This window comes from Miscanthus floridulus, chromosome 2 (genome assembly GCF_019320115.1).
Source record: "Miscanthus floridulus cultivar M001 chromosome 2, ASM1932011v1, whole genome shotgun sequence".
Taxonomy (NCBI): Eukaryota; Viridiplantae; Streptophyta; class Magnoliopsida; order Poales; family Poaceae; genus Miscanthus; species Miscanthus floridulus.
In genome coordinates, this window is record NC_089581.1 from 7,534,294 (window position 1) to 7,602,899 (window position 68,606).

At 46.7% G+C, this 68,606-nt stretch overlaps 8 protein-coding genes across 11 annotated transcripts in view; 2 read left to right on the forward strand and 6 right to left on the reverse strand.

The window, feature by feature from the left end:
• Positions 1–19,186: 19,186 nt before the first annotated feature.
• On the reverse strand, positions 19,187–21,417 carry LOC136516213 (protein NUCLEAR FUSION DEFECTIVE 4-like). The gene has a single exon (XM_066509574.1). The coding sequence runs from the start codon at positions 21,324–21,326 to the stop codon at positions 19,440–19,442; it is 1,887 nt and encodes a 628-aa protein (XP_066365671.1). The 5' UTR covers positions 21,327–21,417; the 3' UTR covers positions 19,187–19,439.
• A 7,286-nt stretch (positions 21,418–28,703) lies between these two features.
• On the reverse strand, positions 28,704–33,228 carry LOC136537809 (SEC12-like protein 1). Its single transcript, XM_066529777.1, has 10 exons — positions 32,812–33,228; positions 32,619–32,716; positions 31,992–32,124; positions 31,648–31,739; positions 31,214–31,313; positions 31,050–31,122; positions 30,858–30,978; positions 30,125–30,244; positions 29,644–29,714; positions 28,704–29,569 (listed from the first exon to the last, which is right to left on the reverse strand). The coding sequence occupies exons 1-10, from the start codon at positions 33,214–33,216 to the stop codon at positions 29,472–29,474; spliced, it is 1,311 nt and encodes a 436-aa protein (XP_066385874.1). The 5' UTR covers positions 33,217–33,228; the 3' UTR covers positions 28,704–29,471.
• A 3,174-nt stretch (positions 33,229–36,402) lies between these two features.
• Positions 36,403–39,400, forward strand: LOC136516229 (uncharacterized protein C23C4.09c-like). Of its 2 annotated transcripts, XM_066509598.1 has the most exons (6): positions 36,403–36,529; positions 37,356–37,421; positions 37,546–37,595; positions 37,705–37,769; positions 38,378–38,542; positions 39,173–39,400. In XM_066509598.1, exons 1-5 carry the CDS (start codon positions 36,485–36,487, stop codon positions 38,428–38,430), a joined length of 279 nt encoding a protein of 92 aa, XP_066365695.1. In that variant the 5' UTR covers positions 36,403–36,484; the 3' UTR covers positions 38,431–38,542; positions 39,173–39,400. The 2 variants fall into 2 exon arrangements, with proteins under 2 accessions (XP_066365695.1, XP_066365688.1); XM_066509591.1 differs by lacking the exon at positions 36,403–36,529 and having other exon boundaries at positions 37,033–37,421.
• Positions 39,401–39,520: 120 nt separating this feature from the next.
• On the reverse strand, positions 39,521–44,324 carry LOC136516220 (probable GTP-binding protein OBGC2). Its single transcript, XM_066509582.1, has 9 exons — positions 43,642–44,324; positions 43,465–43,556; positions 42,598–42,681; positions 41,992–42,069; positions 41,580–41,780; positions 41,354–41,461; positions 40,618–40,692; positions 40,263–40,462; positions 39,521–40,057 (listed from the first exon to the last, which is right to left on the reverse strand). Exons 1-9 carry the CDS (start codon positions 44,222–44,224, stop codon positions 39,979–39,981), a joined length of 1,500 nt encoding a protein of 499 aa, XP_066365679.1. The 5' UTR covers positions 44,225–44,324; the 3' UTR covers positions 39,521–39,978.
• Positions 44,325–50,549: 6,225 nt separating this feature from the next.
• Positions 50,550–52,112, reverse strand: LOC136537810 (protein RTE1-HOMOLOG-like). 3 transcript variants are annotated; one of them, XM_066529780.1, is made up of 3 exons: positions 51,912–52,112; positions 51,197–51,447; positions 50,550–51,064 (listed from the first exon to the last, which is right to left on the reverse strand). In XM_066529780.1, the coding sequence occupies exons 2-3, from the start codon at positions 51,428–51,430 to the stop codon at positions 50,684–50,686; spliced, it is 615 nt and encodes a 204-aa protein (XP_066385877.1). In that variant the 5' UTR covers positions 51,431–51,447; positions 51,912–52,112; the 3' UTR covers positions 50,550–50,683. The 3 variants fall into 3 exon arrangements, with proteins under 3 accessions (XP_066385877.1, XP_066385876.1, XP_066385875.1); XM_066529779.1 differs by having other exon boundaries at positions 51,197–51,511; positions 51,912–52,111; XM_066529778.1 differs by having other exon boundaries at positions 51,197–51,474; positions 51,912–52,110.
• A 1,794-nt stretch (positions 52,113–53,906) lies between these two features.
• LOC136537812 (uncharacterized) lies at positions 53,907–54,572 on the forward strand. Its single transcript, XM_066529781.1, has one exon. It carries the CDS (start codon positions 54,160–54,162, stop codon positions 54,490–54,492), a length of 333 nt encoding a protein of 110 aa, XP_066385878.1. The 5' UTR covers positions 53,907–54,159; the 3' UTR covers positions 54,493–54,572.
• A 7,354-nt stretch (positions 54,573–61,926) lies between these two features.
• LOC136537813 (probable myosin-binding protein 5) lies at positions 61,927–65,496 on the reverse strand. The gene is made up of 5 exons (XM_066529782.1): positions 65,334–65,496; positions 63,742–64,780; positions 62,801–63,637; positions 62,280–62,676; positions 61,927–62,117 (listed from the first exon to the last, which is right to left on the reverse strand). Exons 1-4 carry the CDS (start codon positions 65,337–65,339, stop codon positions 62,330–62,332), a joined length of 2,229 nt encoding a protein of 742 aa, XP_066385879.1. The 5' UTR covers positions 65,340–65,496; the 3' UTR covers positions 61,927–62,117; positions 62,280–62,329.
• A 713-nt stretch (positions 65,497–66,209) lies between these two features.
• LOC136537814 (protein WVD2-like 1) overlaps positions 66,210–68,606 on the reverse strand; it is a 5,797-nt gene continuing 3,400 nt past the window's right edge. The window contains exons 6-7 of the mRNA XM_066529783.1: positions 67,083–67,193; positions 66,210–66,690 (exon numbers count right to left, since the gene is read on the reverse strand). Of these exons, the coding sequence (XP_066385880.1) occupies positions 66,466–66,690; positions 67,083–67,193 (336 nt within the window). The 3' untranslated portion in view covers positions 66,210–66,465. The remainder of the gene's footprint in view (positions 66,691–67,082; positions 67,194–68,606) is intronic.

The window sequence follows — 68,606 nt, forward strand, 5'->3', positions numbered from 1 at the left end:
ATGAAGCATAAATCGTCGTTAAGGTAGATAACATCGTGTTGTAACAAAATGAACGATGGATCTAAAGGATATGAGGCCGATCTAATTCGATCTCGACCAGGCGAATTAATGTTGATGTAAACTAATAATAATGAAAACATCAGCAAGATCGGTAACTTAATGAATCTACCCGAAGAATGCCACCCTTAGATAGAGCCGATAACTTGACCTTAATCTAGTTCAAGCAGTGGAGGTCGACCGGATCGATGCAGCCATACTTGAACTAGACAAGAATCGATAACTAGCTTCTACCAGAGTCATAGTGGAGGTCGATTGGATCGATGCAGCCGTACGAACAGAAGTATAAGCCATGACGGTACTTACAAATAAGCCAAAGGTTGGCCAGACCGATGCAACCCTACTCGCTGAAGAACTCGCTGAGATCTACTCTACTCCTACTCCTAAGGGGTGGCCGGAGCCAAAAAAGTAAGTAACTTGTATTTGATTGATTGTGTGTTTTACAATAGCCGGGATCTAATATTTATACCTGGAGCCTAAACATGAATCCTACTCGAGTGCGACTCATTACAATCTTTGGTATAGAAGAAAATATTCCTATCTTAAGATAACTTGGACCCTAATCTTTCTCTTTTTGTAGAGTCCGATATGTAGTTCTCCGACGCGAACCATAGCTCATCATCGTTACCTACTAACGTCATTCAAAGAGAGCCAATTCTAGTATCGTGTCTGAATCAGCTGATATCGATTCTTATTAATCGATTCCTTGATTGACACAATCTTGGAAGCCTTTGAGTTCCCGCGTTTTTCTCCCAATTTTTGGTGTAAACAGTTCTACCTCCTAAACTTTAGTCGATGTCCCATTAGATGTTTAGACACATGCATGGAGTATTAAATATAGACTATTTACGAAACTAAATGCACAGATGAAGACTGTTTTGCGAGACGCATTTTTAAGCCTAATTAGTCTATGATTTGACAACATGGTACTACAGTAAATATATGCTAATGATAAATTAATTAGTTTTAATAGATTCATATTGCGGATTACGCCGTGTTTAGTTCCAAAAAGATTTCCCAAAAAGTGCTACAGTATCCATCACATCGAATCTTGCGATATATGCATGGAGCATTAAATGTAGACGAAAAAAAACTAAGGGCATCCGCAATGGTGCTGAGTCAGCTAGCTATTTGAGTGTACAGCTCAGCATGTATCCTATGTGGAGGAAAGAGAAGATGCAAAAATATTCGAGCCAGCGACTTGCTCGTCGCTCAGCTCGCACGCGCGATGATGCGCCAAATCGCCAGCTTCATCGCCATCTGCTAGCTATTCTTCTAGCGTTTTCAGATCTGCTGCGCGCAACCCTCTCCTCCCCCGTCCCCTGTGCGGGAATCCTTCTCCCCCATCTGCTGCGCGTGAATCCATTTTCTCTCCCATGTCACTGCGCGCGAAAATCCATCCACGGCGCGCGAAAATCCCTCCACAATCCACCTTCTCCCACCCTTGCTCTTCCGATTTAGTTCTGGAGGCATCAAAAGCAAGGTATGTTCCTCTTCTTTTCCGTCATATCTTCCCATCTATCTTATTCCACAATCCAGCTCCTGTGCTTGACTCTTTCGATTCAGTTCTGGCCCGCGAGATCCTTGTCGCTGCTGTTGATGAGCCGTCGAAAGCGAGAGATGGCCCTACCACCACACCAGACTGGATCTGCTCAGATGGGATCCGCGGGATCCACCCCTACTTCTGCTATTCAAGTGCCTATGCATGATCCTACACTTCTTGGTGGTGGTTCTTCTATTCCAAATATAGGAGGTCCATCAGGTAATCGAGTTCGCTCTTGGTTTCTATATTTAGCTAGATGCATAGCAGTAAGCTAGAAAAAAAATCAATGAAGTCACTCCTGCTACTTATTGATTTTTTATGTTGAAACTAGCGGTTTCAGACAATGAGGGGAAGACTGAGGCCTTCACCCGTCGGGCGTCGCCCTTGGGCAGAGGCACGGGATAGGCACTACAGGAGGGCATGTAGTGAGTTGGCACGAAAAGCTAGGGTTTTATTCATTCATTCACCAACCATCCGCATGGTTACAAGTGTTCCCTATTTATAGGGCTCAACTACTTCTTGATGGAATTTATTACAATGCCCCTCAACTGCTACGGTACATTCCTAGAATATTCCGCCTCTGGTCTCTTGTTTGCGGGGCATTCCTGCCACTCCGTCTCCAAGTAACGGGCTTCCATAAGCGGCCGGCCCACCGTGCCTCAGTCTCTGGCCCAAAGGCCTGGGTTCCCGATGCTGGCCTCCGTCTTCGAGGGCGCGCCGTCGCCTTGGCGGTTCTCCGCCGGTCCGGTCGGAGACATCGTCCGTATGTCTCCGCCTAGCTGCACGGGGGCCATGGTCCCCGACGCTGGCCTACGTCATCGGGGGCGCGCCATCACCTTGGCGGGTCTCTGCCGGTCCGGTCGGAGACACCGTCCGTATGTCTTCGCCCGGCCACGTGGGGGTCGTGTTGGCACGCTCGTGCGGACCACGGGCGCCTGCGCTTGAGTACCTGCACACACTTAGGCAAGATTATTTGTTTAATTAGTTCAGAGGTAAGGCGGTCTCCGCCCTCATCGCTGGAGGTGAGCCGAAGCGGGGCGGCGTCCGCCTGGCTATAGGTCGGAGGTCTCAGCGCCCGACTTGGGCAGAATTCGCGACAAGCCCGCCGAGCCTCATGTAGTGCCCTACGAGCATAGCCAGGAAAGTTCCTTTAATCAGCGCTAGGTCTTCGCCCTAAGACGGTCGAAGACGCCTTGGCGACACCTTGCTGTCGGAGGCCTTCGTCACTCGCCGAAGCCGTGTTACAATAGTTCCCCCCTTTTGAGACCATGGTTCGCCGGAGCGTGCCGTGAGCTCAAAACGCCTTGGCCAAAGGCGTTGGCGGGGGCGGAGGCCATATTCATCGGTGTCTTCGAGCAAGGCCCCGCTACTTCCCCCTGGCCCGCTCTGGCGTGGCCGTTGGTCTCATTGAGAGTAGCCATTGGGCAACAAATCTAGCCGTTGCCCTACGACGTGGCCGTTTCTGTCGTGTTAGTTTCCGTTGCACACCCTGTGACTTTTTCGGAGGTGACCGTTGCGCGGCGGGCGAATTTTCTGGAGGTGACCGTTGTGCGGCGGGCGAATCTTCCGGAGGTGACCGTTGTGTGGCAGGAGCCGGACCGCCTGCCCGCTGCCTATATAAGGGTGCTGTTGGTGGTGGGGTCCCCCCCCCCCGCATCACTCATTCACTTTCATTGCATTTGAGAAATCGCTCTCTGCTCTCTTCGCTTTCGCCTTTCGCTGCCCCCGCGCGTTTCGTCTTTCTGCTTGTGTCTCGCGCTTAGGTTGCTGTCGTGGTGGCTTTCCTTTCCGCCTCCGCCCAAACTCGTCGCCCCGCCTTTTCTGGACCCTACCACCACCTTCTCGGTGTTAGGGCCGTCGGCTAGGGTGTGCACTTTGAGGAGTGCATGCTTGCCTCTGCCTCTGCGTTGGAGTTTGAAAAACTAGTGGAGGAGGATTTGGGGAGTGTCTCTGCGTCTATCAGAGACCTGATCGCCGCGGACTCTAGAGATATGGTGATAAAGTCTTGGGACTTCGTCCCCTCCTCTATTACTGAGGAGGCAATCGTGGAGACGTTGGAGTCATGTTTTCCTTCTTCCAGGGTAAAAATCCCTCCACTGGGTCAGACTGTTCCAGAGCCGGAGGAGGGATACGCGGTGGTCTTTTGGGACTTCTTCACCTGCGGCCTCCACCTTTCTTATATCCCCTTCCTCCGCCAGGTGTTGGAGACCTTCAATGTCCAGCTCCATCATCTGACCCCAACTGCCTTCCTCATGCTTAGCAAATTTTGATGGGCGTGCGTTTCTTACGGTGCCGAGTCAGATGTGGATACCTTCTACGCGTACTACGAGCTATAGAAGCAGCTGAAGAAGAAAAAGGAGGTGCGAGAGGGCAAGGAGGTGGAGGTGATCTACCAGTATGGTAGTTGCACCTTTATGTCTAAGAGGAACCAGGGCGTGGACCGCTTGGAGATCTCTTTCTACCAGAAGGGCAAGTGGGACCACGGCTGGCTTGAGCAATGGTTCTACATGAAGACCTACGGGGTCCGTAGCACCGTCGAGGATGGCACGGAGTTTTCGGAGTATCCATTGACTTCGAGGATGGAGGAGATGGCGCCGCTCACGCATGTGGATCCGCCGGAGGAGGTGTCTCCGATGAGGGAGTCTTGTGATCAGGCTTTTGTGGCAGTGTGCCGCTACTCCGGTGGCCATGACCTGGTGGAGGAGATTATAGCCTCCAACTACTGGCCCCTAGGCAAAAACAACCCAGCCTTCCGGCTGGAACAGGTGAAGGTTCCCGTCTTTGGGCCAAAGGCCAGGATTCCGTTTCCCCGTTTTGGTCAGTCTTTGGGGGAGGGGGTGATGGAGGACAGTTTCGTCTCCGAGGTTGAGGAAGCCACCATAGGGTTGGTTGGCAAGATTTCTGAGCATGAGTACATGTCTCAGATGGTCATGGCAGGCACCATGCCATGGCTCAATCGAGTTTTTGAGGAGGTCGGGATCGTCCACCGGGAGCGCGAGGTTCCCGCTGAGGTTCTGGCCTTGATTGAGAAAAAGAAGAAGAAGGCCTTCACGAAGAATGTTACGGCGGAGGCCGAGTCTAAGAAGAGGAAGGGCACTATTGTTGCTCGGGTGCCCATGAAAAAGAAGAAGAGCAGTGCTCCATTGATTGCGCCGGCCATGTCTTCTGCCGGTAGTGCAGGCGTGGCCTCCGCCGATAGTGAAGACATTGAGAGCTCCTCCATCCCGTCAGCGGACGTGCGAGTTACGAGCGGAGGGGATCATGGCTATCCCGTAGCTCTGGTGTGCCTGACGAGCGGAGCGGTGAGCGGTGCCAGGTGTTTGGGAACCAGCGCTACCCCAGCACGCTCCTCGCATGGTGCTACGAGCGTCGGTGAACAGCCAGAAGATAGCGCCGTCAAGCCTATGCCCGACGTTCTTGGCGGGCTATGCTCAAGCTCTGAAGAGGACACGGAGGCCATCCCGCAGCATGCTCCTTCATCCCCTGCCATTGTCGTGCCTTCGCCCGTGCCTGTGGCTGACGTCAGGCAGCTGGAGGCCACGCTTGCTGAGGAGGCCCCGGTGGCTCGGCCTTCTTCGATTCCTCCGCCCGCCGGGCCGCTGGCTGAGGAAGTCTGGCCCTTTGGGCCTCTGCCACATGATATGGCGGAGACTTCTGCTCAGAGGGCGTGGCAAGCTGCCCAACCTAGGCTTTTTATGAGTAAGTCTGTTTGGTGCACATCTTTGTGTTTATCGTCCTCGCCCGGTTCATTCCTTTGCGTATTGCGCTAAGTGCTAATACTGTGTATCTATTGCTTTGCAGGTGATGTCATGGCTGGACTCCTCACCCCGGAGGAGCGAGCAGCTGTTGCAGGCGCTAGGTTCGGTCCGGGGCAGCCGGGGCTGACAGCGTCGGGTCCGAGTAAGTATAAAATGTTTTTATTTTGATCATCATCTGGCCTATTTCTGATTTGCCCTCTGACCTGAGCTATTGTTGTTGTTTTTTATGTAGGCTCCTCCGACACTTCTATCTCAGGTTGAGAGGAGTGCTATCTTACCATTCTTGGAGACATCGGAGGTGGTCTTTGGCTGTTGGTGCGTTTAACGTGAGATTTGCTTTTCTCACCTTATCGTTTCGTGTTTGTTTGTTCTTCTTTGAACAGATCGCTTCAAACAGCATCTGAGGGACATGGATTTCTTCTAGCTTCTCCGCGTTCACCTGGAACACCAGAGACTGGTGCGTTTCCGACAGTTTTGCCCCTCTCCTTTTATTTTTTGGTGTATGCTCGCTTCTAGACTTGTTCTTGATTCCGTTGTTGATCGCTTTGGTTTTTTCCCTCTGGTCACAGGGGTATCACACGGGCGTTGTTATGGAAGAGCGCTGTACCCGCGAGGTCTCTGACCGAGACACCACGATCGAAGCGCTCAAGGCGGAAATCGAGCGCCTGGAAGGTGAAAAAGGGGGTCTGTCGGACTCTCTTACAGCTCTCCGCCTGTCTCTGATGGAGAAGGAGCGAGAAAAGGATGGCTTGAGGGCCGATCTTGCCAAGGCCCGGGAAGCAGAGGTTTTGTCCGTCGAGCAAGCCCGTAGGGCGAATGAGCTGACCAAGGGTCTCTGGCGAGAGCTTGCCTCTGAGAAGGAATCCGCAGCAGCGGTGAGGGAGCAGCTGTCTTTGACGATGAGGCATTTGGACTCGGTCAAAGGAGTCCTTGCTGCAACCATTGGCCACTACCGGGCCACCGTCGCCGAGCTCGGAGGCAAAACCTTCGCTCCTCTGAAGGAAGACAGCGTGTACGCCCTCGCCTCCTGGCTAAAGCGTCACCTTGCGAAGCTCCCCGGTCTGATCAACGGTTGCACGGACTATGGGGCGCTAGCGGGAGTGGCGAATTATGCTAAACTTTTGGCACATGGTGGGTGTACGCATACCGAAAGTATTCCAGAGGGGGCGCTACCTGGTCTAGAGGAGCTCGGTGAGACCTCTCTTGGTTTGCGAAAAACCTTGAGAAATTTTATTGGGCACTTTTGGGCTTCATTTGGGAGATCTGCTGCCCAGAAACTGGCAGAGGACAAGAGGGCGAAGGTATTTGTAGTCTTTGTAGCTGCCGCTTTTTCTTTTTGTTTTTGGCAATGCTGCGAAGGCTTTCGTTGCTTTTGCACCTGACACTCTAGCCTATGCTGTAGGATGCGTAGAAGAGTCTTGTGGGCAGGCCTTCGTCAGTTCCACGCTCGGCGACTGTGGTTGGTGCCTCCACCGCTAGTGGCGCTCTGGGGGGATCTATGATCGGCGGTGGTGGTGGTGGTCGGAGTCCGCAGGTGCCATGCCCGCCCACAGTTGATGCGGGCTCCGCTCCAGGGACTTTCGCTACGGCCGATGCACCGGAGGTCTAAGCTCTTTGTAGCACTTAGTTGTTTTAGCGTGTATTTTGTAGTCCAGCTGGACTTTTGTGAATAAAGTTTATTTTGTTCTGAATGGTTTTGTGGAAAATTTTAACCTTGCGTAGGTTCCGAATCGGGAGCCAGCGCAAGATGTTGTGCCTTTGACTCTCTACAACGACGGTATTTATGTGAGCGGAGAGCTTTGGGAGTATTGGCGTTCGGCCTTTCCCCGCAGCGTTGCACGCGACGTGTTCGAGTCAGTTAGGTTTGACATAGACGACGAGCGCGCTGGGTTTACTCGCGCGCTCGCTTGGCGCGGACCTCCACCACAATAGTTAGGATTTTATTTCAAGTTGGTGTCCTGTAAGAATGTTTCCTGATGGTTTATGGAATACAAGACATGTTCACTTTCTTGATTGTTTGTGTGGTGGCTTGAGCCCGTCGTGGTAGCTTACATATCTCGTCTAGTCTCGAGCTCGCACACCGTTGTCCTTTGCTTGGGCGAACGCGCGCGATATAGAGGTGGTGGCCAGGACCTTCGCCCCATTTTTTCTCATTCTCTGTGCTCGCTTGATGGCCGGGGTAGAAGTCTCCACAGTTTTTTGACCGGCGGAGGTGTACTTGAAGTCCGCATGGCGAGGCTTGCCGAATCGTTGTTTGATCCGACTGGAGGTTTGGCGCAGCTTGTGCAGACGGCGGAGACTCTAGATATTTCTTTAGCTGGGTGTTTTAGCTGTCTAGAGGTATGGGTCTTCGACACTGCACACCCGTGGGACATGGTTGACCTTTGGAGATGGCAGGTTAGGTCTCCGGCACCAGGGGGATGTTACGAGATTTTGTGTGATATCCCCCTGCTTCCGTAGGCCTCTACTGTTCATCACCGTGCCGTAGGTCATATCTCTTTTCCCACTGCCTCTAACTGTCTATTGTTGCCTCCGATTTTATGAGTTTTCGTATAATATCTATGGCCGAGTTGAATGTCTAAGGAGACCCCTGCCTCCATGGCTGCCGCTATGGCTTTTGCCTGTGCTATGCCTTGCTCCCCCCTTGCGCCCTTGCGCCCTATGCTGACTGAGTTTTTAAGGGCATGGGGGGCATCCGTTTTTATAGCGGGGTGGTGGCTTTTGGGTGTCAACATTTTTGTACGTTGTTGGTTGGATCGTATCTTGGCTTTAATAGCCTGTATCTTTCCTGAATCATTCGTTCCCCTTGAGATCTTTTGAAGTAAAGAGGCCTGGCGCCGCAGTGGTGGCAGTGTTTTCTCAGGCACTTTATGTTTTTCTTGTTTTCGATGTCGGAGACCTTTGGTAGCATTCTAGCTGGAGACCTTCTTCCTTGTCCAGCACCACAAATTTTTTGCCCCTGATGCTAGGGGTGTTTTTCATTAAGGTCGGAGGCGTGTTTTGCCGAGGTTGTTTTTTCCTTGGCTCCTGAATTTGTTCTTCGAGGGTCGGAGGCCTTTCTGGCTCTCCCCTTTTTTTGACCTTGCTACCTGACTTTGTTCAGGTCTTCGTCAAGGGTCGGAGGCCTGTTTGGCCAAAAAAATTTTGCCTTGATGCCTGACTTTGGACAGGTCTTTGTCAAGGTCGAAGGCCTATTTTGGCTGTTTTTTGCTGCCTTGGTGTCTGACTTTGGACAGGTCTTTGTCAATTGTTGGAGGCCTTTTTGGCCAAATTTTTTTGCCTTGATGCCTGACTTTGGTCAGGTCTTTGTCAAGGGTCGGAGGCCTTTTTGGCCAAAAGAAAATTTTGCCTTAATGCCTGACTTTGGTCAGGTCTTTGTCAAGGTCGAAGGCCTGTTTGGCCATAGAGCTCATTTCAAATTGCCCTTGCCTATGGCTGGCGCTTTGAAAGGACCTGTAGTTTTTGTTTACCGAATATTGCGGCGCTAGAGCTGGCCGCTTTCGGTTTTGGGTTTTTTTAGGCGTTCTTTTGGGGAATTACCTCTTTATACTTGTAGAGGATTTTTACATTGAGCCTGCCTCGTTAAAAACCTCACCTCCGCTTGGAGTTCCCCTGTGAGGAAAAGAGTGCAGGCTCTTTTACATTTTGTTTTGATTGAAGTAAAAAAACTAAGGTAAATGCATGGAGGGGCCTCCGCATATATTTTGCAGAGGTTGCCCTTTGGTACATTACCTAGATGTAGTATCTACGAAGGATGTCAATATTCCATGTGTGGGTTGTCGTGACACCTTCGCTGTCGGTCAAGTGGAAAGAACCAGGTCGGCCTACTACCGTTTCTGTGTATGGGCCTTCCCATTTTGGTTGCAACTTGCCGACAAGTTGTGCATTGGGTTTTCTTCTAAGTACGAGGTCTCCGTGTTTTATGTCTTTCCTTACCACCTAGGAGTCTCTCCAGTTTTTGGTTTGGGACTGATATTTTGCAATGTTTTTGACTGCTTCCAGTCTTATTGCTTCTATTGTTTCTTTTGCATATTCTTCATCTTGCAACATCAGCTGACTCATTGTGCGGAAGCTTTCGTGCTTTATTCCTTCTAGCATCATGGCCTCTTCTCCGTAAAGCAGTTTGAATGGTGTGAATCCTATTGTTCTTGAGACGGATGTATTGTGTGACCAAATAACTCTAGGTAATTCATCTATCCATTTTCCTTTGCGTAGGCCCAGCAATGTTTTTGATATTGCTGAAAACACTATTCTGTTTGCTCTTTCCACAGCGCCATTGGACTCTGGGTGGTATACCAAGGCGAAGGCTAGTTTTGTCCCTATGCTTTTGCAGAATTCTTTGAAGTTCTCTGAATCGAATTGTTTTCCATTGTCTACTATCAAAATCCTCGGTACACCGAATCTGTAAATAATGTTCTGCCAGAAGAATTTTCTGATAGTTTCTGAGGTTATCTTCGCCAGCAGCTTTGCCTCTATCCATCTTGTGAAATATTCCACTGCTACTACTGTGAATCTGTTTCCTCCTTGGGACGGCGGTAATGGGCCGACCAGGTCCATACCCCATCTTTGCAGCGGCCATGTCGGAGGTATAAGCTAGGTCTCCGATGATGGTTTTGACTATCCTGGAGAGAATGTTTGGCATGCTTTGCATGTTCTGACTGTCTGCTCTGCGTCTTGTATGTGTGTTGGCCAATAAAAGCCTTGCCTTATTGCCTTTGCTGATAAAGCTCTAGAGCCAATGTGCGACCCGCAAATTCATGAGTGTATTTCTTGAAGCAACTCTATGCCTTCGCTCTGCGATATGCATTTGAGGAGAGGCTGGACTACTCCTTTCTTGTATAGTACACCATCTATGATTGTGTAATTTCTTGCCCTAGACTGTATTCTTGCTGCTTTTGCTTCATCTTCTTCGGTGGTTTTGCCTTCTAGGAATTCTGTTATCGCCTTTCTCCAATCTTCATTTTGCAGGTGTAGTATGGGCTTTAGTGCCTTAGATGTCTCCGCAGTTGCCGAAGACTTCAAGATCTGGTAAAAAGTGTTTGGTGGCAGTGGCAGGTTGTTTGCTGCAGCCTTTGCCAATTCATCTGCCTCTGCATTTTCTGATCTTGGGATGTGCTTCAGGGTGAAACCCTCGAATCTCCGCTCCAAATTTCTGACAACGGATAGGTATTTGATGAGTTTTGGCTCTCTTGCTGTGTATTCTTTCTCTACTTGGCTAGTGACCACTTGAGAATCTATTTTTACTGTCAATGTTTTTGCCCCTAGGGCCTTTGCTTTGCTCAACGCTAAGATTAGGCCTTCATATTCTGCTATGTTGTTTGTTGATTTGAACTCTAGCCTTGCTGCATATTTTAGTCTGACGTCGGAGGGTGCCGTTAGGACGGCGGAGGCTCCTGCTCTGGCTTGGCCCTAGGCTCCATCTATGAATGCTATCCAGCTTGGAGTTGTTGGTTGTACCTTGGGCTCTGTTGGAGGTGTCCAATCTGCTACAAAATCAGCTAATGCTTGTGATTTGATTGCTGTTCTAGGGACATATGAGATATCAAACTGTAATAGCTCTGTAGCCCATTTGCCTATTCTGCCGGAGGCTTCTTTATTTCTAAGCAAGTCTTGTAGTGGCAGCGATGTTGGAACTGAGATTTCGTGGGCTTGGAAATAATGCTTTAGTTTTCTTGATGCCATCAGCACTGTGTAGGCAACTTTCTCTACCTCTGTGTAGTTTAGTTTGGCTTCGGACAATGCTTCTGAGATAAAATAAACTGGTTTTTGAGTTTTGCCTGATTCTTTTTCCAGCTCATGGACTAAGACTATGTTGACTGCATGGTCGGAGGCCGCCACATACAGCAATAGGTGGCTATCCGATTCTAGGACGGAGACCATCAGTGAGTTTGCCAGATACTCTTTCAAGTTATGAAATGCCTCCAACTGCTTGGACCCCCATTCGAAGTTGCCCCCACCCCTCAGGGCTTGGAAGAAGGGTAGGCTGCGTTCTGCTGATTTTGAGATGAATCTGTTGAGCGCTGCTATTCTTCCCATCAGCTTTTGCACTTCTTTCTTGTTTTTGGGCTCTGCCATTGTCATTATTGCTCTGGTTTTGTCCGGGTTCGCTTTGATGCCTTCGCTGCTTATGATATAACTGAGCATCTTCCCTTTTGTGACTCCAAATATACATTTCTCTGGGTTGAGGCGGAGACCAGCTGTCCTAAGGTTGGCGAAGGTCTCCTGTAAGTCGGAGACATGATCATTCTTATTCTTGCTCATGACCACTATGTCGTCGACGTAGGCTATGATGTTTCTATCTAGTTGTGAGCCCAAAACTTCCTTTGTCATTCTGGCAAAGGTTGCTTCGGCATTTTTGAGGCCCTATGGCATTCTGGTGTAGCAATATGTCCCGAATGGAGTGGTGAAACTTGTCTTGTCTTCGTCTTCTTTTTTCATCCAGATTTGGTGATACATAGAGAAACAGTCGAGGAGAGAGAACCTCTGGCATCTGGCTGCCTTGTCGACGGAGGCATCTATTCTTGGCAATGGGAAAGGGTCTTTTTTGTAAGCTTTATTCAGATCTGTGAAATCTATGCACATTCTCATTTTTGCCATTTTTCTTTGGTACCAGTACTACGTTTGCAAGCTATTCTGAATACTTGACTTCCCTGATCACTTTTGCATCTAGCAATCTTTGCACCTCCGCCTTTGCTGCCAAGATTCTGTCCTCCGACATTTTTCTCTATTTCTGCTTTCTTGGTCTCATATTTTCATTGATATCCAGTTTGTGCTGTATGATGTCCCTGCTGACTCCCTGGAGGTTGGAGGCTGACCAGGCGAAGATGTCCTTGTTTTTTACTAGAGTTTCCATAAGCTCTTCCTCTTCTGCCTTGCTCAATTGTGAGCTGATTGTTACTTTTCTGTCTAGTAACTCCTTTTCTAGAGGGATCAGCTTTGTCTCTTCTTGAGCTGCCATATCTGTTTCTCCTCTGGGTATATCCGAAGGCTCTAGTTCTTTGTTTGTCGACTCGACTGCATTGATGTTTCTTTGGGCTCTGTAGATAGCTTTCTCTATGTTTTTTGCTTCTTTTTGGCTGCCTTGGACTGTGATAATACCATGGAGTGCTGGTATTTTCATGCATAGGTAGGCCATATGCAGGGCTGCATTGAATTTGGTTGTGAATCCTCTGCCCAAGATGGCATTGTATGGGTAATACAGATCGACGATGTCGAAGGTTATGTACTCGGTTCTGGCATTCGCTTGGGTTCCGAACGACACTGGGAGTGAGATTTTTCCTAATGCTTGTATCTGCTTGCCTCTGAATCCTATTAAAGGGGATTCGAACGGCTGTAGTTGATTTCTGCTGAGCTTCATTTGGTTGAAGGTATTTGCAAAGATGATATCTGCTGAACTGCCAGTGTCGATCAGTATTTTGCTTATCTCCCATGCTGCTATGTTGGTCTTGATCACCATTGTGTCTGTGTGAGGGTAGCTCTCTAGCTGGAGATCTTCTTCTATGAAGGTGATTGGGACTCTGGACCAATCTGTGTGTTTCGCTGGGCCTTGGACTGATACATTGTTTACCAGGCGGAGGTGATACTTTTTCTGCTTTTTCGTTTGAAACTCCATTGATGATCCTCCGGCGATTGGCAATATCATGCCTATTGTTGGTAGTGCTCCATGAGGGTTGACTTGGTTTTCTGGGTTTGGCTCATTTTTTGGTGTTGGGGGTTGGTTGTGAGGTGGTGGCGGAGGCTCGAACCTTATTCGGTTTTTGTTCCGGTGGGTTTGTTTTGAGGTAGGTTATATGGAGAGATTTTGGGTTTATGTAGGTCAGGCTTGCCTCCGACCTATAGTTGCCCACCGGAGGTTGCTGCGGAGGTGATGACCACCAAGCTGGTAGGAAGTTTGGGTAATAGGCAGAGGTCAGTGTGGAGGGATGTATTTGGGTTGCGTTTAGCGCTGGGTACATTGGGCAGTACTGCTGGTGGCCAGTTGTGTAGGTGGTGTTGACCTCTCTTGCGCTCTGTTGTGTCGGAGGTTGGGCAGTCTGCTTGTTCTTCATCCTTTCCTGTGTTTCTTTTGTCTCCGGACAATCTTTGGTGCTATGCCCTACGTTTTCGCCATGAAAAACGCAATATGGCCTGTATTGTTTCTGGCTTTGGTTTCTGTTCTAGTTTTTGCCTTGGTAACCTTGCCGACCTTAGTTCCTTGTCTGGGTCTCTAGCCGTGTTGGCGCTGCCTGTTGCCCTTGCTCGGAGTGAGGTTGACCCTCGATGCTGAGCACTTGCCCCTGGCCTGGCTTCTGATTTGATACATTCTGGTTCGTATAGGTTTTCTAGGAATTTTTGCTACTGTTTTGTTGTCTGTTTTGACCTTGCTCCTCCAGCCTTTTGCAGAGGTCATTGTCTGATCTGCAGTACTTCTCGAACTCGTCATACAACTGTTGTATGGAAGTTGGTTTCTTTTTTGCTAGGTGTGCTGTGAACGGCCCGATTCGAAGGCCTTTGATCGTTGCTTCAATGGCGATCTCGTCTGGGACATCTGGTGCCTTCGCCTTTAGTTGCACGAATTTCTAGAAGTAGTCATGTAGTGTCTTTCCCTGTATTTGCTTGCACTGGAATAGATCTATGGAAGTCAGCGACTGCGCTGTTAGCCCCTTGAAGTTTGCCAATATCTTGTCCCGGAGGTTCTCCCAAGAATAGACTGTGCTTGGTTTGAGCATAGAATACCAAGCCAGCGCATCACCTTCGGCTGCAATGACAAATGACTTTGCCAAGACGGCGTCGTCTCCGCCGGCGGAGGCTACTGCTGCCTCGTAACTCATAATGCACTGATAGGGGTCTGTCTTTCCGTTGAACTTTGGTAGTGTGATTGGCTTGTATGCTGTTGGCCATGGCGACTATTGTATGCCTTCAGATAGTGGGGACTTGGGATCGATAGGCCTCCACATCACCTGAGATGGCATCGTCGGCTGGCTGATCACTGGCGTAGGACCTTGAAGCATGGTTGCAGTTGGTGTTGCTACGGAGGCTGAGATTGCGGAGGTTGACGCTGGTACTGCATGCTGCATACTTAGCATCTCAGCATGTAGGACTGCCAACTGCTGCCTTATTTCTGCTGCTTGTGCTGACGCTTGAATAGCTTGCTGATTAGCTATGAATGCTGCTGCCATTCTATCCCTCTCTTGTTGTGCTCTTTGCAACTGTGCTTGCAGCTGTTGTAGTTCTTGCTCGGGTGTTGTGGCTAAGTTTGGTTGGGCCTCTGGATCTTGAATCTCTGGATCTTGGGGTTCTGGTGGTTGACCCTGGGCATCTGCTCTGGTGTCATCCTCCGCTATCGAGGTTGCGTAGGTGCTACGAATGTTGCGCCTAGGCCTTCCTCGCTGACTCGTGGTCACTACTGCTCTGGTGGTGGTCTTTCTTTTCACTGCCATCGTTGGTTTGCCTTGGCCAAACCACGGTGGGCGCCAATGTTGAAACTAGCGGTTTCAGACAACGAGGGGAAGACTGAGGCCTTCGCCCGTTGGGCGTCGCCCTTGGGCGGAGGCACGGGATAGGCACGACAGGAGGGTGTGTAGTGAGTTGGCACGGAAAGCTAGGGTTTCATTCATTCATTCATTCACCAACCATCCGCACGGTTACAAGTGTTCCCTATTTATAGGGCTCAACTACTTCCTGATGGAATTTATTACAATGCCCCTCAACTGCTACGGTACATTCCTGGAATATTCCGCCTTTGGTCTCTTGTTTGTGGGGCATTCCTGCCACTCCGTCTCTAAGTAACAGGCTTCCATAAGCGGCCGGCCCACCGTGCCTCGGTCTCCGGCCCAAAGGCCCGGGTTCCCGATGCCGGCCTCCGTCTTCGGGGGCGCGCCGTCGCCTTGGCGGGTCTCCGCCGGTCCGGTCGGAGACATCGTCCGTATGTCTCCGCCCGGCCGTGCGGGGGCCGTGGTCCCCGACGCTGGCCTATGTCATCGGGGGCACGCCGTCACCTTGGTGGGTCTCCGCCGATCCGGTCGGAGACACCGTCCGTATATCTCAGCCCGGCCGCGCGGGGGTCGTGCTGGCGCGCTCGTGCGGACCACGGGCGCCTGCGCTTGAGTACCTGCACATACCCAGGCAAGATTGTTTGTTTAATTAGTTCAGAGGTAAGGCGGCCTCCGCCCTCATCGCCGGAGGCGAGCCGAAGCGGGGCGACGTCCGCCTGGCTATAGGTCGGAGGTCTCAGCGCCCGGCCTGGGCGGAATTCACGACAAGCCCACCGAGCCTCATGTAGTGCCCTACGAGCATAGCCAGGAAAATTCTTTTAATCAGCGCCAGGTCTCCGCCCTAAGACGGTCGAAGACGCCTTGGCGATACCTTGCTGCCGGAGGCCTTCGTCACTCGTCGAAGCCGTGTTACAACATTTTAGATATTTAGTGGAAATTTATCTTGATTTCTTGATAAAGTGTTTGTCTAAACTAATGGCCGAATGGCATGACTCTGCAGCATGGTGGCCTGGACCTTTGCCACAAGCCACATCTTCAGCAGCCACATCCACAAATTGGTAAGTTTTATTTTTTTCTATGTAATTTTCTTGCTGCACTAGTTGTCATTTTATTATGTTCAGAAATAGTTAGTTCACTAGCTATATTAGTTTTATTAGAAGTGATGTTCAGAAACAGTTAGTTCACTAGCTATATTAGTTTCATTAGAACTAACGATATGGGTTGCTTGATTTTTCAGTGGTATGGATTACTATCCACCTGGTGGTTTTATGAGCATTTTACAATCTGGACAACCATTCTTTCCTCATGTTTCGGCACCATGGCCACCTATGGGAAAGGAATCTCAATTAGCACCACCAAAAAATGACTCAGGAAACCAAAATTCTAAAAAGAGATCGAAAGGCAAAACCATCATCAACTTAGATGATGGAAACGATGGTAGGACTGCAAAGCGCCTTGTATTTGATCCAGATGAGGACGTGAGGCTAGTAAGTAAAATTGTATCACTCACTTTCTTTTTGTAGCTACACAAATATATGAACCTACAACTAATCATGTATCCTAAATTCAGGTCAGTGCATGGCTGATCCACTCAAATGACCCAATCAATGGGAATTGCAAGAAAAATGAGAAGTATTGGGGTGATGTACATGGACACTACAATAAGACTACACCTACAAACCGAAAAAGATAGGTGAAACATCTCAAAGATCGCTGGACAAAAATTAAGAGATGGGTGGCATTTTTCTATGGAAGTTGGAAGAAGGCTACCTCAATTTATCTTAGTGGATATTTAGATGAGCAGCTAAAAGACATGGCTAAGCAGTTTTATTTGGATGACTATAAGGAAGGACCATTCACAGTTGAGCACTGCTGGAAGATTCTTCGTGATGAACCCAAGTGGCATGCAGTTTTGGAAGAACTTGAAAACCCAAATAAAAGGAGTTTGGATGGTGAAGATGAGGCAATTGGCACCTCAAGGACACCAGAAGCTGTAGGAGAATTGGAACGTCCTATGGGGACACAACAAGCTAAGAAAAAACGCAATGGTAAAGGTAGAGTCAGCGATGATGATGTTAGTTTAGATGAAGACTTGAAGAAATTCATTGACATTCAAGCAGCAACAAAAAAATGACAGGAAGATTTCGTAGAGACACAAGAACGCATTTCTGAAAAGAAGTTTCAGACAGCAAGGCTTAACAGGGAGGCCGCTTTACTGGAATCGTATCAAAAACTCTTGTGTATGGACACTAGGGAGATGACAGAGGATATTAGAGTTGAGCATGTCCTTGCCCTGAAGATGCTAAGGGAGAAATTGGCCGGTAACAGTAACTAAGGTACTTTGTTTACTGCTATTTTTTTACAGCCAGTCAACATGTATAAATGCATTGCTAATTATCATGCAGTACCACTAAATTTAGTCAGTCAACATCTATTATCAATGCTTTGTGAATTATCATGCAGTACCACTAAATTTAGTCAGTCAACATCTATTACCAATGCTTTGTGAATTATCATGCAGTACCACTAATTACATGACCAGTATGGCTGCATATATGCACAACAGTCCAAACTCTCCAACCTCTATACCTCTTTCTAAACTTGTCTCCAAACATGTCGGATCAATCCGATGACCAGTATGGAAGATGAGGGAGAAATGGCTAAGGAGTCTATTGATCTGAATGCAATTCCTGGAGAATCAATTGTTCTTCCTCCTGAAGTGCAAAAGGCCACAAACAGTAACCCATGCTTCAATGATGTTCGACGTAGAAATTCTGCTATCCGTGCTCACTCTGTCCACACTCAACTTAAAGATGATTTAATTGAGCACATTTGGCAGCGTTTTGGCCATAGGGCTCCCCACTAGTATTTTTTTTGCTAATAACCTCATGTAAGATCTGTCATGAATTTCTTTTTCTTATTGGCACTGTTAATTATATTGAGTAAGCTGACTTACTGCTTGTTTTCTTTTTCCAGAATCATTGGTATGAGGTTGATTGGCATTTCTAGCAGGCTATCATGGAGGTTGACTTTTGGATTTTGGTGCTTCTTCCTCAACGATGCAGTTAGCTGTTCAGTTTGCTTTTGTGGCCTGAAATAAACATGTATGGCTAGAGTCATTGTTATCAATTAGTGCATTATGTAGTAACGTATGGACATTCTATTTTATTTCCATGTTTAAAACCTTTGGTTGTCCTGGTTGCTTATCTTTAGTTGGTCATGTAATGAAATGGCTTGGGTCATGTTTATCAGTTCATCATGTAGTAACATATGGACATTTTATTTTATTGTTGTGTTCAAAAGTTTGTCCATGTTTTCATGGTTGCTACCAGTTGGTTATATTGAGATGAGATATTTAGTGTTATTCTCCATATAGAGAGACACAAAGATAATCTTCACAGCACATCCGTTCTCTCTCTGTGCATGAAAGTACTAAAAATAACAAATAGCTAGCACTATATAGATAGTTGCATGGACTGCTAGCTATTTAGTGCTGAGGTGGATGGCTCCTAGCTAGCAATTAGCTAGGACTGTTGCGGATGACCTAATTGCATAGTTTGATGGAAAATTACGAGACGAACGTTTTGAGCCTAATTAGTTCATGATTGAACACTAATTGCCAAATAAAAACGAAAGTGCTACAGTATTTCGTATTCCAAACTTCAACCAACTAAACACGGGCTTAGTAACGGTTCTGTAATTTATTTTTTTATTAATATTCAAACACCCTGTTCAACATTTGTATGAGACACCTCGTGAACTTTACTCGCTAAATCCATACACCCCTGACGTCTCACTCTCAGGCCCTGTTTAGATTCTAAAAATTTTCATCCTAAAGTGTCACATCGAATCTTGCAGCGTACTAAATGTAGACGAAAAACAAAACTAATTGTACAGTTGGGTGAGAAATCGCGAGACGAAACTTTCGAACCTAATTAGTCCATAATTAGACACTAATTATCAAATACAAACGGAAGTGCTACAGTAGCCCAAACAAAAAAAAATTGCCAACTAAACGCGCCCTCACTCCCATCCACCGCCTGCAACTGCAGGGATAGACCATGGAACTCTGAGGAAGAGACAGGCCGTGACTGCCATTCATTCATTGCCGTCGTCTCCGTATGCCTTGGATGGAATATGGATGGGTCCGTTTCCGTTTCGCTGTCGCCGGCGTCCATCCGCGTTCGGCGGCAACCGCGGCCATAACTCCTCTGCTTCCAAAGCAGCCGTCTCACCTCTCGACTTCGTCAGTCCTCACACTAGTTTTTTCTTTCCCTGCTAAAAGATTACACAGTAACCGTGCACCTAATCACCTGCAGTTAGCAGTGACAGCTGCTCTCAGAGACTCATCAGACTGCTGCTGAGGCCTTCACTGCCTACTGCCCATTGCCATCCAATTTGACATTTGAACTCCAGATTCCAGAACAAGAACAACTAGCACTGGGAGACCACAGATGACACGTATACCAAGTCAAAACCGAGCGTTAGCTAGCTCACTGTGTGTGGCTTCCTCGACCTCGACCGAGTCAACGCAAGCGCCCGGCCCCGGCCCCGGCCGGCGGCCGCCATGGACACTAGCGCCTGCGTGCGGCACGGTGCCCTATGCCTCTACCGCTTCCTCCCGTTAACCTCCGTTGACCCGATTTCCCCCTCCGCCGTCTCCTTGGGCCGCTTCAGATCCTCCGCCTCCGCCTCCTCCTCGGCGGCGTCGGCATTGGCGTCGGCGCTTTCCCTGAACTTGGCGTAGATGTCGCCCTTGTAGAAGTTCCAGGTCCGCCACACCAGCACCAGCGACACGAGCGCGCCGGCGACGGTGGCGGCGGTGATGATGAGGAACGACTTGCGGAAGCACTCCACGCCGATGCAGGTCTTGTCGCCGGCGCCCGCCAGAGACCCGCCGTGCTGCCTGGCGGCCTCGGCGTCGTAGAGCGCCCCCGCGACGCGGACGTTGAGCACGTAGGCGCCGATGGGGCTGGCCACGGACCCGAAGTTGTAGAGCGTGGAGTAGTACTTGAGCCCGAACACCTCGGAGATGATGGCGAACAGCAGCGGCCACTGCGCGCCGAAGCAGAAGCCGATCACGACGGAGGACACGTACAGCGACTGCGGCACGCCGAAGGCGATGAGGAGGTGGCCGACGCACGAGAGCAGGAGCACCAGCGTGAGCATCAGCGGCCGCGGGAACTTGTACCGCTCCAGGAACACCTCCGACGCGAACCCGGCGGTGACGCGCCCGGCGTAGTTCCAGATGCTGATGAGGGAGACGAAGGTGTTGATGCTCTTGGACGGGTAGCCCAGCGACTGCCCGATCTGCCCCATGTTGTCGATCGCCGTCAGCGTGCCGCCCACGCCGCAGATGGTGGCCAGGAACAGCACCAGCATGTCCACGCTTACCAGCGCCTGCAGGATTGTGTAGTCCTCCCCCTGCGCCGGCGGGCTGAACATGTGCCGAAGGCAAGACCCCAGGCAGCTGCTGGACCTGGACGGCTGCGTCGACGACGGCTCGGCGGCCTCTGTTCCCGTCGTCATGCTCTGAGCCACCGCCAGCTGTAGCGAGGCTGCGGCGGCTGGTTTCTCCACGGTCACCGTGGGGGGCTCGCGGAGGGACTCCTCGAGCTCCTTCTGGATCTTGTACTCCTGCTTGACGACGACGGCGAGCGGCAGGAAGAGGATGAGGAGCAGCGCCGCGGACGAGACCGCGAAGGCGGCGCGCGAGAAGTTGACCTGCCTCTGCACGACGATCATGATGAGGAGGTAGGCCGCGAGCGCGATGGAGATGTATAGGAAGCAGAAGAAGGCGTCGTTGCTGGTGGCCGCCGATGGTCCCCGGCGTCGGCTGGAGCGCGGGTACGGCATGATGCGGACGGTGTGGACGAAGAGGACGGAGATGGCGGCGGGGAGCCAGGCGATGAGCAGCACAAGCGACTTGGCGTCGTCGCCGTAGATAGCTTGGTAGAGCTGCGTGAAGATGGCGCCGCTGAGTCCGACGAATCCCTTGAGCAGGCCGAGCACGACGCCGCGGCTCTCCGGGAAGTTCTTGACGCAGGTGACGAGCGCGCCGGTGTTGGCGAAGGACTGGGAGTTGGCGCCCACGCAGATGTAGATGCACATGAGCCAGACGGGGGGCCTGGCGGTGCGCCCGTCTATGGCGAGGTAGATCATGAGGTAGCCCGCCAGGTTCATGGCGGCGCCCATGGCGAGCACCACCCACGGCGGCGTGACCTCGTTGATGAGCCCCGAGAGGACGCCCACGTTGGCGCCCAGGTCCTTGAAGAAGGAGAGCGTGTTGAGCGTGCGCTGGTCGTACCCCAGCGACGACTTGAGCACCTTGGAGTAGATGCTGAAGATGTACGTCGCCCCCGACGCCGACAGGATGAGCAGGCACGCGAACACCATGAACCACCGGCCCAGCACCACCTGCCGCACGAACCGCGCCGTCAGCACCTGCGGCCGGCCGGCGGCGCCGCCGGCGCCGGACCCGGACGCGAACACCATCGCGCGCGCGCCAAACTGAAGCTCCTCCTCCTCGTCGTTGTCAGCGTCGGCGGCTCTCTGCTTTGCCGCTTCTCTGGACGGGGTGAGTGGCAGAGCTCGCGCTCCTGTGCAATATATAAGCCAAAGGGGAAACGGCCTGCGCTGACTGTGACTCGCTGAGCAACGGGTGGATGGTGGAGGTGCAAGTACTCCAAAGGCTTGTGTCCTTTGTGTTGTGAGCTGGGTGACTGGAGCAGAGCCAGAGCATCACTACCCATACCTTACATACCACAATTCCACAATTTCATCTTTTTTTAGAATGATTCGGCCAATTTTAGACAGGATTTTTGGTGCCTAGTGAGACTGAGAGTCTACACTACACGTGTTAAGCTCAAGATTCTCTCTCCATTCTCCAAGCAGATCTGCTTTGCTCACACTCACAAGTCACAAGTTATACCAGAGCAGCCAGAGGACAGAGGTTAGTGTGTGTGGCCAAATTATTTGTCACCTCACTCCTCAAGCGTTGAACCCTAGTAGAGCATACGACATTCCATGGTCCTCAGGGAGTAGACTGCCTGCTCACTGTTCTGCCTTGATCTTCAGGAAATGGGATTACTCGAACAGATCGACAGCTTGCCTGTATAAAAACATGGGTGGGCGGACATGGTTCTTGAACCCAAATTCTTGAAGACCCTCCCACATGTGATGTGCTTCAGTTCTAGTCAGGGTCTCTGGTGTGCAGTTGTCATAGATTAATCACAGATCGATGCGTGCAGCGTGCTTCATCGAATCGACGACCTTGACCTGAGAGTTTACTGGGAGGATTTAGGAGGACTAGTGAGAGCGATCTCTGTTGACTAAACAGAGCGTGTGACTGAAGCATGCAGTGACGCACTGCCGCTGATCTTGCCTCCTTGCTTATCCAAAACGGCACTCAATTCTAGAAGAAACAGACAGTTTTTTTCATTACGTAGAAAATAGACAGCTTAAGCTGAGTTGGAAAGAACTCGAATTTGTATTAAGTTAGGCTCACTTAGTTATATCAAGAGATGGGATCGGCGTGTCAGCAATACATTTCATGTTCTCCTTTGGTGGGTCAAACTAAGACAGGATTCTCCGTCGAAGGAGGCACAAATTTATATCATGTTCGCTTGCTCGTATATGATCGTGGATTATAAGCTGAAACAGTATTTTTCTCTCATACCAAACCAGCCAGCAGTAAATAATCTACGATTGTTTACGACGAAACGAACATGCTGTTAGCTTCCTCGGATTGGTGATAGAATGATAGGTAAAGAACTGGCTCCGGATTAACGAACCAGAGATAATTAGCAGTGTACTGAACCAATGATGGATCCTATGGTTAACCAACCAAACAAAGTGGCCATGTGTCTGTAGTGTGATTAGCTCCTTCGTGTGAGAGCACCGAGGTGATTAACAACATATAAAATGTTGCAAACAAGTGATTTGAGTAAAAACAAAGTGTCAGCGTGTGTCCCCATGCTTAGGAAACTGCCATGCCCATCCCTTTCCACGTCTCTGTCACTCTGTGTACCCTCTGGACTTCTGGAGCAAAATGCTGAGGCACCCACTACCTTGACAAGGAGGCGCCAAGATTGTAGATATATATAAAATTGATACGTGGCAGTTTGATTTAAAATAATGGAACATGGTAGCATGCAGGTATAGAAAATTCATGTCCACGCATTTAAGTCAAACTTATTTAACTTGATCATTGTAATATCTATCTAAAATGTTAGGGAGGCAAGGCATCTGCGCTTGCCGTCATAACTCGCAAAGCTGTCTCTATGGTAGCGATAACGGCTACTGACATTTACTAGATCATGACAGTTGTTGACAATGTCTCCGTCAATCGAAAATTCATGTCCACGCATTTAAGTCAAACTTATTTAACTTGATCATTGTAATATCTATCTAAAATGTTACGTAAATTGGTACTACAAAATTGGCATTGGCTAGAATTTATTATGGAAACCATTTACGTTTAAGATAACATATTTTTATAGAACTTTGAAAAAGTATTTCTTTTATATTTTCAAAGGTAAAAATTAAATAAGTTTAACTTATGATAAATATAGATGAACTTATATTTGCAGTTACGATTATATGCATCAAGTATTCAAATGCGAACATTTTTTTCTTTCTAGTATATTTTCTTAAAGGACCATATGACTTAATATGGAAAAAATTATAAAAGTTAAATCAATGACGTTGTTCTTTCAGTGATAAACGATGTATCCATCAATAGCAAGACACCTATAATGACATCGTTAATCTTAATGACGTTGGCTGGTGGCTCCGTCTCACTCTTTTAAAGTGCTTATATGAGTAGGTTGCATGTGGATGTGTTGACAAGAGTGAGCGTGCGTATATATATGAGTCTTACGTTTGTACCATAAAAAAAGAGAAAAAACACAATATGAAGCTTTTGGGTGCCGGTCCCTGCTCCCTACATGCAGAGGTCACCTCATCAAAGCAAATCAAATAAGTGGAATTCCCCTTGAGTTTCTATGACGCGTAGACACTTTCATACAATTCATGATTTGCCACCAAACTCAACTGATTGTGCAGGAGATAAGATTGAATAACTATGTATTTAGGGCTTGTTTGGTTGGTTCCCTCAGCTAGCTACACCGTAGCTACATCTTGCCAAAAGTTCGTCCGTGAATTCGAGCGCCACACTTTTGGCGTGGGTTGGCGTAGATATCCTCAGCAAGAGACGCCGTAGTTTTGGCAAACCAAGGTTGCGGCAGCAGCCAAACGCAATAGAGGCGTGCTGTAGTTTGGTTATGGCGCAATGTGGCTGCAACCAAACAGAAGCACTGAAGCAACTGGCCACGAATGTTAAAAAAAGGTTCTTATGAGTTAATGGTGCAAGTTGTATGTTTTGTTATCTGCATTAGCAGCTGGTTTCTTGCTGATTTTAGCGCTGTCGTTTGTACCATTAGTCTACTTCACGCTTCACGCTAACACATGTGTGGCTCACCGGTTACAAGTCAATATTTCTGTATCCCAAGTCAAGTATGTTAATATATCAGAGTAAAGTATGTAAAACTCCAGCTTGCTAATGGTGTCACGAGAAGCTAATAGCCTTTATTAACAGCAGCAACTAGCAAAAAGTGTCTCTTGACGGGCTGGTTTATACACTAGTACATATATGCATAGGCGCATAGCGTGATAGCGTGCATGGTAAGGGCAACCGCACGTACACCGAAATGGGGACAACCGAGACACAAGTATCCAACAACTGTCCGTATTTCTTTTGTGCAATGCCAGCTCCTTGCTGTTTGATTTAACTATTTAAGCTAGGCACACTTAAAGGAACCGTGTAAACAAAAGCACATTTCTTGGACTTGGTTGATCACCCCAAACAAAAGCATAAAAAATTCTATGATGATTCACTTAACTTTAAAACAAAAATATAAGTCTTATAGATTACGGCGCTGGGAACGGGATGATGACAACACTGTAAATTGAAGTTAGAGAGTAAAAAGAAGAGACGCAGGGGATAAATAAAAGTAGAGCCATAGTTAAGAAATTAATACTATAATAGAGTATTTGGTTTGGAGAATCAACCCATTCCAGATGAGGTGATACATCGTGAGCCCATCTCTCAAATTTAGTGGAATAATTTCATTTCTTATTCTAGTAGTAATTATTGGTTTGTGAGGACTGAGGTGGTGATGAATATATCAACTGCTTTCTATTCCACAAACCAAACAAAAAAATGGAACAGTGAGATAATGATGATGGACTACTTCATTTGACAAACCGAACACCACCTACATGTTCAAAATTTTGGCCGTGCTTGGGTCCTTTTCTAGCGTGTATTGTTCTCTATGCCACCATTCAACTCAAATCAAAACAACCCATAATTCAAATCTACAAATTAAACTTCTAACCAAAGTTTTCCATTTAGGTCAAATTTGAAAATTTTGGAAGCAAAATCCTAACTTAAAAAATGAACATATACACTTGACCACTTAAAGATGCCCAGTTATTTATTATTTTATTTTATTAAAAATAAGTATAAACATAGACATCGACTAGACTGCACATTTTTATAAAAACAAACGCACATTCTACCCTTATAAGCACCTTCAAGTGACTAAGGAGTCGTTTGGAAGGTCTTTTAAGGGCTCCAGCTCCTCCAACTCATGCCCTGTTCATCGAAGCTGTTTTTTCTCTCTACTTCAACTGAACTAGGAGCCTGGAGAAGCCACTGTTTTTTGCTCCTCCGGCCCTGGCTACTCATAGCATGGAGACAAAGTTGGAAGAAGCCTGGCCAAACAGGCTCTAAGTTGGTAAGACAAGCATCTACGCCAGTTTCACCATAATGAACCTAAAACTACAAGGTTGATGTCTAAGTCTGAGATAAGTGACAAAAATGTGAGGAAAGGTCGTATAACCATACGAAAAATATATTCTATCATGGACGATTACAATATCCACATTAGCAAAGTGTTCCTTGTTAATGAGCACACTAAACGTGTTTATGCATGCATGGCATGTCACACTCACCTCGTGTTAACTTTACTCTTAACCCAATAATTAACCCCACGTCAGCACTCGAGAGTACTGTCCCGGTCTCCCGGATAAGCATATCTTGCTCGCGTGCTTGACTTGCATCGTCCACTCATTGCATGCTGCTTTCACGCTTCGTTTATGCTTTGACCTTTTTTTTTAAAAAAAAAACATAGTTACAGTTGCATAGTTGGCTTTCATGCATGCATCGATGATCGATCGCGTGTATCACCATGGATCGTGCACGTCAACGCCACGAGAGTTCTCTCCATTCTCCAAGGAACGTGCATGTCAATGCCAAAGGAGATATCACTGGACCCTGATGGTGGCCAAATTTAACTCTCCAACAAAAAGGTCAAAAGTGCTGGAAGTGAAAGGCCGTGCGCATGCATGCATAGATCGCATTCTTTCTTGAGTGCAAGTCATATGTTTATCTTTCTTTCAAGATATTGTGACAAGTTGGAAGCCCGGTAGGCGGCTACCACTATATATATCCACTGGAGTAGAAGAATCTTATATATGCACATATCTATCTGCTCTGATCTTTATCCACATGAACCAATAAGCTCTTTTTTGGTTCGGTAGTTACAGTTAGGAAATGCCTGCATGCCTGCAAAAGAATAAATAAAAATATCAATGCCTGCATGCCTAGAAGTTGGAGTTGGGTGAGCACGCCCTGCGTACGCCATCTCGTTCTCACACACAGGTATAACAAAGCTAGATTATGGTTTCTTTTATTTTCCCCTTTGTTTTTCAGTGCATTTACAGCTAGCTACTCAAGCAGTCATGACACGTAGAGGGCAGCTTCAGAGTTTGACACGCACGCAGAGGAGGCCAGCGGGTCGAAAGTGACTGCCATCGATCAAGCAAGCATAAGCATGCATATATATATATATACATCTCGAATTCGGCACATTCAAAAGGCTGGTCTACTTGTTCTTCTTTTGGAGCCATGAAATTGACAGAGATGCATGTCCGTTTCACCGCAACGTGCATGCCCATTCTGCAAAAGTGAAGAAAACCATGCCAATTGACAAACCTTTGCTTTGATTTGCGCTTGGCAGCATCATGGGGTCGCTTTCCCTCTTCCTCTTGTCTACGGCATATATATGGAACACATGCCATGGTGCTAGTTCTTTAACGACCTCCAAATTACCCCATATGTTATATAATACTCTTACCAATTTTATATTATTCTTTTTATATTACCATATGGTCATGTTTGTGAACAAACAGGACAAAGGTAATACTTCAGTTAATTACTGTCTCCTATCACAAATATAAGTTTATCTAAATCTGTCTTTAAGGCAATTTTCTAAGTTTGACTACCAATGTATATAAAAAATGATTATATTACCTTAAACGAGAATATTTATATAATAAGATGTCAATAATCTTGTGGTAATTTAAAATTTTAGATATTAACCGTCAAATTTAACAAATACTCCCCCTATCCTGCAATATAACACATTTTAAAATTTTAAGGCAACATAAGTGAATACTCAAATGAAGTATATATATAGATTAAACCAATTTACGGAGTTTCTCTTTAAATTATGGTTTTTATTTTAACAAACTTTATTAAGTTTGATTATGGGTACTACATAGAATGCATTACATTTCAGTATAAATTTTAAAAATTACAGTGCACTATATTTCAGAACGGAGGAAGTATAAAACTAGATGGACATATATTCCCTGTCTGAGGATGTAATAAAAGCTAGGAAACGAGCTCTGCATGGTATTTCATTGCTTTCCCATATAGATAGATATAAACTAAATAAAATGAGACGATAATCAACATAAAAGAAAGAAAAAAACGTAATTTTCAGGGTGAGGTAGAGAGGTTCCATATTAGCCGCTGTCACGCACTTTGAGCTGAAATTTTCAGCGCATGATCGAGTCGGCACGCCAAACAAACAGGGTGAACACGGCTTCGCCAAACGTGCGAACGGAATAGAGGCGGCGGCTAGGCACCAAGCCACCAAGCGTGTGACAACAGCTAGCTGACAAGGAGATGCATGGGCAGTTGGGCACGGGCGGGCGCAGCAGGAGCACGAGGGGACGAAAGCAAAATGGAGATTCTCCCCCGTTCCGTTTGTGCTGTGCGTCAAAAGCTGCTAGCGCCCCACTGAAATCGATCCTTTCCAACTTCCACTCTATAGAAACCTTCGTCTTGTGTTTGGTTTTGGTTTCGAGGGTAATCAGTCAGTCATGGCCACAATCTTGGAGGACAGTGATGCCTAATTGCGATCTGCAGACCTGGCTGAGAAAGGTCATCAGACTGAAAAGATGCAGAACACTCTGACAGATCATAAGCACCATCTTGCAACGTGTCTCTCCAAGATTCACTCACTCCAAGCAGTGTTGCTATAGAAAGAGTTCCAACTTCAGACCCTTTTAGCACAGTTCCAGCTCTACCTCTGAGATCCATGTGCGTACCGTGGACTTAATTAAAGCACTTCAAATGTTTATATTTATCTAAACTATAAACCAAATAATTCATGTAAATTCTCTCTGTGTGTCTTTAGCTTCAGACCTAAGATCTTTCTAAAGCTAAATACGCAGCTCCCAAAAATCCACAGAGCTCTCCAAACAGGACCGATCCATGGTCATAGGATTCATCTAACTGTGGCAAAAGATGTGTCTGGAACGTTGTATCATGTAACAAAAGAGGATAAGTGCTTTCATGATCATAAAAGCGATGTATCGGCAATAGGATCTCATCTCATGTCCAATGCATATGCATAGGCCCTGCTTCAGATCCAGGACAAGAAGTGGGAACCAGATGAAAGGCGAGAGCGATGGAGCCCTGTAAGTCCCGTCTCACCAGCTGAACAGTGGTTGGAAGCACTCTGCAAAGCAGCAGAAAAAAGGCAGCGCTACCAGAAGTCTGCATAAAACAAGCACTCGCGCAGATGCTCCTCAGCTCAGTCCAGAGAAGAATAGAAAGCCATGGATTTGAGACAGGTGATCGGCCTAACCGGTGACCAGATTCACAGTAATAGCAGGTCCCTGTCCGAATGTCATCCCTGTATGGCAATTGGCAACAGCTTGAGCAGCTACAGGGCTCTGGCTGCTGTGAGCTTCTAGATTCGCTTGAACTTATTAGCCTGACTTATCAGCCATAGTACAGTGTTTTTCTTTCACAACAAATCAGCGAACAGTACTTTTCAGTCTGTCTTTTCAGCGAAACGAATGGGCCCCACACTTGGCACAGCATCAGATGATGACCTGAAGCTGAAGACCCGACAGCGTCAGCACGTAACTGACTAACTGTCAGGGATCGGGTTGAACAGTATGCTCAACGAAACAGGGCTACCCAGGACCGTAAAAAAAAACAGGGCTACCCAGCATTTGCAGCAGCAGAACGCACTGTGTTTCCTTCACTTATTGAGAGGTCAAGAGCAATCTATCTATCTGTAACACAAGATGTGAAACCTGGAACGGTTCAGGTACAAGACACGCTGCAGCAACAGGGCTGGAGGCTTGGAACGGCCTTCAGAAACAAGTACTGACGGTGGGCGGTGGGTGGACAGCAGGGCGCTATTATCGCTGTCAGGTGTCGACAACAGCCCTGCTTGAAGACTCGCCATCAGACATTTGAGGTGTCTTCTACTTCTATGGCCTCAGGTTGAGCCTTACGTGCTTGAAGAAGAGGTAGAAGAGGACGGCCGACGACACGAAGAGGCTCAGGAGCACCAGCCAGATCTGCCACACTGCACAACAGAACAAGAGGATAGAGCAAGGCCCGTTCACAGAGACACGGCTACACAGACAGACAGACACGTACCTTTCCATTCGGGAGGGACGTCAAGTTTTGTTATCTCTGCTCCCCATTGATGTGAGGTGGAGATTACAACCCTACAATATCAACCGTATGAATAATAATGCATGTATAATATCACCAGTGCAACGAGGAGGATCGCGCAAAAGCCAGACATGTTGAGTTTGAGTAGCTGTGGATGGATGGATGTGATCATGTGGATGACAAATTTTTGCTTCTCCCATTGGAAAACCCTGGCGTATTTATGGTGGACATGAATGAATATGCAAAGTAGTCCTATATCGTGAGTTCGTAGCCTATTTATTATCTAATTTCATTCTATTTCGACAACAGTGGGCCTAATGACGAATCCTGTCGGAATGCAGGACTGGCTACTCTTTCAAGGTTCCATGTGAGCAAGACACTTTTGTTCTTGATATATCTACTAAATAAATAAGGTGCTTAGTAATGATAACATATCACTCCTTGCAACAAAGAGAAAGATTACCTTTCAGTAGGGCAAAATTCAATGGAGGAAACTGGGAAGCCAAGATGAACCTTCTTGCTCCAGTGAGCAACCTCCATCTTCTTTATTTCCACGGCGCAAAAGTCACCATCACGGTTTCCTCTGAAAACAGGGTGAAAATTATATCCATATTAATAGCACCTCGCATAAAAAGGAAAATCAAACCCTGGTTGTCAAATATTGACAGATTCTACAATGTTAATGTCAACTTTTAAAGGCATGTAACTGGGATAGCTAGTGGATAAGCTCCTTTTCGAAAGAAGGAAACAGAGCAGGTATCTTGAGTGTTCAATAAAATCAATTCATTAAGACCCTGCTAGTAGCATAACTATTATCCGTTGACTAGCTAATACTTACTTCAGTCGATTGGACGCACTTCAGGTTATGTGGTAACTATTTATCTTCAAATGGCTGCATGTTCGTAAATTTTCAGAAATACACAGCTACACAGATACTTTCAGCCACTGTTTATCATAATATACATAAAATTTATAATAATAACACTAATAATGTTTTAAGCTCACCAAAGTATACAACAAGGACAGTTGACGCCTTGATGCAAAGAAATATGAAGAAATTGCTTAAATTCTAGGAAAATAAAACTATTATGAGTACTTTCAAAATTTCCAAATACATGTTTTCCTAGAAAAGGAAAAGTGCTAGACAGAAATGTATTTGCAGACTCAGTTCAACAGCTGGCATCTCATCCACTTACAGTGCAAGATATTTCCCTTCCAAGCTAATTGCGAGTGTGGAAATGGGCTTTGTTGAAAATCTTTTGTAACCGATTCTCTTCCAATTACTTATGTCCACAGCCATAGTCAAAACATCATGACCTATTTAAGAGACAAAAACTGAACTATAGCTGCCTGCTGGTGCACTTCTTTAAATTCATTCAAAGGATTACCTTTTACAAGTGTGCAAAACAGGAAAGGTTTGGCTCCATCCCTAGAAAAGCGGCAATACTCAATCTTCTCATCCTGTAAATAAACAGAAGGAAAGAGAAGATCAGACGAACAATTCAGTTTCAACTATCATGACAGGCTATTACGGAAAATTATCATACTGTACCGAAGATCTTGTCAAATTGATTAGTGGAGCCCCCTCATCAATGTTCCATATTCTTGCAGAGCCATCAATGGATGATGAAACTAAAAACTTTGAGTCTAAGCTACATGAGAACGGGACAAGCACTGTATCAGGATCTAAGGTTAAAGAAATGAATTTAGGCTCTTCGGCTTACAAAAAAGTAGCCAATGTGTAGTAAAGTAACCCTCTCTCCTGAGCAAGGAATTTTAAGACACAGGCTATATTAAAACTACCATGATACTAGGCAGCTAGAAGGTTTGTCATGTGCATTGTACCAGACTGAATCCTATATATCTAAGTAGCCAACACAAAGCATGAGGTAATAAATTAATAATGCATGCATCTATTCAGCAGGAAATAGGGATTTTGTTTTTTTATGTAATAGCAACAGAAGCATGCTTCCCCATTTCTTTTACCTGATGTCCATGTCACGGAAGGATTTGTGAGCTTTAGGTTCGTCCAAAATCACATTGAGACTTGGCCAATGAAATATTCTGAGACGTCCATCCTGTCATTGTGAAATAGGCTAGTAAATTGTAGATGTAACATTCAAAATTTTAGTACACCATATACCCAAAAAAAACTGTACTTCATCAGTTTAAAGTATGTCATAACTCTTGAACAAAACTTATTTCGAAAATTACCACCATATGGATGATCAATACTTTAAATAAAAATGTAACTCATATCATATCGTTAATACAGTAAAAAAAGTTTAACTAATTGAAAAATGGAATTACAAGAAAGGATGAGCTCATACCTCACCACCAACAGCAAACTTAGCACCATCAGTGCTGAATGCTAAACATTTTTGAGGCCCAACACATTGGAGAGGTGAAGCAGCTCTTGAAATAAGGTGAATACCGAAGTCTTTATAAACAAGATTAAATACCCTACAAAAGTAACAGAAGAATGATAGTACAATAGATTATTTTATAGTATGAAAAAGAACAAAACCACCGAAAAGAAGTGATCCATATATAGAAAACAAAGGGTTATTCCTCTCTTAATGAAATGACGTGCAGCTCTCGTGCGTAGTTCGAGAAAAAAAACAAAGGGATTTTCTGATATTATTACAAGGAGTGCAGCTAGATACACGCTTCAAAACGTTCTGCATTACAAACCTGAAGAATGTGTAATTCAGCATAGGGGAAAACAACTTCAAACTACCAGTGAAGTTCAGGCAGGCAGGCAGGCAGGCATGAGGTGACAGTTCAATCCTTTGCACATACGAACCAAATCAACCCAACAATCTCTAAGGCATATGCAAATTTCAAGTACTATAGCAATTTGTTAATTTGTTACTGACAAAGTTCATCAGCGAGTTAGCATCTACAAGGAAAAATTCGAACTAGAATTCTAGCATCGACAAGGAAACACAGCCCACCTGCAGCCTTTGGCGGTTGCGCAGACGAGCTCCCGGCCGCCGGGGTGCACGGCGATCGCGCGCGGCGTGTCCGCTGCCTCGCCCACGGTGACCCTCGCCTGCAAAACCACAAGCAAAGCAAGCGCACGCGCATAAGCTCAGTTCACGATGAGGCCGGCGCCGGCCTTCCAGGGTGCACGGGGGAAGCACCCACCAGGGGCTCGGACTCGGAGGAGAGTGCGGATGCCTTGGCGTCGAACTCGAGGAGGTCGACGAGCGGCGGGGACGAGGCCGTGGCCCCGCGGCCGAACGCCACGAGGAGGCGGGAGACGCCGGGTGGCCAGCCGTCATCGTCCCGCCGCCGTATCCACGCCGCGCATGCCACCTTCCCGACCGCACCCTCGCCGCCGTTCCCCGCCATAGGACTGATGGGCGATGGCCTTGGTGCGGTTCCGCAGCTCTGCTCTGCTCTGCTTGCGTTGGCGGCTTGGCGCTTGCTTCTTTGTAGTTGTAGGGAGGAGACTGCAGACGAGACGAGGGAGGCGGGCGGCCGCCGCGGCGCGAGGCGTTGGACGGAGGGGAGCCAGGGCGGAGTGCGCCACGGAATCGCCGCCAGCATCCAGTGGATATGCTCGGGCCGGCGCCTGCATCTGCATGCGATGGCGCAAGCTGACGGTTCGTGCATTGTGCGAATCGGCCGGCCGCGCACGGAAATCATCCCGTCCGACCGATACGATCGGACGGGAGCCGTGAGCCGAGGACTTATTTCCTGCGCGCTCAGTTGGCGGTTTCTGACTGGCTGTGCTGTTTCCCGCCCAATAACGATTAGTAGAGGGAGCAGCGCATGCGCTTGGCCTCTGAGAGCCCAGGTACGTATTTCGTTTCTTTTTTCTTTTCTTATATTTCTTTTCCGTTTTCTTATATTTCCTTTTTATTTATACTTATTTAATTTTGTCTTTCTTTTATTTCTATTTTATTTTAATCTATTATTCTATTTTCGTTTTTATGCTGACTCCCAGGTTATATGTTTATCTTTTTTTTTCTTTCCTTTCTTATTTCTCTTTTTTTCTGTGTGGTTTCTTTCTTCCTTTTAGTTTCTTTATCTTTTTAAATATTTATTTTATTTATTTTTTCTTTTACTATGCATTTTATGTTTTACTTTTCCGTTGATGATATGGACTATAAAGTTAGCGCACCATGTAGAGACTGGAGCTAGTGGCCCACATGCGTCCAAGTTCGGATGAGCTTATTTTATGTTCTTTATTTTTCTTCTATTTCATTTTCATTCCCTTTTCTATTGATCTTTTATTTTTATTTTCTTTATTTTCTTTATTTTCTTTTTCTCCTTCTATGTGTTATCGTAATATAATATATATCTTTCACTATTCATGTTCTACTTTTTTATATTCAATGAGATATATGCGACGTTTGCGTCATATATCTATAATATTCTATGATGTGTTTCCGGGTATTCATGTATTATATATGGGATATTCCATGTTTATTTTTAATATCCACATAGTACTCGTAAGATGTTTAGTTTGTTCAAATAGTATCTATGTGATGTTTTTTTATTTTCTTCAATTTTTTCTTGTTTAGGTAGTATATATGTGATGTTGTATGATATATCTCACATAGTATCAATGGGATGTTTTGTTTTATATATTTGATTATTAACATAATACATGTGAGAAATTTTATGATTTTTATGTTGTTCGAATGCTATCCGTGTGATGTTATTTTAATTTTTCTCTAGATTTTTTCTTCTTTGTTATTTTACTTTAATTAAGTAGTTTTTTATTTTCATTTTTTACTTTTTCAATTTCCTACATTCCTAAGAAATATGTGATATTCGTTTAGTATAAATGTAATGTTCTATGATGTATTGAGTGATGTTTATGTAGTATACATGTGATGTTCATGTAGTACACATGTGATGTTCTATAATGTTTTCAGGCGATATTCATGTAGTATATACGTGATGTTCTAGATGTACTTTCAGGATGTTCATATAGTATGCACGTGATGTTCTATTCTGTATTTTATGATATTCACATAGTATACAAGTGATGTTCTATGATGTCTTTTGGGATGTTCAAGTGGTATAAATGAGATGTTCTACAATATAAATGAGATGTTCTATTCATGTTCTATGATTTTATTTTGTGATGTTCACGTAGTATATATATATATATATATATATATATATATATATATATATATATATGTGATGTTCTATTATATATTCAATGATGTTCATATAATATACACGTGAGGATCACGTAACATACATGTGATGATCATGTAGTGTCCATATGAGCCCCGCAAAAAAAAGTATCTATATGAGGTTTTGTGATGTTTACGTAGTATACATGTGATGTTCTATATGTATTTTGTTATGTTCACATAGTATACATGTGATGTTTTTATTATATATATATATATATATATATATATATATATATATATATATATATATATATATATATATATATGTGTGTGTGTGTGTGTGTGTGTGATGTTCTACGATGTATTTTGCGGTGTTCACGTAGTATAAATGAGATGTTCTAAATTTTATGATGTTCAAGTAGTATACCTATGTTGCATCTATTTTTTTATATTTTTCTTATATTCACAAATTATTTTTGTTCCTATTTTATAATATTTTTTCTCAAATATTTCTCTCTCTCATCCCTATGCGTTGACGTGATATACATTTGCTACTCTTCCGTGTCCGAGACGAGACCTACGTGCTGCGTTCTTCTGGACGAGTGGAGTGCCCCTGCATTATTATTATAAGTCTACAGAGATTATGCCCCTGCTATATATGATTCGACATTGTAATTAATCTGAGTCCATGTATAAATGTACGGTCCTACTAGAAAACAAACCGATCGAGTTCCAAAGGTTCTGCCAACGATTTATATTGCAACAAAGATTCCTTGGCACATGCGCGCCTAGTTCTTCTTCAGTCGTCAGGAGTGACACATCGTAGGAGCTCAAACGAACATTAGTTTGTAGACTAGGATATGCTTCTAATCAAACTCCTTGGAGGCAAGGCCATCATGCATGATGCATGCATGGATGTCCTCGTCGTGACCACTCCCATCATCCCAACGTCAACTCTTTTTTTTCTGAGCAACATCATCCCAACTAGGTATTCCCACCCCTCTAAAAAATAGATGCAACATAGGTATACTACTTTTTTCTAATGCAACTATTTTTTTCTGAGCAACATCATCCCAACTAGATATTTTATGAAAACGGTACGGATATTTTCCGACCGTATTTGAAACCGAATCCGTTTAGAGGGGTTGAGATCTGTCCGTATCTGAGTCCAGATATCCAACATCCGATACCGTATCCGTATCCGAATACTCAAATCGCATATTTATGATGTCGATATCCAATCGTATCATATCCGACATAGCTGACACTATCCGTATTCGAATCCGAATCCAAACAGAAATATAAAAACAAATGTAATATCGGTGATATCCGTATCCGATCCGTTTTCATCCCTGATCCCAACGCTAGCTACGCGACGCGGCGCAGCAGCCAGCAAGTGGGCTGCGAATGGAGTGGAAGTGGTGGGCTGTGAGAGCCACGCGGGATGGGCCAGACGAGACCATGTGCAGTCAAAACGGCCCATTAAAGCGCGCGCTGCCTGGCTCGTGGAGAAAATCGCAGGCGCGACGGTGCCAGTTGCGCGGGAATCAATTGGACGGGAAGCCACCGGATGGAGAATACCGTCCGCCCAATCGGACCCTAGCAGCCCCCGGCCGCGCACGCGTCAGCCTGGCACGTCGCTCGTTTTCTCTCTCCCTCCCTCCCTCTCTGTCTGCGACGACTGGGTGGGCTACCGCCGCCGCTGCCCTACCCAGGTGATGAGGCCTTTGCCTACCTCTTCGCCGGAGATGAGCGCCCACCAGGTATTCCCACCCCTTTTCTCTTTCCTGTCTGCTGTGCGAAACCGAGTTCTCGAACTCTAACCTCAAGCTATTTGGCTATTTGATGCCTACTAACTTCTAGCTTTTTGCAAAAATTATTGGATGTACATGTGTACACCCAATGGTACTTAAGACTGAACAGGCTGTTTTGAAAAAAATGTGATTGTTCTGGTTTATCAAATGCAAATAACTGAATAACGGTGAAAAATTAGTGGTTTAGCTACCTTTAGAGATGAGCTGGAGTGTTGTTGTTTGGAGCTGCTCATGTAATAAGCTTTCTGAGACTGAGAGTAATTTTGACGCTCATACTGATATGTTTCATGGCGTGTATTTGCACATGTACATCCAAAAGAACAAGAAAATACGTTCATATCTGGTATCATTTTGTTAGAGTTGGAGGGTTCCTTCCATCTCTTCTGCCATGTTTTATGTGCCTTCATATCTGATATCAGCAATTCAACATGTCTTCCTTTACCTTTGAAAGATTACTTCTCTGATATTTTTTGATAGCTTCCCTGTCATTTTGACTCGCAATCAATCACCCAACTGCATAAGAACTTTAGGAGTTGTTGAAGTTAATCAGTATTGATTAACTTGTTTTTTTTTCTGGCTTAAGTCTTTTCATGTTTCTGTTTAACTTGGCCTTTTAGGAAAAAGAAAATATCTTAAATTCAGTGGAATTTAGGATGCTTAGACGTATTGATTGGCTTTAGATATGGCACAAGCAGGAACAATTTGCTTTATCCAGTATCCACAGCCATACGCTTTTGTTGCATTTCTTCTGATGGAATACAATTTTGTTTGCCAGGCTGACCCAGAGTTGGAAGCTATCAGGCAGAGGAGGATGCAAGAACTAATGGCACAGCATGGTGGGGTAAGATACCAAACTCCATGACATAAATTGAAGCTGTCACATGTAGATCTCCTTGCTACCGCAAGTGCATGTTTGGGTGCTCCTTAGTTTACTTACTTTTGATCTAATGTTAACTTTTAATTAGGCAAATCAGCAGAATGCGGGCCAACAAAAAGCTCAGGAAGATGCGAAACAGTATGGTTCATTCCTCCACCATCTTCTCATGCTATAGCTCATCATCTCAAGCTATGTTCTGTGGAACCTGGGGAATACTGAATTGTCTTTGAATCTAACTCTCCATCAGGGAAGCTGAGGAACACCGACAGATGATGCTTGCTCAGATATTATCTTCTGAAGCCAGAGAAAGGCGTAAGTTCTTGTTATCGAAGTCATGTATATATGTGCTTAATGCATTTTTTTAAATCATTTACATTTAGATGGCTGATGCATCTTTTAGTGAGTTGTTTCCTCCATTGCATGGAAACTGTTATGTGCTTTTAGGGAGCTCTGCGAGTCTACCTGCAAAAGTTGGATGAAATACTTTACAGAATTTCTTTTGTTATATGCAATTATTGGAGTCTGTTAATCTCTCTTCTGAATTTTAGTTTCTGCCCTTTGGTAGTAGAATGTTTAGGGTGAGTTCAGCAGCGATATGTGGTTAGGGTCCCTGCCTAATTCTGTGTTACCTCAAATCATGCTGTCATGGTTTCCAGTCGAAGCAAAGTCACTTAGATTGTAATCATGCTGCTACAATAATGTAAGCTGTTGTTCCCTGTGAATGCTGTTATTTGCTTTTCATAAAGCAGGCCAGATGCCTTTGGTGTGAGACTGTTATGTGTTTCAGCAGTTGTGTGCTGACCCAATGGGTTTATATATTCCTGAAAAGAACAGGACAGTTGCTCTGTCCACATAGTTACAGTTGGAGATCACCAGTATTCTTTCATGAATCATTGCATAATTTTCCTCATCATATATAGATATTGCAAGAAGGGCAGGCCTGGTGCAAGCGGTAGAGTCTTATCGCCCGTGACCGAAAGGTCCCGGGCTCGAGTCACGGTCTCCTCGCATTGCATAGGCGAGGATAAGGCTTACACTGACACCCTTCCCCAGACCCCGCACGGAGCGGAAGCTATCTGCACTGGGTACGCCCTTTTTATATATAGATATTGCAACAAATTAAGACAAAAATGCGTATTGGGAATATAAGCTTGGTGTTGAGCATGGAATTTTATTGATGATGTTTGCTATTTCAAACAACTTACTCTTCTGATTCATTAGAAAAGATGGTTGATATGGTCTTTATTTAGTAAAATCTTCTATGCTGTTTATGTTTGTGTGACTAGCGATGTGGTCTAAGATGAAAATATCTCTAATCTTGCAACCGGCACAAATACTAGAAGGGCTACACTGATCAAAATACTTCATATAAACATTTAAAGTAATTGTATCTGGGTGACATCAATATACGAATAAAATGAAAAATACTAATCATGTTGAAGTTCAATTTGTTTGTTGATGTTTGGTTGTAGTTGATCATGACATATTTTGCTTGAATGAATAATTTAGGTTTCTCCAGAGGGTTAGAATAGCTATTGTTGTTCCAGAAGTAGATGCCTGTTACTGGATATGTTTGTAAATCTGCTAGTGTAAACGGTTGAGGTGGAGGAAGGAAGTGTAATGCAACGCTTATTTTTGCATGATTTTGACAGTCTCCCGCATAGCTATTTCAAACAACTTACTCTTCTGATTCAACTTTTTGTGACGTGTTTCAGGCTATGTAAATTATTCCTAAACCTGATGTGAGCTTTTCCCCCCGTATTTTGACCTGCTCCATGAATTCCAGGGTATGTAGTACAAATGGGCCTTGTTACCTTGGTTCTTTGGTTCTCCTAATTCAGGGGTTGCTCTTTGTCTTGAATGGGGTGATTTGTCTCGCTGGTATTGTACTGATCTAAAACTGTTCTACGATGAACCCTGTTTTCAAAACTGAAGCTACCAAAAGCACTTTACGGAGTGTAGTAATTTTGCACTCCCTTTTATTTTGTTTTTTTTTTCTAGATATTGCTAGGTACTTAGATATACACCATGTCCAGATTAATAGTAAAAGAAACCTGTTATCTGAAAGAATCCAAACATCTTATATTATTGAAACGGATGGAGGGCAGCGCCCGGCATCAAGACAGGGGACTGTGGCAACACATCTCTCGCACCAGCGCCAGCATCCAAGGACACGGGAAACCCCTCCTGTGCCCCTTCCACGCGCAGCGATCCATGTCCAGAGTCAACTTCACCATCTCAATGTAGCCAATCGTTCGTCTCTTCTTCAGCGACTCCATCAGTTCGAAGGCGTCCCCGGCGCGCATGTCGCAGTACATGAGGCCCTGCGCGAAATCGGCCCAGAAGAGCTGCCCCTGGAAGCAGAACATCGCCTGCGGCGAGAAGGCCTAAGGAACTTCTGGGAAGAGCCTCGGCTTCACCTGCCACAGGCCGGTGCTTCTCGACTCGAACACGTTGGACCCTGCCAAGGGGCATCCAGTTCATTCCCTTTCTGCTACTGGACTATGGTATTAAACCTATGTTACGCTAACTTGTGATCAATGCATTTTCTCAGGGCTGCCCTTATCTCCTTCAGCATCTCGTCAATCCCGATATGCCTCCTGCAGAACCAAGGCAACGGGGTTAAACAAAATGAAGTGACACTAAAACAGGACAAGAAATAAGCAGACATCAAAATAGAATGACATATTGCTTCTAGGGCTATGACGGTTCCAATTCTAGCAGATTTATGAACTTTAATATGAACTGCTTAAAATTGAAAGAATTATAAACACGCGTTTAGTTTGGTAAGGTGATGAGACATACAACACACTAGCAGCCACAACAGCTTGAGGTCTTGGATAGTCCCCAAGCTCCTTTTCACCACTTTCAACTTTAGCCTCTGATAAGACCTGATGATTGCTTACGTGTCCATGTAGGTTATCTTTGCTGCCACTTTGGTCATGCTCTTCTTCACATCCAATTGAAGATATCTCTAAGGCCAGTGATGATAACCTATCATGGGCCTACAAGGAGGGGAGGAAAATCGACGCTACTATAGTTAAAACACTGAATGTACCAATATGAAGTCAAATTTTCAAGAGATTGTTTCAAAGAGAAAATCGCGTCACCCAAATTAGGAAGACAACAATTTGACTCAAATTAAGGAATTGAAGTGCACCTTAGGAAGATCAATCTTGTTCAGGACCACAACATAAGGTCGCTCCAGGTATTGGGGGTTATACATCCTTAGTTCCTGCAAAGAGCTACAATCAAATCGCTGTTCGAAACTGCACCTTGACTTGAGAACAAAATATAGAGTTATAGAGAAATGATGATTCAGTTTTGACTACCACAATCACAAACCTGATACACCCAAATGAATTTTTCAACCATTTACAAAAGCAAGTTCTCTTCTAAGATACTATATTTCTCGTAACTCCTTTAAGAAAGCAACTTTATTCTAAGATCCTATTTTCCCCTACTAACTGTTCAGAGGCCTGGTATCCTCAGAATCTGAACTGGTCTGATCTTCCTTTATTCTAACCACTGGGAGCAAATCGTTACTCCCTCTATTCCAAATTTTAAGACGTTTTAGCTTTTCTAGATACATTGCTTTTACTATAAGCTATGTATTTAGAAAAGCCAAAACATCTTATAATTTGGAATGGAGGGAGTACATTGCTACACTCATAACACTTGACTTCCCTTGACCTTGACTCCTTAAGCTTACCATACACTCAAACTGGCAATATGATTCTGCTCCAGACAACATATACAAGTGTTTATCAAACAATCTCACTGCTAATGCTAGGGTAACACAGATCAGATAGATCATGAACATTGTAATACTGAGACATGAAAGCCAAACAACACATGCGATGATGTGAGTGATGAAAGCAATTAGAAATTAGTACTTCTCTGACAATCTTATAATCATTGACAGGGTCATCCACAGCAGCATCGACAACATGGACGATTACTCTAGTTCTCCTTAAATGTCTTAAGAAATTGCGGCCAAGACCCTGAAAAATTAATTAAACCACATGATAAGTCCAAATGAAATAGTGAGGGGAATCTGCATGATAGTTCCAAAGAAAAGTAATTAGGAACAAGCAGATAATATAGAAGTAAAAGCATTACCTTTCCTAGATGAGCACCCTCAATTAGACCTGGCAAATCTGCCAATGTTGCTTCTGAAGAAAACTGTAAGGCCCCTAAAGCAGGATCTCCACCAAGCCGGCCAAGATTGGGCATTAATGTAGTGAACGGATAATCAGCAATGTCTGGTCTTGCAAGTGTTATAGCTGATAGAAGTGTTGACTTTCCAGCATTTGGAAGTCCCTGAAGATGCAATTAAGATAACTTATAACAACATGGTGATATGGCAAAGAAATAAATTTGAAGCAAGCCTCAAATTTTGGATAATCAAACATCTGCATCCTAAAAGGAAACAGGGATGACTCTGGTATTATGATATATGAGCATGAAGCATTTAACTAACAATTTCTTTCTCCCTAAAACTCGAGATGTGTGGATTAGTAAAACGTCATACCACAAGACCAACATCAGCAACTACTCTTAAGATCAACTCCAAGCTTACTTCCTCACCAGGCTGACCATGAATTAACACCTGAAGACAAGAGAGGTAACAGAATCACGAAACATACTATGGACTTGACAATAGTAGCCAGTAAAATTGCCTTGAAATTTGTAAGCTATCAAAATACACAATGCTAACAAAAATGAATACAAGCAGTTCAGTGTTCAGTAAGGAATTTATAGCTGACTGTTGACACTAGCGCTTGAGCATCATACATCTTCTCGTGATCAATCATCAATTTGTGCATCAGTTAACATGACATCAGACATGCAAGCAACTGGACATTTACAAAGGGCCTGTTTGGTTCTCTTCTCTAGCTAGCCTGCATTGCATCTGGGATCCAGGCTGCCGTTGGCCAGGCTCTAGGCATGCAGCATATTGCTGTTTGGTTGCCCTGCTCAACATGGCCAGGTTCCAGGGATGGAAAAGAGGCTGTCAACTAGACTGGTTTCCTATCTGATGGGCTGATTGTACAAGTACAGAGACATCTTTTCTCCACTAGTGAATCCTTCCCTCATCTAAAAGATCCAAACAAGAGACATAAGTGACACAACTTACTTTGTCACTAGTGTCTCGCATGATGTTTGGGGATAAAGCCATGGCTTTCCTCCTCCTGTACTCAGGCACATCTATCAAGCTGATCTGCAAAATAACTAAATAAATATAGTATACAAAACTATAATATGAATCCAGTATACTTATTGTAGCAAATAAAGCGAATAGTCATAGTGAACAAAATGGGGGCATTTTCTTTTCTTTTCTTTTCTTTTTTTAAAGTATAAGAGGTGCTAAGTGGTTCTAGATCATTTACACGACATACTCAGTACACAAAGGAATATGCATAATTTCTATTGCTTTAAGTAGCTGCCTTAGCAGAAATCAAGTACACCTAAGATCATAGACAAGTGTGCCACCCATTGAATCATTTATAGCACAACATCAAAATCAAGTTAATTGATCTGACACTAGGCTGCAGTGATGCACATGCATATATATACTTCAAATTTATAGCACAACATCAAAATCAAGTTAATTGATCTATGACACTAGGCTGCAGTGATGCACATGCATATATATACTTAAAAAATGTGTCAAAACTGTACAGCTGTATCTCAAAATGTTGAAAACAGGGTAACTGCGAATCTTTCCACACACTTCACACCACTGATGTTTGTGCTTACACTAATATTGCAAAATTAACATGATAAAATGCTTACTACACTCCACAGCATTTAGGATGTCGGAAAGGGTTAAGGATGCTTACTAAGTTACTATACTCCACAGCATTTAGGATGTCGAAAAGGGTTACAGGAATAAGTTTGTCTTTCAATAATTCATAAAATTAGGGATAGTATGAGTTTGGGACTGGAATCCACATTTCCTCCTGCATCAGCGTGGCAGAGTAGTCAATAAGTAACTACTCACCCCGCCCTGTCCACCTCTAGCAACGAGCACTTCATCACCGGGATGAGCCAAATCCGCCAGAACAGCTCCCTTCTTGCGTTTCACAACAGTTCCTGCAATTCGATGCGAAGGCATCCATCAATGGCCAGTCCCCGCACAGGAGAAATGCTCGAAATCGACAGCACCGAGTCCACAAACCTACAGGCACGGGTATCCTGAGCGTCTCCCCGGCGAAGCCGCTGTGCATCTGCGAGCTGAGCGTGCCGCCAGCGGCGCCCACGTTCCCTCCCCGTTTGGCGCAGTACCGCGCCTTCTCGTGGAACCGCAGCAGCGTCTCCTCGGCCTCGTCGGCGTACACCACGACGTCGCCGCCGTGCCCGCCCGTCGGCAGCGCCACGGACCCGTCGTAGTTCCGCTTGTACGACACCTTCTTGCTCTTCTTCTCGCCCCGGTTGAACCTGCCGCGGGGCTTGGTGGCGTCCGCGGAGGGCGCCGGCGGCATGGCGAGCACGGCGCCGTGCCCGCCGTCGCCCGCGCGGACGGTGACCACGGCGTGGTCGAAGTACTTGTGCGCCTCCTTCGCCAGCGCCTGCGGCGAGGCGCCTGCGCTCGGAGCGGGCTCCTTCACCCTGGCCGCGCGGCACGTGACCGCGAGCAGCGCGCGCTTCCTTCCGGGGCCGCGGAGTATAAGGAGGCAAGAGGCGTCCGAGATGTCGTGGTGATGGTGGGCTGCCGCGCGGAGAGGGTGGGAAGGGAGGCGGGGATGGAGGAGAAGCGCCATGGTGGTGGTGCTGCTGTTGCCGCGGCGTGGCTGCGCTGCGCCAGGGGTGGAGATAACTGATAAGCCAAGTTGCGGCGCAGCGTCCGCCGTTGGACGGCTACGACGAACCCATCCTGGTCGTCGGTCGATCAGAACGAGCGAGTGAGCGTCATGCGCAATTTATCTCCTATTTTTCTCATTTTTAGGTGAATGGTTTTTTTTTATGACATGGCGACATTTTTTAAAAGAGAGAAGAGTAAGTTTTATCTAGACGAAACTATCTCGATATGGTTACCAATTCTATATGAATCATTAAATTAAATGTCTATGAAACTATTTTCATCCGTATTTTATTTTGTTTTACATGATGTAACAATCTTGAAAACAATACAAAGAATCTCTCCATTGACAATGGCCCAACGGAGGATGGCACAGGTCTAAATGAAGTCAATATCCTTTTCCCCCCATTTTACTACCTCATTTTTGCTTAAATTTATGATTGAATTTATATGGACTCATTGGTTTTAATTAACCAATTTTACACCCTCGACCCGAAAACTAGGGCAGTACCATCTCTAGCGCCTAATCGGTGGGAGAACTAGGACATCTGGCATCTCTAGCAGACCAGCACCTGGTCGAAGTAGCGCTCGAGGCCGTGGAAGGGCGCCTAGTCGGTGGTGCATGCCGCACCCCAACCAGGAGGCGACAGATTGAGAGTTGGCACAATGCGAGAGGGGGACAGGTAGAGGTGGCAGATTAGGAGTTGGTTGTCGTGCGAGAGAAGGGTAGGTTAGAGAGAGGAAGCATGACATATTGAGAGATGTCGGGCCAGACCCCCTCGTTGGTATATCCACGACCATTGGCGGCTCCTCTATGTCGACCTCTCCATGACCACGCCACCCCCTCTTTGACCGATGTCGCCTCTATGCCAACACTCCTCTTCCATGCCCCATGTGCCTTCAAGTCGTTGCCCCTTCCTCCCTACCCGGGCGTCATCTCGCCACCAACGCCCCTACTCCAACAAGGTATGTCGCCCTGCCTGATGCCCTCCTTGATATCATTTGTATGAAATTGAGTGAATTTCATATGTATTATGGTTCTCTTGCGGATCACATCCAAGGCATTTCGTCAAAATACATCATGTCTTTTCACTTTTGTAGTCCTATGCATAGTCTGTACTATAGCCCCAATCATAGCTACTAATAATGGTTTTGTTTGACGAGGAGTATAATATTTTAAACCAATTCTTTAAGAAAGAGGATGAGTCCGATGATGATGCCCTTATCTAGAGCTTGATTGCACAGGAGGTGGAACATGAGGGTTAAGAAGGCCTTCTTTGGAACACAGGAATAGAAAAAAGTGTAGGAATTCTTTAGGATTGCAACTGCAAAACGAAGGATTGAAAAACGTAGGAAAATTGTATGAGTAGGTGTTTGGATGGACATAGAAAATGTAGAGGAATAGGAATCACAGGATTGGTTTAATTAACAATTTGACGTGTTATTCTATTATATAGAGAAAAACATCAGCTGTTAGAGCCTGACCAGCACACCATAAAAGCATTGATCTCATCTTTTCACAACCATTTGCCTCGTTCCTAGTGAAACCAAGAAGTTCCAGCGGATTTTTTTCCATGAAAATCCTGTAAAATCATAGGGTACCAACAGTATTCCTCAGGATTTCTTAGGAGCCATTCCTGTGAACCAAAGACACCTACGGTACCTATTCCTTAGGATTGCCCAATCCTTTGTTTTTCCTTTGAAAACCCTTCCATCCTTTGTTCATAGACATTCGTGAGGATTGGATAGAGCATTTGTGGTCACGTCATGGTGTGTTGTACTTGACCTGCACATGTTGTTTTATTTCTTCTTATCGATGTCCATGTGGTCAGTTTGAATTTTGGATATGAAATTTAAAATTTAAACTTATATGGTGTTGTAATAATACATTAAGTCTATGTTCGTTTAAACTATGCATTTGATTTTTTTGTGGATGCGAAATGAAGATCATATAGAGGGTTAACACGCTGAAATTTGTGAGAAAATAAAATAGTCTCTATTTTAGGTATAGTCATGTTGTTGACAATAGTAGAAAACAAGTTTTTTTTTTGGAAAAAAATTGTGGCAACCTAAATATGAAGATAGGAGGCCTATTTTAGGTAGTCCTCCTAGCGATGCTCTCATGTGTATTTAAGGAGGCCTATTTTAGATAGTGCTAGCAAGGGTGTTACTAGCGCCCAGACATCTGGAGCCGCTCCAAAATATCGGATGCCTCCGATCCTTTGTGAGGAGGCCGCGCCGCCTGTTTTTGCATGCCCTACTGTGTTTGCCCCCATGTTGCGTACCGCACTACCATCACGCTCGCTCTGTTTCGCTGACCATAGCGCCCACACGTAGGAACCCATGTGGGTCCCAGTCATCTGCCCCTGCCTGTGGATGCCGCGCCACGGATGTGTCTGCCGGCCTTAGGCGCCTACACGGTGACCCACGGCAGCGACCCCAGCAACTGCAGCAGGCGGCTGTGGTAGGTAGGTCATGTTGCAACATGTGCAACACCAGATCTACTTTTGCAATATCCAGATAAAACACTTGCAGCATGCGTCCGATAACAACTGAAGTGCTTGCAAAACGCTAGAAAAAACTTAAAAACATGTGTGTAGGCATTGCAAAAATATATGCAACATCCAGATGAAACACTTGAAATATGCATGTTTATGCAACATTCAGAAAAAAAACACTTGCAACATACGTCTAGAACATATGAAACATTTAGAACATACATTTGAAACATACGTGTATAGTTATTGCAACATCATGATCTACTTTTGCAACATCGATATAAAACACTTACAACATACCTCTGTAACATCTGGAACACTTGAAATATACGCTTACAACATACGCTTTCAGTGCAATGTCACATTGCTGCTTGGACGAACGGAGGCTCATCGCTGCGGGGCTCGACGCCGGTGCGGAGATTGGCGGCTGCGCGGAGCTCGCTAGTGTGGTAGTGGTGCAGGCAACTCGCCAGCGGAACGACATCACACAAAGCTCTTCCTCTCGCCTGCTTACTGGAGCATCCGTCGTGGAGGCTCGCTGGCTCGATAGAGCGGCCGCAACGAGCGGGCCGCACGGTGGAGCGCCGAGTGAGAAGGTGGTCGGCGCGGTGTGCCGAGCGAACGGCACGGTAGCGAGTGGGGAAATTTCTAGAAAGCGGCGTCGGTGGCACAGTAGCGAGTGGGGAAATTTCTGGGAAGCGGCGTCGGTCCGTTAGCATTACCGTGAGGACGATGGACTCATGGATAAAAGTAGAGTGACGTATGGACACAGGAGAGAGCGAGTGATGAAAGAAATAATTTTTTACTTTTAATTAATATTAGGGTTAAATTAGGGATAGATTATACATGGATAATCAAACAGAAAAACTGTATACTATTATTACTGGAAATCATATAAATTTCTGCAAAGAAAGCACAAACCAGCTTATACCATCGTACGCGGGTGAGTCCACCAAATTAAAAAGCAAAGGTAAGCAGACTAATAAATAAGCAAAACTACTAGTACTACACCTTTTTTTTCGGTACTGTACGGAGTACTAAATGCTTCTGCGCCTGATCATGGCCCGCGGCGGCGTCGCTGATCTTTCCCTACCTCTCTTCCCGCGACGACGCGGCTCGTTGGCGCCGATAAGGTGGTCGAGAAGGCGTTTAAGCGGGTGCAGTGGGATGAGGATGGCGTCGGCGAGGCGCTGTGCGCGGCGTAGGCTTTCCAGCAGGCGCGGCGTCGAGTGGACGACAGCAGCGTTAGCAGCAGCCGCGGTCCCGCGGATGCCGGCAGCAGTCTCGATCTAGGTCCTCGGAGAGCGCCCTCAGTCGCTGCGCCCGCTTGGAGGCGTCGGCGATGAGTTCTTGGGCGCGTGCCACCTCCTCCCTCGAAACTTGCACGAACCGCGTGTACCTGAGGCCGCCACGGCCGCGCTGATGCCACCAAGCGGCGGTACCGGGGTGAGGGCGACGCCTGCGGTCCACGGCCTGTCGTAGCTCATCTCCGATGAAGCCCAACATTGACGCGAACAAGTGCTCGGTCGACAGCATGCGGCTGCAGAGTTGGCATGCCAGCGCCAGCTGCCGTTCGGTGGCGTCCGGGGCGTCATCGTTGGGGTGCTCTGCCACCGCCTCCGTCTCCCACTCGTGCTCCTCCTCCTGCCTCGCCCAGCGCACCTCCAGCAAGGTACCCACATCGCCCGACAACATGGCTAACTTGTCGGTGTTAGCAAGGGCGTTACTAGCGTATTCTCGATCTCCTGGTCCCGCCATGGATTTTGCCCCGACGCCGCCGATCGCCAACGAATAGTACGAGATCGCAAGATAGTCTCTTTTTACATGTTGATGAGATGCTGTATATTTATTTTATTTATGGTTTCGCTAGCTAATAATACGGACCGGACTCTTTTCTCCGTGTCGCAGATCGAGTTCCTTTCGGAGTTTGGAGTTTGCAGACGTTATGCACTAGTAGGTGTGTTTGGAACTAGCACAAGTTTGCATTGCATCAGGCAAAAATGCAAGATGCGTTCCGCTCGGTAGGACAAATCTGCTATGCAAGCGCCGATAACCGAGCGCCCGCAGCCCGTGCTGCACCGCGTCGGCACATGCGGCCGGATGTGAATGACACTTACGTCGGTACGCTCACTGCGTGCCCGGCGGTTGCAAGTCGACACGCAGGTGGAGCCGTGGAGGCGGGCAGCGGCGGCACATCCGCACGAGCAGGAGATGATACGTCCACTGCGTGCCTCGCTGAATGGTCTCCTCCCTCTGCTCGGCACACTGACCTAAGTCTGGTAGACCCGTGGTCTGGCACCGTCAACCTTGCGCCTGGCTAGGCGACCGCGCCAGCACGCTGCAGTGCCTCGCCGATCGAACTGCTCGCGGTGGCCACGCACCGGCGCTTGACATACCGCGCGTGGAGCTGTCAGCTGGGACTTGTCGAGCTCCGCAGCTGCCTCGGTTGCTTCTCCGGGCCGATGACGCAAACCAGGGCACACTCATGTGGGGAACTGGATCAGGGCCGCGGAGTGGCGCCCGCGCGCGGCGCGCCCATGCGGTCGACGGTAGTCCTTCGCGTGCACCGAGGCGGGTGGGCAATAAGATGTAAGTGGCGGGCTGCCACGGCAATCACAAGAGCGCCGAGGCCTACAACGACTGGGAACCGCTCCAGGACATGCCGGAGGCAGCTCGGCTTCGAGCGCAGAGTGCGCGCGCCGCGACGTCTCTGTCCTTACCCTCCACGGCGAATCATGGTGGGCCGTTCATTCGTGAATGCATCCTGTGCTTGGTCTCGTCACCTCCTCTTCTTCCTGTAGCCGCTCTTCCTCCATGGTCTCCCACAGCTCCCTGGCACGGCGCCTCAGCGTCCGCCGTGATCTAGAGGGCAATGTGGCGCTGATGATCACCGGCAGCGGCAGGGCGAGATGCATCGGGGAGTGTACGGCGCGACTTTCTTTCATGAAGTGCGCACGCGCTGTGGTGGCGGACATCCGGGGAACTGGATCAGGGCCGCGGAGTGGCGCCCGCGCGCGGCGCGCCCATGCGGTCGACGGTAGTCCTTCGCGTGCACCGAGGCGGGTGGGCAATAAGATGTAAGTGGCGGGCTGCCACGGCAATCACAAGACCGCCGAGGCCTACAACGCCTGGGAACCGCTCCAGGACATGCCGGAGGCAGCTCGGGTTCAAGCGCAGAGTGCGCGCGCCGCGACGTCTCTGTCCTTACCCTCCACGGTGAATCATGGTGGGCCGTTCATTCGTGAATGCATCCTGTGCTTGGTCTCGTCACCTCCTCTTCTTCCTGTAGCCGCTCTTCCTCCATGGTCTCCCACAGCTCCCTGGCACGGCGCCTCAGCGCGTCCGCCGTGATCTAGAGGGCAATGTGGCGCTGATGATCACCGGCAGCGGCAGGGCGAGATGCATCGGGGAGTGTACGGCGCGACTTTCTTTCATGAAGTGCGCACGCGCTGTGGTGGCGGACATCCAGGACGAGCCGGGTCCCAGCTCGGTGGCGCCGGCTTCTTCACCGAACACTTGCTTAGTTCATGGTCGAGGACACTGTTACGGCGGCCGCGGACCATGCCGTGTCAGTGGCGCGGTTCAGAGGCACAGGAGACCGCCATAAGTATATGGACACTTGCTGCTTAGTTCTGTACTGAACGCAGGCTTTTCTTGATTTAAACCATGCATTCCAAACATGGCCTAAGTATATGGATCATGTAGCATGGACAAGGACTTCTGGTTGTAGCATGATCCTTCAGCAGCACAAATGAAGGGCATCAACAGCCAGTTCCTCAAGCCACACAATTCATTCAGAATTTCAGATATATTGATAGATGAATACCATCAAGAATCAATTATACAGGAAGGTACAGAGTACTAACAATACAATTAAAAGTGTGCCACCCTTGGACCCCCAAAACAAGTCGAATATACTCTAATCACAACTCTATGAGGCCTTTGATGCAGTAGGTGCCCACAAGGAACCAGACAGTCATCACAGCGGCGAAAGCAAGGAGGCCGATCAGGAAGGTCTTGCCGCCAAGGAGGGTACCGATGGAAAGCACAACTGCAAACGGCAAGAAGGTCTTCATCATTGACGCCGTGCTCACCCAGCGACCTCGTAAGAACATCACAGCAGCCAAGCTGACCACGTTCCATTTGTCGTGGCCAGAATAGAACAGCCGGTTCAGATTGTTTGCGACAAAGGAGTGACAGTTGCAGGTGAACAGGTTGTAGTTTCTGTTTTGGAACTCTTGTGTGCCTTTCTTCAGTGCGCCGTCCCACGTGGCATCTCCTTCAGGTTCAATAAGCTTATAGCACTGCAGGTTCCAAAGGACAATCAATGGTTGGTGGTAAGCGCTAGCATGATTTGAGCATACAAAACTTCAATTTTACACACATATGTTAAGGTGACAAGTCATAGAGAAGAGCATAAACTGCAGATTACAAACCTCATCGCAGTTTACTTGAATGTAGCGTGCGACAGCTCCAAACGCAAAGTTGTCAACTGATACAAAATGTGGACCAGCGAAGTCCAGAATCACACCGTCTTCTCTGCAGATGCCAATGTGACCGATAAAGGGCACCAACCACGTGATGAATGGTATTGGAGTCCATACTATGCAACAAGGAAAGCGGGCTCTTCTTGGGTCAATCTGACCAAGCTGGCTTCTATCATTTTCCATCTCGCTGTAAGTTCAAGCTGTTGATTGAAAGGTGGAGGCAATTTCTGCAACAGAGTGAAGAAGGGAAAGACATTGAGCACTCTACAGAAACAAGTTGTTATGTAACACAAAAGTAATGTGCACAAATACATAATGGAAATTCACTAGTTAGCAGTATCTCAATACTAGTAGAACACATGACGCTAAAATATGTATTACTTATACAGGATATGAAAGGTATTGAATAACTTGATCCACTTGCGGAATGAGGCTCACAAGGACGAGGTGTTGCCCCCAATCGAGCCATCCAACCAGGGGCGGACCCAGTAAAGGGCATGGGCATACCATGTACACCCGATAATTTTGCTGAACAATCGAATATGGAACGCATATGATACATGCATATACACTAATTAGATCAGATCCGAATACAAATAGTAAGTTAGGGTTTGGGTGCTCGGTTTCTCACAGCAGGAAGCGACGACCAAGGGGGTTGGCGTACCTGGTGGTGCTCGTCGCCGGCGAAGGGTCTGATGAAGACCTGGGCACCTCGCACCTGGCGTAAGGCGGCAGGCCGGCAGCGACACGGCCTCCCAGTCGTCGCCACGAGAGAGAGCGCGCACGCTGGGGCCTGGGGGTAAATGGAAGAACAGGGGTTGGGTTGGGTTGCAGGCTTGCAGCATACTAGGCAGAAGGCAGTGTGTCCGGGTCCGTCCGTTTACACGAGCTTCGAGAGAGTTGGGTAGAGCACGTTTGTTAGGGCCAGCAATCCCATTTATTCTCAATATAATAATCATAATCGTGTCATAAAGTCTGTTTGTTTCTCGTTGTGGGAAACACGTCTGACGGTCTGAGGCAAGTAGCAACAGCAGGTGTCTTACCGTCACTCCGTCAGAATCCGTGGGATATATCTTCCAGGAGAAGTTTTATAATTCTGAATTAGAACGATGATCTGAGGGATATACAGATTTCTAGTAACAAGAAGGACAAGGTTCGGTAGGTTCAGGTCATCGAGAAATTTAATTCTTTCACTACAAAGTCTCTTTATAGATTCCTAATTAACGATGGTGTCAAAAACGGGAATGCAATTATCATTTGGAAGTACATGATAACTCTTAAAATTTAGGCGTTTCTACAAAAATGCTACTACCTTGGATCGGAGAGGGAGTTGCAAATGCTATGTATGTGGAAAATATTTTTAGGGATCCTTCAGAATGTAGGGAAAAAATATTTTTTGTGTTTTTCATGTGAAAATAAACAGGTTCATGTGTAATTCCTGTTTTTTTAAGGGCCTTGAATATGCACCATGTTTTCTTCTGTGTTCTTTTTAGCAATTTAAATTTGGAGTTGTGTGAGGGATATTTTCAAGTGGATGTGTTCCCCACATAAAGGACTGACTTATGGAGTTATGGGCAAGCTGATTCAATTCTAGAGTTGGGTGGGGTTAGCTTGGGCTATATATATGTAGAACACACGTTTGAAGATGGCCATTGAGCATGTTTTTCTGAACAAGCCAACGGAAAGTGATCTTTAATAAGTAGTTCTAAGGACAAGTACATAGGTGTTGTCTTAAAAGTGATCTCATGTATTGCCACGTAATTTTAGGACGACTTAAAAGACAACATATACAATCGTTGTTTTTTAAGTTGTCTCATAGTAACTCATAATTCCTTAATTCATGCATAAAATAAAAGTAAACTTGTGAGTTGTATGACAACAACAACTCATACAGTGGTATAACAGTTGTCCTGTAGTACTAAATCTTAGCTCATGAGGTGACCAATTTTTCTCTCACCTTTCTCTTTCCTCCATATATATAAGCAAAAATTCTACGTGGCATTCCAAGAGACGGCGTATGAAACCGCTGACGGGTAGCAATGTACTTACCCTAACTAATCCAAATAAGAGAGTTGATTTAAATCATTTTTTAGCCTTAGCTAATAAATACTCCCTCCGTCCCAAAATATCTGTCGCTTTCGCTTCCCGAGAAACAACTTTGATAAAATATATATTACAAAAATATTAATATTTATGGTACATAATTAGTATCATTGGAAAGATCTTTGAATCTAGTTTTTTAATAAATTTATTTGGAGATACAAATGTTGTACGTATTTTCTACAAATCGAGTCAAACTTGTGACACGAAAACTGGAAACGACAATTAATATAGGACAGAGGGAGTAGTCATAACTAATTCAAACAGGCTCTATTCAGGGGCGGAGGTAGTATCCAGTTGCCAACTACGTGACCCGTCCCCTTGCCAAGGAGTAGTAGATTAGAGCAAGGATTTGGATTCCGATTTCTCACTGCAGGTGGGCCCTAGTTGCCACGTATCGCCAGTTTCCTTGCCAGGAAAGTAAGGAAACTGCGTGGCGCCCACGCGCGCGGCCCCTGCAAACTCGAGTCCGAACCGCAGTCCGTCGCAACCCACGCCGTCGCCGGACTCTCCCCACCCGCCGGCCCGCGCCGCGCCGACCTCCTCTCCTCACCAGGCTACAAATACCCACGCATCCCTTTTCCCGAGGTGCTTGCTTCGTTCTTCCCAGTCTCGCCCTCCAGCCATCAAATCCACCGCGACCGCGAGAAAAGAAACCAAAGAACTCGCGCCGCGCTTCGATCCAGCAAGAAAACCGACATCCTCGATCGCGCCGCGCTCGGCAACGTTCATATCCCTCGGCTGATCCAACTCCCGCCTCGCCGCGCACATCCCGTCGTCCGCGCGCCGTTCTTGGGAGGAGTCTGGAAGTGATGAGGAGGAAGTCGGCGCCGATCGGCAGCCGGTACGGCCGCGTGTGCGAGGAGTTGCTGGACATGGGCGCCCGGATCGCCGTGCGCTCCTACTCGCACTGCCCCCAGACGGGGCGCATGTACTACAAGCCCCCCTCGACTCCCGCCACCGCCAGCAGCAGCGGGGACACCGGGGCGTCCACCGGAGGGGCCGACGCGTCGTCCGCGGCCGCGAGCAGTCAGCAGCAGCAGGCGGCGCCCGAGGTGGAGTTCCACGCCTCAGAGTTCATCTTGTACGGCGACTGCGGCGGCAGCGGCGGTGGCAAGAAAGAAGCGACACTTTGTTCGAGATGAAGAGCAGGTTTTGTCGTCCGCGTGATCCGAGTAGTAGTTCTTTGATTCGGCGATAGGTGAAGTTTTCCCGAACTCCCCCGATTCTTGGTGATGGAGTTGAGTATTGAGGTTGAAGTGAAGTAATGTTCTTGATTAATTCAACTGAAATAGCTATTCTGAGAGGGCAATCCGTGATTTCATCGAAATTTTGCTGGGAGTGCTTTTGAATTTCAGAATCTACCGGGCCTGTGTGATTGTGTTTTGTTATCATAGTAGTTCTCGTTTGCACGCTTAGTTTCTGGATTATGCCTGTGCGAAATTGTGCGTTATGTGCATATGTGTCCATGAGATTTGATATACACGATGGTAATACAAAATTTGTATTTAACTAACATATTGTAAAACTTGCAATTTCTCCATAGCAAGCATTACGATGATCGTGTATATAAGTCGTAGACTCGTAGTAAGTAATACGATGATCAAGTATATGTATAGGCGAGCAACTCCAGTAGTTTTAGATAAACAACTACCTAAACTAACTTCATTTAGCGTAACACATCAACATCGAGTTTTTCTAGCGTAACACATGAAAATAGTTTCGATTCCAAACCATTGTAGACTCGATTTTCAAATGTTACGCTGATGCAGATTTTTCTTGTGCAAGCGGACATCAAGTGCTCTAAGAGCCTTGTACTATGTACATTTTGTACCATATTCTTTTTTTAATATTTATAAAAAAATATAGGTAGGGGCTCCCCTGCCGTTCTGTAAAAAAAAAGTTCAAACCGAGAGTGATATGGTGACAGTGGCACCCACGAGTTAACTATTAGGATACGCACAACGCAGCCATACAGAATCATTAGCCTCAAACTAAAATCTAGATTCTACGTTGACAAAAAATAGAAACCCGCACTCTCTCTCCCTAAGGGCGCCATCCGCCTTTCCTGTCGTCATGCTCCTGTACAGCAAAAAGAACGTGCATGCAGCAACCTTTTCTCCTTTCTCCCTCTCCAAGGTCACCATCCACCGATCACATCGCATTCTTGAGCGTTTTCTTCTACTGTTTGTCAGGTAGGGATACCAGTTATTCTATAGACTACTACAAGCCTCTACGAGACCACCAAAGGAAGTGACATGGTATGTTAATGCCGAGGTGAAGGATGTGGTAGTACACCATCCTAGCACGTTGGGGAAGCCCTTAGTGTCACCAAAGAGGCATGATCTTTTCTACCGACCCCTACCTATATACAAGCGTGGTTGGTGCCACACTAGTATCCTACCATGTAAAAGTATAGAAAATCATGTAGATTCTTAATATTGGGCATCGGTTGCCACATATTAATTAGTAAGTACTCTCTCTCTCCGTGTGTTCCAAGTTGCATATATGTAAGACAAGGATATGTTATCTAGCTAAACACTATATCGATGCCAAGAGATCCATGAGGCAAGGATCCATTGCCACCTTAGAACATCTCCGCACTGCGTCGGCCAATCACTAGATTCATTAGACAAGGACAAGGATGTTGTGTTCTTTTGCCTCAACGTGGATCATTGGACCCATGATGTCAAAGGATTATTAAATCATGTTCTTTGAAAGACCAACAGGATTACAGGAATCGTGTCATAGATCATAGTCTAGAGAAGCCATGTAGTTCATGAAAGATGGCGTCATAGCCACCGATGACTTTTGTTGTTCTCTATGACGATCCTCTGCCTCTCTTTTCTCCAATTAGTGTGCCTAGCCCAATTCTTGTGTACCATCTTACATGCATGCTCCACCTGCCTCTGCTCATTTGCACAAGCCACCCTAGTCCAACCAACTACAATAACAAATACGATAGAGAGGCAAGGTCAAGCAAGCATTACAGATATGCAATTAGGGCCGAACACAAAAGGTTTCGTTGAGCTCGATTGGTGGCTTGTTTTAAAATTGCTCATATTATTCTTGTTTTTCTTTCAGAATTAAAACTATGTGATTTTGAATGGACTTGAACTTAGGCTCGCTTGTTAAATTTAGTTTAAGGTCGTGTCTCAAATAACACAAAGACGATTACAATAAATTATTAGAATACTCCAAGAAAACAAAAAAAAAGTTTACTAGGCCTACCCACAAATGCAGGCCTAGTAGTAGACTAGTACTACTGTAATGGTGCATCACTCGACGGCAATCAAACAGAGGCTCCAATAATAATAAATAAAGTAATATAATAATAAAAAACAACAGCAATTTTTTTATAGCGAAATAAAAATAACAACTGGTTTTTTTTAGAGACAAATAACAACAATTGATAAACCTGTAACCTGTGTCCGTAGGGCTGAAGGCCTGTTCACACGTCGACATACATAGTGGAACCATACACAAGAGTAACCATCTGGGCCCTAGGATTTTTTGGGCCGACTAGAAGCTAGTACACACGAATGTTGTAACGGGGAAATCTGGGCAGCCGCGCGCCCAGCCGGGGCATTTCTGGGTGGCTGGGCGGCTGCCTGGCTGGGACTTGCTGCTACTGCTAGTGGCTAGTGCCCTACACCGGGAGCGGGAGGGCACACGCCGCCGGAGTTGCTCCCGTAGGTGCAGTTGGACGGCTGCGCCGAGGAGTTCGTGCTCGTGTGCTCCACAGCCACGGCGACGCGATCCAGCACGGCGCCGGCGCCCGAGCTGCCGGCGCCCTGCCTCATCACCAACGGCCGCGCCGCCGCGCCAACGACGCCGCCACCTGAGGCGAGCACGGCAAGGACAAGAACCGCTGCTGCAACGACGACTGCAAGCTTCGAGGACCTCATGGTCGATCGATGGATGGATTCACACTTCACAGCTAGCAATCGATCGCGATCGAGTAGCCTTAATTGCCGCGATCGTCGTGTGAGGCTGTGCTGCGATGTGTATGCAATGCATGCGTATAAATACATGCACGGGCGCACGCACGGCTACATGGTAAACACTAGCTAGTAGTGCGCGGAGAGATGAGAGGGAGAGACGTTTTGCATTGTCATTTGACCTTGGAATGAACAAGTAAATGCTTGCTTGTCTAGTCGTTGTCTTTCAGGGGAGGAAATTTGATTAGACTTGCAGTCTGCATGCATGCACACACCCGCCGGCAATTCAGCTTCTTCGGTCAGGGAAGCATCGAGTACAAGTAGACCAATGCGTTGTGTCTCCTTTTTGACCCTTCTCTACGTGTCAACCCGAGAAAAACTATATACAGTGTTAATGTGCGCATGTTTGACTCCTGGGACTGAAGAAGATGGAAGCTGAGGACGGCAAGCACTTCGGAAGGCAGGGAGAGCACTCGGGCAGAGGAGCTCGATCAGCGAACCTGCTGGCCACCTGATCGAGCTCGCTCAGGGTCTCACACAGCAGCCAGCAGGGACGACGACGTGTCTGCTAGGCTCTCCCTCTCCTTGTCAGGCGGTCAGAGGAGAGACGGATCTGGATCGTGGGACGGGCCTAACACGCGAGCTCGGACTTTCGGCTCTGCTCCGCGCGCGCGTGTTGCGTCGATCCAGCTCCAGCACCACCGTACCGCAAACTCCGCGAGCCATCGTCGGCGCCGCCGGCCGGAACACGCACCGACGCACGTGAACGAGCGCGCTGGCTAGTGGGCGTGATAAGTGGTCGACGACCCAGAAGAAATGGGGGCGCGCGGACGGAGAAGGCAGCGGGCACCGGGAAGCATGCTTTGCTCTTTTATTTACGCACGCGCGTGTGTGTAAATATGTATAAATCTCAAAAACCTATTACGCCTATTCTCTGACCGTCTCAAAAATCTACAACCGACGACATACGGCATTCGACAATGCGGCTCCATGTCAGACCGAGCCATGCTACATGCACAGTCACTGAACCAGTATATGGAAGAGCATGGCTAGCGAGACGTCCGGACGGACCGCGCAGCCCGCCTCCGTCCGCCTACTCGCACGCACACCCCGCCCGCCGCTCTTTGTGTTCGGACAGCCGCACCACCCGCCCCCGTCCACCTCGCCCCCGCGCACCCTACCTGTCGTTGCGCCCTGCTCTTTCTCCCTACCTCGTCCTCTCTCTCTCTCTCTTCGCGTGGGCAGGACCTAGGAGCCAGTCCCCAGCTCGCTACGCCCCCGTCCGTCGCTCCCTAGATCGCCGCGCCTCATCCCTCGGCGTTTGGGCCATGCGCCCATCACTCACCATGGCCCGTGAAACACTTGCAACATGCAACACTTGGATGCAACATACGTCTAACACAGATGAAACATTAGAAATATACCGTTGCAACATATGTGTGAAACATATGCAACATCCAGATAAAACCCTTGCAACACGTGTGCGAAACATGTGCAACATCCAGATAAAACATTTGCAACATGTGTGTGACACATATACAACATCCAGATAAAACACTTGCTACAATATACATCTAAAACAGATGAAACATTTTTTCAAAACGCTTGCAACATACCATTGGAAACACTTGCAAAATATGCAACATGTGTAACATCCCGATCTACTTTTGCAACATCCATATATAACAATTGCAACATACCTCTAAGACACCTGAAACACTTAAAACATACATTTGCAACATAGAGGACGGGAAGGTCGGAGCCGGTAGATTTCGGTCATTCGGGTGGGATCCGGCAGCGAGCGGCGGCGCGCTAGCACCACTAGCACCAGCACCAATGGCGGCCAAGTAGGCGGCGCGCGCTACGAGAGGGAGCGGGTGGCGTGGCGCACGGCCGAAGCGAGGAGCGAGGTGCGGGTGGGGCGAGCGATGGGCGGGAGAGAGGAGCGAGCGGCGAGCGGCGCATGGGTCGGGGCGCGGTGGGAGAATGCCGCAGCAACGAGCGGAGTAAGGCGCGACGTCCGGATGGGATGAACACCCATGACCAAGCATTACCGGGGCTACGCACGTATGTTTTAAGTGTATGTTCCACATGCTTGACCTGTTTTAGACGTATGTTGCAAATGTATATTACAAATGTTTTAGCTGCTTCATACGTATGTTTTATGTGTTTTATTTGGATGTTGCAATGACTATATATGTATGTTTCAAGAGTATATTGTATATGTTGCAACGATCGAATGGATGTTGCAGAGGAGAAGAGACGTTAGGAAAGAGAAGGGGTGCGGCCGAGATAGAGCGCGGTGGGGATGGCGCTGCAGTGAGAGGAGCAGCACGGCGCGGCTAAAAGGTCCTAATGGCTACAGGGGGGTGAATAGCCTAATAAAAATTTCTACAACAACATTTAGTAAATATGTTAGACAATTAAACGGCAAAGTGAGTGTTGCGCTAGCCTACTAAAATAGCAAGCCACCTACCACAATTCTAGTGTCTATATTCTCTAAGCACACAATGGCTATATCACTACACTAAGTTAGTGTGCTCTCAAAGACTAATTAAAGAGACACTAATGACTAGACCCGACACTAGCTTGCTCTCAGAACTAATTACACTAAAGAGCGAAGCTACACTAGAAAAGTAAATGCAAGGTAGGGGATGTGATGATTATATCGACGTGTCGAGGAGTGAGCCAATCACAAGATAATCATAATTAATCACAAGATGATCAATGAAATCCTCGAACAATGATGACACAGGACTTTTTACCAAGGTTCACTTGCTTGCCGGTAAGCTAGTTCTCGTTGTGACGATACACTCATTTGGAGGTTCACGCGCTACTTGGCATCATATGCCAAACCCACAACTGAGTGCCGCACAACCAACACAAGATGAGAATCACACAAGCCACGAGCAATTTACTATAGTACCTTTTGGCTCTCCGCCAAGGAAAGGTCAAAAACTCCTCACAAACACTATGATCGAAGCCGGAGACAATCACCAACCTCCGCTCGACGATCCTCGCTGCACCCAGCCTTCTAGGTGGCAGCAACCACCAAGAGTAACAAGCGAAACCCGCAGCAAAACACGAACATCAAGTGCCTCTAGATGCAATCACTCAAACAATGCACTTGGATTCAATCCCAATCTCACAAAGATGATAAATCTATGATGGAAATGAGTGGGAGGGCTTTGGCTAAGCTCACAAGGTTGCTATATCAATGCAAATAGCCAAGAGAGAGAGAGCTTGAGCCGGCCAAACGATATAAATAGACACCCCAAACAATAGAGCCGTTGGCTCAATTATTGGGCAGTCTACGCACTGACCGGACACGTAGCTCGTGTACTACACCAGACATGTCCAATCACCCCGCGAGAGCCACGTGTCCCCTTCAAATGAAGTGGCCGTTGGCGCCCAACGGCTCTCTTTGTCGCGCACTGACACAAAGGATCGGACGTGCTCTTAGAAATCGACCGGACGCAGGCGAGGCAGCGTCAAGTCGAGTCCAGAGAGCTCCCAGAACCGCTCTGGGCCGACCGGACGCATCCAGTCTCACCAAACCAGATGCACCCAGCGTCAGATCAATTATAGCGCTAGAAACCAAGGCTCACTTGGCGTTCGGTCGCAGCGTTAGGTCACAGCGTCTGGTCGCTGCTCGCGTCGGGCCAAATACCGGACGCGTCCTCTCCCAATACCGGATGTGTCCGGTCACCTCTGCAACACTTGCCCGAGCTAGGGTACAATACCGGACGCATCTGATCCCAATTCCGGACGCGTCTGGTCACCCTGTGACCAGCACGACTAACTCATTTTCAACTCCAACTCTTTCACTCTTGCTCAAATGTGCCAATCAGAAGTGTATCACCTTGTGCATATGTGTTAGCATATTTTCACATATATTTTCAAGGATGTTAGCACTCACCAGAATCTAAATGCATACGTAACGAGAGACGTTTTGCATCGTCATTTGACCGTACCTGGGATCGAAGTCGTAGTAGTAATAATGCTTGCTGGTTTGGAGTTATTGGAACCAGCTGCATTATTCCACAGATTCAGACTTGCAGACTGCACGCATCCAGCATCTTAGATTGTTAGTTCATTCAGTCTAGGAAAGTACCTAATGTATTCCTTTAGTTAATCCGTTCTAATTCCTTTTTGACTTTTTTTTTCTACGTGTCGTACTACCGCTGTGCCCTCGTTGTGCGCATGCTTGACTCTGTACTGGAACTCTGGAAACGGAGGACGGACGGCAAGCATCACTTTGGAAAGCAGCAGGGAGTGCTCGCAGAGCGAGGAGGTCGGCGAACCTGGCCACCAGATCGAGCTCGCTCCATCAGGGACGACGACGTGGGCACGTGGCTGCTGGGCTCGCGCCTTGGCAGGCCAGGGGAGACGGATCATGGGACGGGCCTAACACGGGGAGCCCTTTAGTTTCGGCTCTAGTCTTTGCATCGTCCGCGCGCGAGCCACCGTCCGTCGGCGCCGGAACACGCATGCTCGTGCGCTGCCTCATGGGGTGTGCGGGTGCCGGTGCCGTGGGCGTGGCGTGGCCGGAGAAGGCGAGTGAGTAAACAAATTTTAAAAACCAACCATCTCATGAGGCAATGATGCGAGAGCGAAATCGTCTCCTCCAAATTTCAAAATTGACACGCATAAGACCTTTTGCATCAGTACATATTCTAAAACTCTGCAATGCAATTCAGATGACTTCACGCGGAATGCTCAGCGCACTTCCTTTGCATACCCACAACCTCAACCACAACCAGATGACAGCAACCGCATGCACATCACATGTGTACCACTACAATCAGCTCATCATCATTATTTACACCCTACAAAAATTGACAGCCGTCAGTTAGCTCAGACCAAGGATAAATAAATAACCCACACAGTACTAACCAAAATAGTACCACTGGATCAGTGATTCAGTAGAATTCAGAAGTTTAAAGTTCAGCCAATGGGGGCATCATCAGCTGACTGAAACATCGCATTACCTCTGCTACAGCAGCCAGTCATCACCATCTCCACTTCACCAGCAAATATCCTACTCCTTCGAACCGATCCCCATCCTCCGGAGCTGCCTGAGGCTGCCAGCGATGTCGCGGATCAGAGCCTCGCCTTCTTTGCCATTTCTCAGTGAGTTCACACTGTGCTCCAGGAAGCTCCTGTCCGCTTCCAGTGCCATCAGCCTCTCACTGACTTTAGAAATCTCGTCTTCAAGTGAAGCCAGGTCATTCTCGCTCACCATGGCATGGTACTGCCCCTTGGGGTCACTTTGTTTCGAGTCCCTGGAGATGTATCCGTTTCTTCCTAGATGCTTTTCGAATACCGAGTCATCAGTTTCGCTGTCTTCGTATGCATCATCACTGTTTCTGTCGTCAACTGGATCTTCTTTCGGCCTGTTCGCTGGTTGGTTTCTGGGCTGGTTTGGGCTGGCTGGTGCTGGTTTGTTGTGAGAGAAAAATACTGTTGGCTGGCTGGTTTGGGCTGGCTGAAACCAACAAGCGAACAGGGCGTTTGCCATCACTGACCTTTTGCACAGGAACATGCTTGCTGTTGTTTGAGAATTCATGAAGCTTCTGCCTCAGCTTCCTCAAGCATTTCGCGATGTACGTCGTCTCGTCCTCAAAACAAGCGAGTGATTTAATTCCGGAGATGCTAGAGCCAGCATGTTCTTTCTGACATGAAAGGCGCATTTGGTCACGTATTTCATTGACGAGTAACTGATCTTTAAGTTTCATCCTGTAGCCTTCGATCTCAGCTTGAAGATTTTGAACGATTCCGGTCATCTTCTGAAGGTCCTCACGGTCATACTCGCTTTGCTCTTCCATCATCCTCTGGTACTGCAAGGCTTCCATCTGCTTTGCTGCCTTCTCTTCCTGCAGTCTAATGATCATGGCCATCGTTTGGTTCGCTGCCACAGCTGACGCGTTTCTTTCTTCCTCCAGCTCCTTCCAAAGACGGCTTATCGACTTGCGGTCCAGCTCAATTTGTTGCTTCAGTTGATCAATCGTGCACTCTCCTTCAGCTTCATTTACCATGCTCTCGGAGATACCTGAATAATTTCTGTCAAGGGATAGTGCTCTTGTGATATTGTTTAGTATGGCTTGTTCATGGTTGTTCTGTACAGTAGGGCTATCACTGTCAGTTGCACGGGATGCAGTAGACAGCTGTGACAACAGTGATTTCAAATCTTCATGGACTTTAAGAGAATTATTCCTTGATCTTCTTTGAGTAAATTCAACTTTGTTTTCATCTGGCAAGGTGTCGGTTTCAACAGATTTAGTGGTTATTGAAAACTCATCAGAAGAACTAAGAGCATTGTGCCAAACATCATCTTCAGATTTATCTCCTGGAAAAAGAGAGAGTATCCTCAGCACATATAAACGAATTAATCATAAACACAAAGGGTAGCAGATACTTCAACATGGTGAAGGATAAATGGATAATTCAGACCTCTTGTATTAGAATCTTCAGCAATTTGCTGCCTGTCTTTGTTCGAAAGATCAGTTGACTGAAGGTTTGTGTTGCCATCATCTTGGATGTTGTGCAAACCTCCTGAACTTTCAGAAGGCTGATTATCGCAACCATCATTCTGGACTGGTATCAACCCAGGCTCCTCAGGTAATTTCTCCTGTGAGTTATCATATGGGGGTCTGTCATCTGCAATCTTTGTTAGATGATGGCCCAATACAAAACCTTCCTTCAAATTATCTTGGTCATCCTTGAGAAAACTTCCAACATTACCACCAGGCTGCCAGGGCTCTGATTCAGTGTCAGAGGTCTTCAGCTCACCGTATGCAACATAATTGATCTCATCGATACTCTGTTGGTCTCTTGAAACAACTCTGCAAATCCCCTCGATGCCAATGCCACTAGCTTTGCTTTGAAGAACCACAAAAGGATGAGACTTAACTTGCAATGGTCTTGAGCAACATGAACATAGAGTGTCCTTCTTCATGACTGGTGCTTCAGTTGCATCATTTCTCAAAGTGAAGTTATTGTTGCAACCCACATTGCCGACACCGACACCGACACCGAGTTTCCCCACCAAGGATCGGTATGTTTCTAGGTTTGATTTCTTGTCAGCGGCAAATGACAGCAGGCAGGCCTCACACATCCTGTGAACATCAACAAGCTTTTGATGGATGTGGCAAAATGCCCATGATGATGCTTCTGCCTTGTGAGAACTGCACATTAATTCTCGATAAAAGCCCGGCTGTGCCTTGCCTAAGACATGATCCAGCCTCGTGCATATTGGGCATGGGGGTTGCAGCTTGCATAGGTGTGCAAATGTTGTCACCAGATAGGAGAGCAGACCCTCAAGCAGCAGCAGAAGCATCAAGACCCATTCTTGGACAACTGAAGTTAGTCGAGCAGAGAACTGCTGATATCTCCATGGATCACCAGTAATTGTTCTTGAAGCCATGACTTCAACTTGGGATGGAAATTTCTTACTGGATGAATAGTTTGTATATTTCATGTTGGAAAAGAACTGAAAAGATAATGTGCGGTTAGAGGCAAAACAATAACCTAAACTCTGAAACTTAAGCCAACTGGCAACTGCAGCACAAGTAAAAAGCCCCATAATTTGATTCAAAATGAACATATCCAACTCAGATTTCCATTTGCAAGGGAGGATTAGGGTTGAGGGTTTTAGGAATGAAACATGTGATTCCATCGTGCTAGAGGGGCTCCTAAAGTAAAATCTTCACCACAATTAGCCATGTTATGTCAAAGATTATTCAGATTAACGTATAATAAAGGACATCTACATCTTACAGCTTTAGTTTAAACTGGAGGCTAATTTATGACCCAACTACATACAATAATCGCACAAGAACACAAGAAGCTCAGGTTGTACTGGATCGGCCACAAAACTCAACAGCAAGAACTCAAATGAAGAACCGCTTCATTCATACAACCGAAACGTCCAATCCTAGTATCCCAGTACACAATCCGATCAAGCAAACCGGATTAACTCAAGAACTCCCAATTTGCATCAGCAATTAAAAAAAAGGGAAGATCAAACGGCTGATCTGACATACCTTCATCACATTTCTGAGGTGGCCATGGATTTTGTTTGCCTCTTCGGGAGAGGAGACAGGAAGTGAGGAAAGGAACGGCTTGCTCAGATCTCCCCGACTCCCCCCACTCCGTGTTCCTGGAGCACAACTTGCCAACTACCATGGAACCAATAAATAAACCGAAAATTAAAGGATTTACGTGCATCAATAAATAATTGAAGGACAGGTTAGAAGGTATCAAATGGAGAAATAAAGGTGGGTGTACCTCGTTCGTCATAACAGGCTGTGATAGTACACAAGATTAGACGGAGAACAAAATAAACAAATAAACAATAGAAGAGGCAAATGAGCACTAATCTCTTATTTTAATTTATTTTCAAACTAAATAATGATACATGGCCTTCTCAATTTCGGATTCAAATATGGGCCTGTCGACTTTTTTTTTTTAAAAAAAATTTGCCACCGGGTGACAGACTGAAAAGCCAATCTAGCTACAACCAATGAAGCAATTGTTGCGTTCGGTTCGACCCATTCCCTTGTCAACATTGACAGACACATGGGTCCACGTCATTAGTCAATACTGCTTCGAGAATATTTGGACCAAAGTACCCTAATTGGTTTGTCACTGAGACGATAATTGCACTGAGGTTTTGGCTGCATCTTTCCAAAACCAACTTGAGACCAACCGTCGATCCAACGAACCACCTGGAATTTTTTACACACCTCACAAGAAGGCATGGGTCTTCAGGATCCGCAGGCACCACCACAACCCTCAACAGGGCTTCCAAACCTGGAGATGCATCAAACGGAACAGTGCCATTCCGATAGCTTTTTCAGCTCACAGATCAGTTGAGGCCTCAAGGGCTTCACTTCACAGGACCAAAACGCCAGGCGAACTCCCTACAAGGATCCTCAAGTAATTTACATGGAATGTCACATGGTCCCAGCAACAGAGTTCTTACGAGTACAAGACGAATGTAAAAAAAATGGACAAGGTCCAGCAGCGCGAACAACGTCATTGGCCCTACAGCCTTCTTTTGGTGGAGATGTTGGGTATAAAATAAAACAAAAAATGCATGGAGATGGAAACGTCTAAGAGTTAGGCAATTCAGTTTGTACAGAGACAATCCCAGCAGTTGCTGCTCCATGCTCTTCAGAGGGCCTTCAACTCAGGCTTGAGAGATCTAGTTTTGGTCGCCACACCACTCTTCGGCGAGCATTGTACTCTGTTAGCGTCTTTTGAAGTCCCAATGCTGTGACGATGTGACCGGGTAGATGTTGCATTGGTATTTTTCCCCTCAGGTGTCTGCGGTGTATCACTGCAGCTCTTTCTCCTTGAACTTGTAAACTTTGGCGATTTGGCACGAGTAGGAGGCACCTTGACAGAACAGAAGGCAAAAATTAAATTCACCATCAGAACCATCGAAAAGTATACTAATACTTCGCACAATGTATTCATGCCGCAAGCAACAATCATGCATTTCTATTTTTGTCGGGCAAAAACATTCTCAAATACTATTTGCTCAAGGCTCAAACTAATTATACCCATGTCATTATTGGACAATCAGCTTGGTATTAGTGGCACCATGTGTTGTTCAAAAAAGGGGGCACAAAATCTGTCCTTTGTTTTAGGATGGCGTGCACATTCCATTCTTGGAATCACTATACCCTCAACAATAACCATGACTTATCACATGCAAAAATTGATAAAAGTCACAGACTCACAGCAACACTTTTTATTGAGGATTAGAAACATGAAACTGGAATTACCTTCTTAAGTTCAGCCTTTGGTGGGGACCCTTCTTGATAGAAGCTTGGCATGGGTTTCGCTTTAATCACCAATGACTTCCTTAGTTGTTTTAAAGCAACGTCTTGCTCTTCCTACCCAAATAATGAGCATTATATGATTAGTTAATGATAGATAAAGACAGCAATAGTGCATTCCATATAGACAGGACTAGAAAACAAAACTAGCACAAACACTTACTAAAGGAAAAGCACAACACAGTCAATCATACTACCAATGTTCGCCAAGGCGCTATTCCGCGCCCGCCTAGGCGCGCATAGTCGCTAGGCGGAGGGGTACCGCCTCGCCTAGGGGGGTAGGCGGTGCCCTAGGCGGCGCGGACGTCGGGTGGTGCCGGCGGAGGGAGGAGGTCAGGTGGAGGAGGTAGGGATGTTGGGCGGGCGGCGGAGGCGGAGGTGCGAACGTCGGGCGATGCAGAGGGAGGAGGGAACGTTGGGCGGCACCGGGGGAGGAGGGGACGTCGAGCGGCGAGGGCGGAGCTGGAGACGTCGGGCGGCGGAGGTGTGAGCGGCGGCTGAGCAGGAGAGTGCGAATGGATGGAGGGATGAAGAAGTTGAGAACCGGACAAGGGTTGGTCGGTTGGATGGGCTTGGGCTGCTTTGTTGGCCTCTTTGACTAAGTATAGGCCCACTGCTAGGGTTGGAGAAAGAGAGAGGGACCAGGAGCTCTCACCGCCGCCGCCAGTCGAGCTCGACTCGTGCCGTCCCGATCTGCTCCCGCCGCCGGTCGAGCTCGCCCCACGCCACCCCGATCTGCTCCCGCCACCGGTCGAGCTCGCCCCACGCCACCCCGATCTACTCCCACCGCCAGTCGAGCTCGTGTCGCGCTACCCCGATTTGCTCCATCGACGCCCGGCCGCCATGAGCTCGGACTCTTCCCTCGCTGCGGTGAGTCTTCCCGTGCCCCAAGCGGCCAAGCTCCTCATCTCCTCCCTCCTCTGTTCTTGCCTCCTCTGCTCCCCGCCGCCTCCTCCTCTGTTCTTCCCTCCTCTGCTCCTGGCCTCCTCCCTCCTCTGCTGTGGTTCTCAGGCTCGCCTAGGAAACGCCTAGGCAAGCCTAGGCGCGCCTAGGCTCTAGGCGAAGGGTCACCGCCTAGATCCCGCCTAGCGCCTTTTTCAACCTTGCATACTACTGTACAATTTGAATGAAACAGCATATAATGGTCAATGGCATCAAATAACAATACCTAACTTAGCCCAACATTAACTAGATCTAGATGCATATGAGAGTAGATGTCATTCGACCAATCATATCTAAATGAACACATCATTGATTAGATAATCACAACAACCAAGTCTTGAATTTCTGTTTTGTCTACTACGTGCAGATATTGCTTGTGTACAACTTGGATTTCATTTGAAAAACTTATCGACATTTCAAATTGAAAGACAGAAAATGATTACAATAGCCAGCAAGAAGATTATATAACAGGTGTACATGTGATGAAACTATATAGATAAAATATGTGAAATTTAATAGATCCCATAT

Bases quoted from the DNA above. Each gene is read 5' to 3' on its own strand.
- LOC136537812 (XM_066529781.1), top strand. From the start codon at position 54,160: ATGAGGAGGAAGTCGGCGCCGATCGGCAGCCGGTACGGCCGCGTGTGC.
- LOC136516213 (XM_066509574.1), bottom strand. From the start codon at position 21,326: ATGGTGTTCGCGTCCGGGTCCGGCGCCGGCGGCGCCGCCGGCCGGCCG.
- LOC136537809 (XM_066529777.1), bottom strand. From the start codon at position 33,216: ATGCTGGCGGCGATTCCGTGGCGCACTCCGCCCTGGCTCCCCTCCGTC. The intron at 32,125-32,618 runs GTGGGCTGTGTT...TTACTTTTGTAG, and splicing joins GCAACCGCCAAAGGCTGCAG to GGTATTTAATCTTGTTTATA. The intron at 29,715-30,124 runs GTAATCTTTCTC...TTGATATTGTAG, and splicing joins GAATTTTGCCCTACTGAAAG to GGTTGTAATCTCCACCTCAC.
- LOC136537810 (XM_066529780.1), bottom strand. From the start codon at position 51,430: ATGGAAAATGATAGAAGCCAGCTTGGTCAGATTGACCCAAGAAGAGCC. The intron at 51,065-51,196 runs GTTTGTAATCTG...TGGAACCTGCAG, and splicing joins TTCAAGTAAACTGCGATGAG to TGCTATAAGCTTATTGAACC.
- LOC136516229 (XM_066509591.1), top strand. From the start codon at position 37,263: ATGGCACAAGCAGGAACAATTTGCTTTATCCAGTATCCACAGCCATAC. The intron at 37,422-37,545 runs GTAAGATACCAA...ACTTTTAATTAG, and splicing joins TAATGGCACAGCATGGTGGG to GCAAATCAGCAGAATGCGGG. The intron at 37,770-38,377 runs GTAAGTTCTTGT...CATCATATATAG, and splicing joins TTCTGAAGCCAGAGAAAGGC to ATATTGCAAGAAGGGCAGGC.
- LOC136516220 (XM_066509582.1), bottom strand. From the start codon at position 44,224: ATGGCGCTTCTCCTCCATCCCCGCCTCCCTTCCCACCCTCTCCGCGCG. The intron at 40,693-41,353 runs GTACTAATTTCT...AGCTCTTTGCAG, and splicing joins ATTATAAGATTGTCAGAGAA to GAACTAAGGATGTATAACCC. The intron at 40,463-40,617 runs GTGCACTTCAAT...CCCTCCTTGTAG, and splicing joins ACAAGATTGATCTTCCTAAG to GCCCATGATAGGTTATCATC.
- LOC136537813 (XM_066529782.1), bottom strand. The intron at 63,638-63,741 runs GTCTGAATTATC...CTCTTTTTCCAG, and splicing joins TGAAGATTCTAATACAAGAG to GAGATAAATCTGAAGATGAT. The intron at 62,677-62,800 runs GCCCTGTTCGCT...ACAGGCCGAAAG, and splicing joins AAAGGTCAGTGATGGCAAAC to AAGATCCAGTTGACGACAGA.